The sequence below is a fragment of the Dryobates pubescens genome, chromosome Z (assembly GCF_014839835.1).
Source record: "Dryobates pubescens isolate bDryPub1 chromosome Z, bDryPub1.pri, whole genome shotgun sequence".
Classification (NCBI taxonomy): domain Eukaryota; kingdom Metazoa; phylum Chordata; class Aves; order Piciformes; family Picidae; genus Dryobates; species Dryobates pubescens.
The window spans coordinates 115,601,029-115,673,117 of NC_071657.1; positions in this window are offsets into that span (position 1 = coordinate 115,601,029).

The window sequence follows — 72,089 nt, forward strand, 5'->3', positions numbered from 1 at the left end:
CAATAACGCTGGCTTTTCTGTCAAAATCACCACCTTCATCACTGTTGACCGCAAGTGCAGCCGTATGTGGTAGCCTTGTGTTAAATGCTGATAATCTACTGGGTTGCCTTTTAATTTCCAGGGTGCATCCTCTGTTAGGCAAACAAGGCAACATCAAGATGTTTAATAGGAAAACATTTTGCAGAGGCCTTAACAAGCAGGGGGGTTACATACTAGTTAGAAATGTTCATGGCATAATCAAGCTGAGCACAAGTCGCTAGCCATGGTTGAGAAGGAACACACTGGGCTCTGCCAGGAGGTAGTGCCAGGGTACTGGAGTGTGCACAGTGAATTGTCAAACACATTCTGGGAAATGTAAAAGAAAAAGACTGGATTCTGCCCCATGTACCACTAGGCCAATTAATCAGGGACTGCTTGACAAGTCATGAAAAACAGATTCTATGACATGGATGGGAAAAAAAAAAATCATAATTTGTCATTGTGCCAAATTAATCAGAATTTATAGTCTGGATCCTGAAACACACTTGGCTATATGTTTAAAAAAAAAAAAAAAAAAGGATAAAACTTTGGACTCTGACAGTATGCTAATTCACTGGTCTAAACTGATAAAAATGGGTGAATCATATAAATCTAAGTTGTAGCATTCGAATATGTGACTTACAATTGAAATCTGAGACTCTGTAAATTATAAACATTGAGATGCTTTAAGGTACATGAGATTTTCTTTCATATTTATCAAACACCAAAAAAATGCATTGTAATGAACTGCTGTCATCAGACTGATGGCTTCTGAAAATTGCTGACGGTAGGAATTTTGATCAGCATATCTGCCTCCAGTCAAAAATACATATATTCATCTCTTTCTGGTTTTGTACAAAATCACACAACACAGTAGCTTCATCCTGCTTATTTGCAATTTTGTATCTCTCCTGAGAAAACCAAACCAAACAAAAACCCCAAACAAAGAAGCAAACAACAAAAAACAATGAAAAGCAAATAAACAAAACAATTTGAAATATCAAGCACTAAGAAGTTATAAAGTTCTAGGATTTCAGGTTGAATTTTCAGAATTAAGTCCATCTCAAAATTCAGTTTCCCTTTCTGAGAGTTGTTGTCTTCTATCAGTTAATAAAACAAGAATAATTCAAGTGATAGCAGCTTTTATAAATTCATACCATGCTTCCTATTCAAATTGCTCTAATTTTAAGATATCTCACACTATGGGATACATTGAAATGTTTGGGATGAAGTTGTTAAGTGTCTTCTAAATTAGATGCAAATTATATGTTCAGGCATATATGCCTTTAGACCTAGTTGTCTGGTTTCCTTCAGATTTGATCTCTTTTGTACATCTCATTGAGTCTTGAAGAAAAATTGATTTAGTGGCTTCAGTCTTCCAGCTGCCTAAATGTGCGAAGATACAGATTAAACTGAGATTAACATTTAGGAAATAAAAATTCTTTTGCACACATTCTAATATAAAATATATGGGGAGAATATCAATGCTTTTCATATTCCTTAAGCATTTCCCTGCACATTTTTCTTCAGCTGAGCACATACTCAACTTTCTGCATACAACTGCATCCACTTGAAGCCTTCCAAAGGAACAGAACTACTTAATAACACAATGCACCTAGACATGTTCATGGGTTGGTGTTTCAAGATTTGATTGTTAATAATTTATTAATCTTAATTACATTTTTAATTGAAACATACAAGTAAAATTGTGTTAGATTCATCCTTGAATAATTCACACTCAGTCATCTTAACTTAAAACAAACAAACAAACAAAGAAACAAACAACTCCAATTGTTTACCTTTTGTTTGAATCCAAGCATGGATAGTTCCAGCCCTTCACATTTATTTTGAGAAAGTTATGAGTGTCTGAAAAGAAAGGGGAGGGAATAGGCTGGAACTGACTTATGAATGCCATATTGTGTAGCTAAATCCTGTTTCCCTCTGTTATTACAGAATGTTGTTCCTTCCCTGCAGATTAACAAATAAAGAAAAATATATACTAGAAAGATTCGAGTCTTTCCGAACTATGCATTATACACACTGCTTATGATTGCTTTGATCTTTTCAAATTCAAAATTGTAAGTCTATTAAAGGTTTAGTATACTAGAATCAGGAGCTAATCTTACATTAAAGTGATTTAACTCACAATAGTGTAAAATGTTGATACAACCATATATGCAATTTATTTAGATGCCATGCTCTGAACAGTGGTCTCACTTTTCAATAACTACAGGGAGCATACCTGAGCCTAATCACTTCTTTTTGTATGGATGCCATCAGGGTTTTGACCTGATACATAGGCAAGCTCACATAAATGAACATCACTGAAATGTCCATGTCCATCTCTTCTGCTGTAGGTATCTTGGCCTGGTACCTGGGAAACACTCCAGAGAAACAGAATAAAAGAAACAAAAACCCCAACCAAAGCTGACATATGTTTAGAGTTGCTAGTGTAATGTTCTTGATAAAATTAACCTTGTTTCTGTGCAGTCAAGAAATATAATGTCATGTGAGTAATGTTAACTCTTGAGCACTGCTGCAGTTCACTGCAGAGGACAAATCAATTATTCTATGATCCATAATAAGAAAACACTTTAGACCAGGGAACTGCCAGGATGTGCCTGAGATATATTAATGTGAGTGCAGAAATCACAAAACTATATTTGCTGTGAGAGTAGTTCCTCTGCTTAAGCCCTGCTTTCAGTCATTCATGTTATCTAAACAGTGAAATACTTCCTTGGAGAGTGTGTGTGGTTTTTTTTCTTCTAATAAATGGGTAACAAAAGTGTTTTATGGCTTCTGAAGACTTAAGATTTTATCCAATAAGATGCTGAGCAGTCTAGTTCTGATCCTCTATTGACTTAAAACACATATGTAAGTGCTTTGCTGGGTCATTGCCAGATTAGTCAGCACCTTGCAGGACCAAGCCTTCAAGGCTTATGTTATCCAAAGAAGAGGTAAAAACTTTCTCCTATGCTCTTGCAAGTCTCAGGTTGTAAGCCTGACTGTTAACATGCAAGTAGTTACTTACCAGCTCGATTTCCCTCTTTTTCCTGTGCTGAATTGAATTTATTGCTGTGACAAAAAACAGAATAAGGTTTCAGGTTTCCTAAGTTCTACCTTCTCATGCAACAAGTATCTTTACAGGTGCAGAAGCCAAAGCCATTATATGGTAAGGAACTGGTTTTGCTCTGTGCTGTAGTAACAATGAGAGAAACCCAAGATGAAACACATCTTTAAGTTGATCGTTCTCTTCAACTTGATTTCACTGAATCAAGGAAAGAAGTCTTGAAGAACACTTGAAAATTTCAAGATGGAGTTATAAATATTTTGTCTTTGTCTACTCTATTCTTATGTATATATTTGATAAAGATGCCATTTTCCAAGACAGTTTTCTCTTAATTTGTGATATTAAATACATGGGTAACCTTTCAGAGTTTTTCTGTTTGGTTGATTCAGGTTGGTTTTGTTGTTGGGTTTTGTTTGGTGTTTTTTCTTTCTACTTTTAATTCTATTGCACATGCTTTGGTCTTTAGTAAATCTCTTTATGATGGCCTTCTGTGTGACAAACACATATATCATCATGTCATGAAGAAGGAAGACTTCATCATTATCAGTTGTGTTTAAAGACTCATAATCTTTAAACATGGTATAATGTCTGAATATTTCTGAAGTCAGTAATTACAATTTTTGATAAGTAATAAAATGATTATTAAGTAACTTGATAATGATAATTTGTATTTTGCCTGGCTAAATAAAACATTTATCTACTACTTGGCTTTGCTGGTGCACTTTCAGTATCAGAAATAAATAAATAATGACTTAATGCACCTCTGAAGGGATAGAAATGGCATGCAAGGAGTTGGTTTTAAGCTCTCAAAATTATAACGGCTGTTGCTTTGAGCCCCAAACTGAAATCCACAGTCAAAACAAGTATTTGTGATGAGACTCTGCTGGAACAATTTATTAATTTATTTCATGTCAAGTGCTGCAAGAACTTTGCTGTTGCTCAGATGAAAACTATGAAGTTCACTTTGCCAACAAACGTTATTCACTTTCTTCTAAAACTCAGAGTATCACATGCAGAGGAAAATCTTAAGAGAAATCACACAGAGACACAGCTTCAAACTGGAAAAGTATCTGTATAGATTTTAATCTGATTCTTTCTAAACATATCAAAAAAGGGCAAAGACCTTGTATTTAGATGGTCTGAAGGCCTGCTGTTTGTTAGAACATGACAGTACTTCATTCATGCAGAATTACTGGATAAGAAGGAGGGAACAATAATAGAAAGACTATTTTATTTTGTGATTTTTAAGAAATGGTAGAATTGCTTATGCAACAAAAAGTCTTCTTCCTCCAGCTGCTACATGTGCAAACTGTAGGTCCTTCCAAGGTCTCAATGAGGCAAAGGCCTGATATTATGCTGCAGTTCTGTCCATGACCTAATATAATTTTATGGAAAAATACTGGAAAATAAAGATATGGTTTTGAGAGCAGAAATAATTCATTGTAATATGTTCCTAATATTTAAAAAAAAAAAAAAAGGAAAGATTAATTTTCCATTTTCTACTTTTTTTTTTTTACAAGAGAGTTGGTTTTTTTTTTCAACATTCCTAATTATTTAATGAAGATCTTCAGCCAATCCTTTTAAAATGTCCTTATTACCAAAACCTTATTTTATGTTTAATGCAATACAAGTTGGAAAGTGGAAATCCAATTTGAAAATAAGACAGAAAATAATTCTAAGCTAAAAATCTCATTAAAATTTGACAGGGTTAAAAAAGAGGGAAAACGTTGATTTGGACATACAAAGATAAAACCTTGTGATTAATCTGTTCTTGCACCTGAGGCTGTTGTGTATTTGAGGGGGGCTTACGCTACATTTAAGATGTGAATACTGTTGTATTTGGGTGATGTGTAGGAGGCTTTGAAGATATGCCTGTGAGTACAGAAAGTTTTCACTTTGTTTTAAACCAGAAGGAATAAATCCCAAGATTCCCATTCTGCTCATCCAATGCATTCTGGTGAGACCACACCTGTTTTCAGCCCTTCAATACAAGAAAGACATCAAGATGCTATAGCATGTACAGAGAGAACAAACAAGCTGGTGGAGGATTTGGAAATCAGTCTTATGAGGAGTGGCTGAGGGAACTGGAGTTGGTCAGCCTGGAGAAAGGAGGCTGAGGGGAGACCTTCCTGCTCTCTACAACTACCTGAAAAGACATTGTAGCAAGGTGGGGTCAGGCTCTCTCAAGTAACAAATGATAGCACAAGACGAAATGTCCTTAACTTGTGCCATGGGGAGGTTTAGATTGGACATTAGGAAAAATTTCTGCACCAAAAGGGTAATCAAGCATGGAACAGGGTCCCCAGGGAAGTGGGTGAATCACCATCCCGGGAGGTATTGAAATGACTGATGGTGTAGATGTGGCACTTAGGAACACAGTTTAGGGGAGGACTTGGAAGTGCTGGGTTAACAGCTGGACTCAAAGATCTTAAGTCTTTTCCAACCTAAACAATTCTATGATTCTGTTCCCCTGTACTATCAAATTGTGGTCCCAAAATCACAGCTTTGTGCCTTATTTACCTATTGACAGAATCAACCATACCTCAGCTATTTTAAGACTGTCCCCTGAGATTAAACTCTTGTGCAAAACACCTACAAAAGAAGTGATTCTTATCTTACCTGAGACCTTTAAAACTTATTGAAACAACTAAGGATAAAATACAGAGCAAGTAAAATTCAGTGAGGAACCCATTTCTGTGAATAAGCCAAAAAGTAAAAACTAAAAATAGACCTTTCATCAGTTCTTGGCTTCTGATGTGAAATGTGGTTTAACCTCAACAGTAACTGGAAATGTTTGCATCTGTCTGTTTCAGAGCCATTCTGTCTACTCAGTGACCTTAGAGAATTAGAAGGAAGTTGCTGGGATGCTTTGAATTAGAGTACAAGGTGGAAAACTCTGATTCTTCACAGCCAAAAACCACTGTGGGATCCTATAGAGATGGTATTTAATTAAAGAGTTTAGTTTGGCCATCTTAATTCTGATAAATACTAGAATTCTGGAAAAAAAAAAAAAAAAAAAAAAGTAAGAGACATATATGGAGCATATCTTTGGCTCTTAAAAATCAGCCGCTCCTCAACAATCAGCATTTTGCAAGGATGTCTACTTTTTCTTCCTGATGTATCTCAGAAGTGGAGTGCAGAAAGTACTATCAGATCATCAGACTTCTTCACACTTCTACCATATCTGCCCCTGTGCCTGAGACAGGAGGTCTCATAGTGAGGAAAAGCTTATTTTTCCTCTAAAATGAAGCTTATTAACCTACTGTTCTGAATCTGAAAACCAAAGCACCCATACTGGATTTACCAGCTTCCATTGTCACTAACTCAAGGGATTCTGTGTTTGGTTTCAAGTCACTTATTAGAAGTATCCGATGAAATTTCCCTATTTAAAGCAAAGAAACAATAGCATTATGGCTCCTCTTCAGAGAGTAATTCAGAAATTCCTCGGTGCTTTTTTTGTCTCTTGGGTGACTTAGGTAAATTGTGCGTGACCGCTGAAATCTATTGGAAAACAGAATTCACAATATCCAGGAGAGAATGGAAAAATGATCTTAAAAAGACCATAATTTTACAGGCCTGGCTTAGGTCTGAGGGCCATCTAAGTTCAGTTTCCAAGCCTCTGACAGGATGTGGATATAGTATGCCAGAAAGAGAAATCATATTTCTTCTCTTAAGTCTAATTAATTCCTATAACAAAATCAAGTAAAGCCTCAAGTCATCATGATTACTTCTAGATTCTTATTGTAAGACTTCTCACCATACAGTAAGACTTCTTACTAGAAAAATATGTGTACAAACACAAGCTAAGGATGTGAGTGAGTGAACAGGATATATTTTTAATCATAATTTCTGGAAGTGCAAATCAGATGCAAAATGTTTTCTATTTCATCTAGTATGTCTGATGAGTCATATAAATTTAGCTTTTGGTGACAACTATAGCTGGCTCTGGAGGTGGGTTTCTGTAGTCAAGCCCAGCATATGTCTGCAGTTCTTTGCAAAAACATTGGTGCTCATGATGCTGTACTGCCAGCATCTCCCAATGAGATATATATAGTATCAACAGAAATGGTTTCCTTTAAATTTTAAGCTAAAGTCCAGACCTTCCTCTACATCCAAATATAAAACTTTCTGAAATGATGGCTAAAAATGATAGAGTATGACTTAAAGATTGCCTGTGAAAATAAAAAGGAAAACAGCAACCCAGCAAAAGCTGTTGTTAACATGTTTCAGATGCCCATATTGCAACTCTGCAGGAGAGTGGATCTGATTTAGGCTAATAGCAACAGATTTCTTTATAGAAGAGTATCAAAAACACTTCTCTCAGAAACCTGGTAGGTTGCACAGTCATGTGCCCTTGGTCCTATCATATATATATATCTTTTACAGAATCACAGAAACATTCAAGAAAAGATCCTCAGGATCACAGAGTCCAACCAATAACCCTAATCTACAAGGTTCACCCCTAAACCGTATCTCCAAGCATCACATCCAAATGACCCTCAAACGCTTCCAGAGTTGGCGACTCAACCACATCACTGGGCAGCACATCAAGTGTCAGACCACTCTGTCCTTGAATTTTTTTTTTTTCCTAATGTCCAGTCTAAACCTACCCAGTTGCAGCTTGAGGCCATTCCCTCTTGTTCTGTCACTAATTACTTGTGACAAGAGACCAGCACCAGCTTCTCTACAATGCCCTCTCAGGTAGTTGTAAACAGCTATGAGATTTCCCTCAGCCTCCTCTTTTTCAAACTGAACAGACCCAACTTGTTCACTTGCTCTTCATTCTCCAGGTCCTTCACCAGCTTCCTTGCCCTCCTCTGTACTTGTTCCAGCATTTCTTCTGTATTGAGGTGCCCAAAAGTGGACACAATGCTCGAGGTGTGGCCTCACCAGAGCTGGGTGCAAGAGGACAATCACCTCCCTACTCCTGCTGGACACAGCATTTCTGTTTCTTGGCCATCTGGGCACACTGCTTGGTCATATTCAGTTGCTTGTCAATTAGCACCCCCAGGTCCCTTTGTGTTAGGCAGCTTTCCAGTCACACTTCCTCAAGCCTGTAGCATTGCTTAGAGTTGTTATGACCCCAGTGCAGGACCTGGCATTTGGCCTTGTTGAAGCTCATCCCATTAACATTGGCCCATTGATCCAATCTATTCAAGTCCTTCTGTAGAGCATCCTTACCCTTGTGCAGGTCAGCACTCCTACCCAACTTGGTGTCATCTGTGAATTTACTGATGACACACTCTATGTCTTCATCAAGATCATTGATAAAGATGTTAAACAGAAGTGGTCCCAACACTGAGCCCTGAGGAATACCACTTGTGACAGGCCACCAGCTGTATTTAACTCTATTGACCACCACTCTTAGTGCCTGTTCACCCATCCAGTGCTTTATCCAGCAGAGTGTGTGCTTGTCCAAGCCATGAGCAGCCAGTTTGTCCACAAGAATTCTGTGGGGAACAGTGTCAAAGGCTTTTTGAAAGTCTAGGTAGACAATATCCATAACCTTTCTCTCATCCAATAGTCAGGTCATCCTGTCATAGAGGGAGATCAGGTTTGTCAGGCAGGACCTGCCTTTCATAAACCCATGCTGACTCGACCTGGCTGTCCTCTATATGGTGTGTAATGGCACTCAAGATGATCTGCTCCATGACATTGCCTGGTACCAAAGTCAGACTGATAGATCTATAGTTTCCTGGATCCTCCTTTTTTCGTTTCTTGTATGTGGGTATTACATTTGCTACCCTCCAGTCCATTGGGACCTCCCCAGTTAGTCAGGACTTCAGACAAATAATGGATAGTGGCTTGGCAAGCACATATGGCAACTCCTTCAGCACCCTTGGGTGTAGCCCATCTGGCCCCACAGACTTGTGTGTATCTAAGTGGCATAGCAGATCACTGACCACTTCCTCATTTATTGTGATGACCTCATTCCAATTCCCCTCCCTGACTCCTAGTACTTGAGGCAGAGTGTCCAGGGAACTGCTGGTTCTAGCGCTAAAGACTGAGGCAAAGTAGGCCTTGAGCACCTCAGCCTTCTCATCCTTAGTCACTGTTTCCTTTTGCATCCAACAAAAGATGGAGATTTTCCCCAGTCCTCCTTCTGTTGTTAATTTATCAAAACATTGTTTATTATCCCTAGTGGCTGTAGCTAGGTTGAGCTCTAGCTGTGCTTTGGCTCCTAATTTTCTCCCTGCATAGCTTCACTACATCTTTATAGTCCTCATGAGAGACCTGCCCCTTCTTGCAAAGGCCATAGACTCTCCTTTTGTTATTGAGGTCCAGCCAAAGGTTCTTATTCAGCCAGAACTGATGCCTTCCCTGATGACATCGAGACACTTGAACGTGTCCAGAGAAGGGCAACAAGGCTGGTGAGAGGCCTTGAGCACAAGCCCTATGAGGAGAGGCTGAGGGAGCTGGGATTGTTTAGCCTGGAGAAGAGAAAGATCAGGGGTGACCTCATTGCCCTCTACAACTACCTGAAAGGTGGTTGTAGACAGGAAGGGGTTGGTCTCTTCTCCCAGGCAACCAGCACCAGAACAAGGGGACACAGTCTCAAGCTGTGCCAGGGGAGGTTTAGACTTGAGGTGAGGAAGAAGTTCTTCACTGAGCGAGTCATTCGTCATTGGAATGGGCTGCCCAGGGAGGTGGTGGAGTCACCGTCCCTGGAGGTGTTCAAGGGGAGATTGGACATGGCACTTGGTGCCATGGTCTAGTTGTGGGGTCTGTTGGGACAGGTTGGACTTGATAATCCTTGGGGTCTCTTCCAACCTTGGTTATACTGTGATACTGCGACTCATTTTTTGGCACATAGGGACAGCCTGCTCCTGTGCCTTTAAGACTTCCCTCTTGAATTATGTCCAGCCTTCCTGGACTCCTATATCCTTCAGGATGGCCTCCCAAGGGACTTTAATTTGTTTTTTTTCCAAAGGTTTACCTACAGTTAGGTTTCATCGCAGAATAAATAAAACTGCAAAGAAGCCATCTTTGGTTATATATGAAACTCAGTAAATAATGAATAAATAATGAGTGTCATAAAACTCACACTAGAAGTTGCAGCTTTAGGATGAATGAAAGCAAAACCCACAGAAATATGCTTTTGAGGTCAAATATTTCTGATCAGATTTGTTTACCAGACTGAGTTGTGGTCTTATTCTAGGTGAGGTGCTGTCACGCTACTGCTCTCCCTGTAGGCTGACACCCATCCTATGAGAAGAACCTAGTTTGCCCAGAGGTGCCTCTTTGCTCACATTTCCTTTAAATGAATAAACTTTATTAAGTAAAACTTTCAACTTCTAACCTTTTAACTACAAAATAGAACCAGGTAAGAAAATCTATCTCTGCTGACCAACAAAGATAAAATACAACAATTCAAGAGCAAACCTTTTCCCCTCCTCACTGTGTCTTTGCATGTCAAATATTTTTCTTCCAGCAGCCTATCTGGAAATTTTTTATTAAACTTCGCCTTGGTCTGTTAATGCATGAAGAAATTAATCAATTACTCTATTCTGTACAATTCAGCTGGACAGGGTTCTGGGCCGTCTTGTCTAGACTGTCCTTTTGACAAGAAAGGTTGGACCAAGTGGTCCTTGACATCTCTTCCAACTTGATATTCTATTATTATATAATTTTAAATGAGTGTAAACCAATTTGGTTCAGAACATCATGTTTCAGATCAAAGTACCTTGCTCACAGTTTGTAAATCAGATACTATCTCCTTATTTCTGTTGTTATGGATGTTACATTTGAATCTTGTTTGGAAAAAAAAAAATCACTCAACATAATTAGTTGTACTGAAGACAAAACAAACCGTGCTGATGAAGAACAAAAATAATCCTTGGTTTCCATCTGGTTAGAATTCCTTACAGCTGACTTGGATTTGCAAGTACTTTAAAATAATTTTACTCACATTTTCGAGAAAAAAATAAAAGGTTTAGATTTTCTTTCTTTCTCTCCTACATGATCCATTTGTCAAGTAGTCAGATGCATTAGTATGATTATTATTATTATGGTGTTTAAAGTTTTGGTTTGATATATCTCAAATCACATACCTACCACATTTTCTCACACATAGAAATGAAAATAATTTTGCTGTTTATCCAAAAGACAATTATATTCTTTTGATAGCAATTACAAATATTATTCTTAACTCTTCCCTAGGACAAACACTGATGAGTTTCATCCACATATTGCTGAATTCCTTAAGACATTAATACAAATTAATTACATCCAATTAGGTTACTCCATTTATGATGAACTGAAGCACCATCAAGCACTCATTGGTTTTACAGGATACTTCTCAATGCGGTTTAGATTCTCACAAATGTTAGGAAATAAGGTGTGGATTGTAGAATAATGTAAGAAAATAAGTATTTCAGTGAAAACCTGAGTCACTAGAATTTTTCACTCTTTACCCAGCCCTAAGCTACACAGCAAGCAGAGCTCTACATACCCACTGCTTTCATGAATGAAGATATTTGTGAAGGTCTGAGTCACTTCCATGCTGTGTAATGTCTGGGGGCGGCTCATGGGCTACTACGTTGCACATATTTCTTGGTTCAAATCAGCACTGCTGAACCTGTCCCAGGCACTTTCAAAATCATTCAGAATCCCAAACCTTCAAAGCCTAACAATGAAAGAAACTTCAGCATTTCAAGAACACTCATGAAAGGGAAAGTTTCATGACATTTATTATTTTTCCAAGGAAAGGATGAAGATTTCTTCTCTCTACTCCCCCTGAGACTAACACATTTAAAAGATTATCTAGCTGCCTAAAAGCAGCTTAAGATACCCAGTTACAATCTCTATAGTCACAAGACAGGCACCTCTAGAGTATGATTCCACACAGTCCAAGAAAAATTGTCCAAAATACTTAGGTTGACAAGTCTTTGGAAATGCTTGTGCTTGTGTGACAAACTGCTTTGAAGGTGGAAAGCATTGAGTTATGACTCGAAATGTGTGGCCTCCCTCTTATAACAATGGATACTAGTTTTGCTTGATGTGCTAAACAGGAAAGAAACACATAAGCAAAAAACACAATGACTTTGTTAGGCTGTGAAATATGAAGTAGAAGTATCTTCTGTACTTTGATGGGTAAATATTTCTTCACCTCTGAGTAAAAGTGCAAGTGTTAGTACCTGAAAATAATGTACTGTTTTCACAATGAACTCATCTGAGATAGTAATGACCGATTTGTACCAGGTTTAGAACTCAGCAAACAAATTGAAACTTATATCTTTATCAAAAATGGATGTATAATCTTGGTTTTTAAAATGTAAGACATTTTCCTATTGAGAAGTCAAACTGTCCATTGAATTGTTTCATCTTATAACTTTTTAAAGACTACATTTAAATATGTCAAATTATGTAAAAAAAAAACCAAAAACCACCAAACCAACCAACCTCAACAAACAAAAAAACCCAGAGAAATCTAAAATCATGAATGCATAGAATGTTATAGTCTGGAAAGAACCTTTAATGGTCACCTGGTCTAATCCTCTTTTAGTAAATAAAGATATTTTCAACTAAACCCTGTTGCTCAGAGGCTCAAATCCCCGTCTGACTTGAGCTTGAAAACTTCCAATGATGGGGCATCCACAACATCTCAGGGAAACCTGTTCTGTCTTATCACTCCTATAGCAAAGACTCCTTCCTTTTGTCCAGTACCCTCTTCCATTTTAAAACCTTTTCTCCTTGATGTATCACTACAGAACTTGGTAGAACATCTCTCTCTGTCTTTCTTATAAGCCCCTTTTATATGTTGAAAGGCCACAATAATGTCTCCCTGGAGCTCTCTCTTCTCCAGGCTGAACAACTGATAGCAATCACAACTAACTTTAGTTTTGATAACCTGAAAATTTAAGGAAATTTAATGCAATATTTTTGAGAGTTTCTTTACCCTTTGGGAAATTTTGAATTTGTCACACACAGACACATAAACACATAACTTCCTCATAATTTTGGGATTTAGTATAAAGAAAAGTTAAGGTGATAATGTTTGCCTGTCTTTATTTCTGTATAAATGATTCATAGTAATGTGTATGCACAGCAAATTCAGGTTATGTGAGAATGAAAATGCATGTTCTCAAAGAGTGACAAAACCAATTGTGTTTGGCACTTGTAGACAGTAGTATAGTTAGAAACAGGTGGGTGGCTTGTGGTCACAGTAGAGGGAAAAATAAATTCTAAGAAATAAGGGGTGTTAGTAGCTGTCTGGGAAAAGGTGGATTTATATTTTTTATAAACCTGAGAACATGCTGTGTTAATGTGAATGTTTAAGACTTGAACATGGTCTTGCTGTAAAAGGTCAAGTTCTCAAATGTCTTCTTTTCAGACTACATTATTACATACCAAAACATGGTAATAAAAGAAAAAATATTATATAAATTCAGAAACAATAATTAAATTTTCTATGTAGGATTAAATTGCATTCTATTTATTATTGTAACACACAAATTTTGTGTTAATGGACGGTATTAGATTAATGTCTGTGATAAATAAACAGCAGATAGGACAAGAAATCTTGTCTTCACAGTCTGTTCTTGACAGGGATAACTTTCAAGCATCCCTAAAATGAGTATACCCTTCAAGATCATCTACCACTCTTTTGTTGTCCAGCAGGCTAGGCTCTGTTTTAAGAAAGAAAATCTTTGCAAAGAGATTGGTGGAACAGGTTGCCCAGAAAGGTGGCAGAAGCCTCATCCCTGGAAATATTCCAGGTAAGGTTGGACAAGGCTCTAAGCAAACTGATCTAGCTGAACATGTTCCTTCCCACTGTAGTGATGTTGGACTAGTTGACCTTTAAATGTCCCCTCCAAGCCAAAGCATTCTATGATTCCACAATAATTGCAGGACCCAGCTTGCACTGGACAGTCTACTGAGATGGAGGTACCTGGTGCAATGTATAATGCAGGAATGTAGAAGTCTCTGTCTATAGCTCATTGGTCACAGGTAATATCAGTAAGAAGTAGAAGACAGAATTTCTCTTACCTCCCTGAGTTCTTACCACAACAGTGGTGTTTCAGTGTTTCTACTTTGTGTGTAAGGGCACAGAAACAGAGAGACATGGGTGATGTAGCTGGTCAAAAAGATCTAGGCTCTTTCATTCTAATTTAAATCATATTTGGTGTTGAGGTAAGGTGAGAGACTCCTACAGACATTTAATCTCATCTGAAAATTATAAAACTAGGCATATTCTGGAAGTGCCTTTTCTTGTCCTTTACATTTTGATAGAGAACCTATGTCATTCACTTACTTACACTAGATGTGTAATTTTCAGATGTCAATGGAATATGAAATCTTTCCCAACTAGAATGAAAATCAGTCAGTAAAGTGATTTGGCCATGAAAAACACAGTTAGAAGTTTAAGGGTGTTGTATCAGTTGTTTCTCACAGAGACAAAGACAACAGTGCAATTTACAAGCACAGTTCAGCCTTTGTCTGGGGTAATATGGACAAGGCTGATCATGCTTTTAGAAGCAAATCGGCTAAAAATAAGAGAGGAAAGCTAAAAGGTGACATTAAGTCTAGGTGACAGTGGTCTCCAAATACATTTGTGAGCTGAGGGCAAAAGAGAGACAATCTAAACAACATTATTGTGAATGAGGATGATATAAGTTGTCCATTAGTACATTTAGACTGGAAATATGGATATGATCGTATGTTTTAGCAGGTTGACCTATATAAAGCAGGATTCACCATCCAATTCCATGTGCCTATGATACAGGCTGTGCAATCTCCTTAGCTATTCATGTCTCATTATACATGACACATCCTTCTTGATTCACATTAGGCACAGAATGCTAGTTTTTGCTGACTGCATCTTTCTCTTAAAAGACTTTAAAAGGGGTGACGGAAGTGAGAAGAAAACCCTTAACTGTGAAAGTAGGAAAAGAAAAAAAGAAGCTTAGTGCAGTGTGTGCATGTGTGTGCTTATTTGCAGATGTCCCTAACACTGAACACAGTGTAAAACGTTTAGTCAGAAATGGATTAAGACATCAGGCTGGAACTGAAATTCAATTTTTTATCTGACTTACAGTTCTTAATGGATTTGAGATTTCTTAGCTCAGAAACTAGCTCAGAAAATGAATTGAACATTAAGACAAAACTTATAGTTGACCACCTCAACTTATAACAATCTTGTCTAAGACCTGTGTCCTCAGACATATGATAGAAGTAATTTTCTTGTTGTTTAAACACAGAACAGGTAGATGCTAGGCAAGGTCTTAGAAAGAGTTCATTTGTTAGTCTCAATGGCTCCAGCCTGGGACAAGGTATTGAATTTCTAGGCCACAAAGACCAAGCACTTAGTCTTTGACCTAGTGACTAATCCAGTTACTCCTTGGAAGAACATCCCACCCAGAGGCATATCTTGAAAGGCTGAGTCCATGCTAATCAGTGCAATAGCATGACCTACATCCTACCGCAAAAATCCATGTATGTGAAATATCCCTGTGAGGCCTGGGGCACTCCAAAGGTTAAAATAAGAAACATATTTACTTAATAGTTAGCTAAAGCCCTAAGAAAATCTTTTATAATTATAAAAGCTCCCAAACTCTTTTCCACCCCCCTTTATTCCTCTTTCCTCTGAGACTGCAAAGAGAACACACATTAAAATACTGGTTTAGGGCATAGAAAAGCATCCAGCTAGATGTATTGGGGTTACATGATGAGATGCAATTTACTCTCTCAAAGGTCAGAAAAATGTGAAGAAAAATGAATTAAGAAACCAAGATAGAAACAAATCTCATCAGCAGAGAAGAGCAGAGACTCTTGCAGATGTTACTAAGACAAGTACAGAGCAGGACAGGGGGCCAAAGCCTGCTCAGTTCACCTTGCTGACAGTGCCAAGATGTATGCCTGGGTTAGGTGAGCAAGGGTTAGACAAACAGGTATTTCTTATAGGCAAATACCACCAAAAAATGCTTCTGTTTACAGACATAACCAGCTCTGGTTCTCTCACACATTGTCTTTGAATTGCATTATTTTGCTAAGCAGAAAATGCTTTTTACATGCTGTACATACAGTGGAAGCACATGGAGTACCTTTTGTTCAACAGAGAGAAGCGTACTTTAGAAGCAATACACTTAAATGTTTTTTTTTCTAATTATAATAAAAATTAATCATCATCATCATCATCATCCTCTAACACCTCTCCAAAATCCCGCTAAGAGAGTAGGAGAAATATCTGGAGAAGGTGCATCCCTGGGGTTTGCTCCAGATACCAGGACACTCTTCTCTTCTGTTTCAAGTATTCTCAGAAAAAATACTAGCATTCCCTCTGGCTGCACTCATGAAGAGGTTTTCAAAAGCTCCTGTGATGTGTGATCTAAGATGGTTTTCTTGCCTCCCAGCTGGAGCACACCCACAGCTTTATTCTTTTACTGTCCCTGAAAGATGGGAAGGGCTGTTTTGATGTCATAAAATTTCAAGGGGGAGCCAAAGGTGTGGAGAAACTACATCAAAAACCCATGCAGTCCTCCAGCCAAGAATAAACTTCCTTCTTCATTTCATAGAATCACAGAGTGGTTTGGGTTGGAAGGGACCTTAAATATCATCTGGTTACAAGCTCTGTTCCTGTTCCCATGGGTGGGAGCAACCTTCACTAGACCAGGTTCTTCAATGTCCCATCCAACCTGACTTTTTTTTTAGTCTCTGGTCTATTATATTCTGACAATATAACCTAGTCATGAAATACAGAACCTGTGTGGTCACAAACTGCTGCTATGTATTTTCTTTGTATCCATATGTCTAAATAAATTATAATTAATATATGCAAATATTCACTATATCAGAGCATAATTTTAGTGCCTAAGAATGGAACTGAATCCCTCTGTAGTTCTTCACTTCATTCTTCTTTTATTTTCATGTAATGGACATCTTTCTTCCTTTTGCCCATCTATGGAAAAGTTCATGAAGCTGATGTCGAACAGGGAAGAGTTAGAAACACTGACAACACTGACTCTGCAAATTTAGAGTTACAAGCAGAGGATATCAGGATAGAATTAAGATTGGATAGATGCAAAACACAAATAATCTGTAGGGAATCATATATATTCTAAACAAAGTTTAATATAGACTGGAATTATGAAAGGAAGGGAAACAATAAGCAGAGCACTAAGATATCTATTAAACAAACAAACCAACCAACCAACCAACCAAATACAACCGGCTTTTGGATATTTTTAGTGCCTCTTGATAAAGCAAGCAAGCAAACAAGAAAACAAAACTCAGCAAGAAAACATCAAAAGAGAGCAAAAACGTTACATTATTTACCTCTGTCCTCCTGGTCTTCAGCCCCTTGTATGCTTCATTTTTCCCTTACTCACAAAATACCTCACATATTTATGTTTTGCTATGAAAACCATCTTGTCCAAGAGACAATAGTTTTTTAATATTTTTTTAAGTGACTTTGCTGATTTATCTTATGATTTAAAACACTTCTTTTGCCAACAGAAGACAGTAGAGAAATAGAGAAAAGTCAGTGGAATGTTAAAAAACAAACAAACAAACAAACAAAACCACCAAACAACCAAACAACCAAAAAAACAACCCCAAACACAAGGAGAAAAATTGAAAGGAAAAAAAGTGGGCAGACAAATGGACATTACCTGACAAAACCCTCTAATACTGCAGAAGAATTGCTTACATGTTAAGCAGATGTTGAAACATTTATCTGGATCAGTATCTGAAAGAAGTCAGGGTATGATGAAAAACTCATTGGAGTCAGCAGGAAGTCTTCCATTGACTTCTATGGCTATCAATATGATCTAAATTTGACATTCTGCAGAACAAGAATATAGAGACATAAGTACCAATAAATATTTGCAGACTTAAGTCCATCCTACAGTTCATACGTAGAATTGTAAGTGTATTTCATCCACACTGAATGCTTTTGCAAGCTACAGTATGAAAGACATCAGAACATTTCTTTACTGAGAACATATTACCCTGTGGTGTTAATACATCTTCTATCATTTGACATTATTTCAGGTGACTTCTCTGCTATTCAATCATGTGAGATAGCCAAAAAGATAAATGCATTTGGGGAGAGCAAAGAACAATACAGCAGTATTTTAATCTGTGTCACGGGTTTCTTTCTTTTTCTTTTTTCTTTTTATTTTTAATTCTCCCCTTTAAAGTTTACTTGACACCTGCATTTATTTCATGTTGCAGCTCTTACAGGTTAACAATATTGTTTTATCAGAAAACATTTATCTTCTGGAAGAAAGTTATCCTAATACAGGAGATATCTTACCCAAGGACAAATAGAAAGGGAAACATTTCCAGAGGATAATGTTAATGTCCCTAATGCTATAAAAATAAATTAAATCTGATTAACACCACTAGAAAGAAGTTAGTCATAGGTTGTATATAAAATATAGTTGCCTTGATCTGGAGCATTATTTTTTGACAGTTTAAGGCAGTGCATTAAAAGATGTGATGACATTAACCCTATGAAAAATATTTTAGTGCTTTGGCGTTATAAATAGAGTTTGAAATCTGGGAATCTGGAGAGATTCAGTGAGAAGGACATAACACACTGCACATCTCCATGTCCTCAGCTTTCTGGGAGTGCATGGAAAATGACACTATCACTGTGGGGAAATTTGGGTTATGTGGCAATGGGAACTTTGTGCATGTTTTTGTTCCTAGATGTTGATTCATTGGAAGACTCCTCCAAATTCCAGTATACTTCTTTAAAAGAGTGTCTGATACATTTCAGGATGTGTTTTCAATATTGCCTTTCCTTATACAATTTCTGAGTGGAGTGCAAAGGAAACAATTTTGCATGTAACATCTAGCCTCCTCATCTCTGTGGAAGGTGGAATGGCCAGAGGTGAGTGCTCAAACCAGTCAGCAGGATGATCTTCTAACCAGAGACAAACATCTAAGATGTGAAGCCAGGCAGACACAGCAGGTTTGTCAGGAGAGGTGCCACCTTGGTAGCAGAGCCCAAAGGCTGTTATCATCCTGCTGATCAGAGAATGATGGGACAAAGGCAGCTGAAAGTCACAGAAGAGATGATGCTGATCTTACGTGAGTAGCCATTTTTCAAGTGCTTGAGATAAAGAGGTTTTCATGATGATCTTGGTGAGGGACAGTATGGCGAGCATATGCCTTTTCTGTCTGAGCACAGAATGACCTTCTTTGTGAATCTTAAAAACAGCAAGAGACTTTTTATTCAGCCTCCACATATTCTGGTAAATGCATGCACAGTTGCTCATGCCTTGCATGTGAATTTGGGGAAAGTTACTGTATAAGGCATATGCTCAAGGAAGGTTGGGGAATCCTTTGAAGATACTTAAGGAAAATGAGGAAGAAAGAGTGAGGACAAGGAGAAAGATCATTACTTGAAAAGCAAGCCTGTATGCCATGAGTGTCCCTGGAGATTTCAGATAGGGCACTCCAGAGAAGTAATGACTGCACCAGTTGAATCTGCTGGTGAATCTTTCACAATTTCATCCACCAGAGACAAAACAAAACAAAAAAAACAGTGAGAAAGAACATGTATCCAAAAGATGGAATAATAGCCATCACCAAGCAGGAATGCAAACTGCCAGTCTTCTTCATGGCCCTGAGATCACATGTTATTTCCTTTGTTCTCTTCATCTTCTGTTTTATAACAAATTCAGAGGTGAATGGAAACAAAGTCGCCTTTAAGGATTCTGGGCACCAGCAACTTCCAGGTGTATTTCAAAGAAATTTCATCAGGCACAAAACTGAAACCCTGTTGTCAGATCCAGATGCAGTTTTCAGATTCAGCCAAAGTTAAATGACTTTTGCTTGAAATAATCTGGGTACTAGTCCACTCCTGAGCTGAGAACATAAATGCAAGCTTGTCCTGATACTGCATCTTGCTGTTAGTTGATAGTCACTAGTATGAAACCTAGGTGGAATCAAACAGGAATAGATACTGTTGTATTCTGTTATATCACCGCAGCACACAATGTTTTAAAAGAAGCTGGGAAGGACCCCGGTGTTCTCTGTTCTCTGCATTGTGACAGCTTTGTGTTGTGTAAATGATGTAAACACACCAAAAAATATAAAATCCTCTCCTTCCTTGAAATAATTAATGGGACAGATTCAGGTCCAGTTTTCCATTTCCATAAATATTTCTGTTTCCTATGGCAGAGCTAAGAATTTGGAGTTAACAATGTCTAAAGATTTTGAGTGACTGCTACTATAATGCCAAAACACTAAAGCAAAGGGATCTAGTCAACAGGTAAGACATTTGTTTTGGATCTAGGTTGCAGATGTTAAGTAAAGGAAGCTTTCTTAAGTACCTAAATTTCTTGCATGGTCAATGGAAAGAAGCAAGGGGCTTTGAAATCCTTCAAAAGCAGGTCACATGGATTTTAGATATCTAAATGAGTTCTTAATCTGGAGAGTCTCAGAGGCTTCTAACTCTCCAAACTGCATATGGATATATTGCAGTAGGCACCAAAACTTATGACATAATGAGGCAGACTATGTCCCACATTACTGAAGTATATGCAGAACAGAAATTGAAAGTTACATTTTAAAACCAGAGTTAAGCTGCAGGGCATTCTGGTTTCCTGCAAAACTCTGAATTGAAAATTTCCATGGAAATATATTCTTGATGTTACAAAAGGATGGAATTTAAAACAAGTATTTTCCTTCTCTGGTGACCCAGTATACAGAAAATATTTACAGTGAAAGAAATTTAAAGTCCAAATCTCTGTTCTATGTATCCAGAAGAGAACACAGGTATTCTGATTGTCTTATCCATGAACTTCCAAGGAAAATTCTACATATCTGGAACCTTATTTTGTTCACACAAACGAAAATCTTATCCACAACTATTATTCTGTTGACGCAAGCTATTTGAGTCAATCGGAACACAAGGGAGCCAAAAAGGCCCAGATCGTCTTTCTGTTTCATCTATTTCCCACCCTCACTGTATATTTCTATATGTTAATTATATTGATAAAATGATAATATATTCCCTTCATTAATATAACTTGAATACAAAAGAAAATCTTTTCGTCAAAGATTTTAGGCTGTAGACAAGAATGCTATCAATTCCTATTAAAAATTGTAATAATTATATCAATATGAGGTACCTTAATTCACACAGCATCTCTTTGCTTTAAGCAATGTCAGCCTCACTGATGTTAATTGAGAAACAGTTATTCCTCTGTGAAAAAAAGAAACCCCATTTACTCTACAAGTAAGATCTATTGCTTCATCTTTATTTATTGTATTCATATGCACTTAGGCACATATCAGGGCTTCAGAACTAAGCTGAACTACACTTATAAGACAGGGGTTCATCTAAGTCCTTGGCTCTGGCTGGATTTTCACAGAGCTGTCAGCTAATGGCAGACATAGCCTTAATCTGAATAGCTGAGTTCTGCCATTGAAAGATGGCAGCTGGACTAGTTTGAAGCATAAACCACACAGGAGTCTTCCAGTACTGGAAAAATGTTTAGTCTCCCCAGTAAATTCACATCTGCATTCATCTGCAGTCAGAAGAGATATGGATGGAGCCCAGAAGAAACTTTCAAAAGACAAGATATATGCTCAGATGCTGGAACAGTTTGAGGAGAGAAGGCTGGCTTGTTTCACATCCACTCCCATTGTCACAAAATACATAAACAAAACTTTCCAGAAACAGGAGACACCCTGGGCCAGGTCATTTCCCACCAATTAATTAATTTACATAATTAACCATTAAAATTTACATATTTCCATTATTTAAATTTTCCAAGTTAGCAAAACCTGTAAGATTTTATTATTAAGCTTGCCCATACTTCAACATTTATATTTGCATCTCTTTTTCTGGTACATTATTCATTAGCTTATTTATCTATCTTTTTAATTTTTATGCCCATCCGCTTAATTATCTTCTTAGAGAGATTATCAATGATTTCCATTTTCTTTGATGTCAGTTTGAAAAGGGACAATGAGTTTACAGGCAACTATCATTTCAGCCATTTTGATGACATGCCTTACCCTTTGACCACTTTTGCAATCATCTGACCCTCCTTCCCGACCTCTGTATAATTACCTATTCAATTTCCTTATCACCATTCTCCTTTTCAGTTCCTAAAAGCAATATAGCTGTGGTCATTGTCAAAGTCATGGTGACCTTGTTAGGACTCTTTCTACAGCCCTAACAAGATAACCAATTAATGAATCATTTCTTTATCTCAAGGTCAAGTAATTTCTAAAATTCTTGTTATGTCTTCTTTTTTTACTTTGACTAAGTGTTAATTAACTTGACCAACTTTTCCTCTTTTATGTTCACCAATTATTTAAAACATAATAAAATATATCTGAATAGATTTCTTCCTACATTTCCTCCTAGTATTCAGAAAATCCAGTTCCAGACTCATTTTCTTGCTCTACTGTGGACTCCTTAAATAAACAAAAAGTCCCAGGAAACGGAGAAAGTTCTTCCACAAATCATCCCCAAGAATGAATATCAGGTCTTCTCTAGATAAAAAAAAGTTTCCACTTCAGCTTGTTTTCAAGATAAGTTTGGGGCATATTCTACCTGCTCTCCCTATTGATTTCCTAAGTCTTTCAAACACTCCAGGAGACATAGATGGACCACTCCTGAAAACCACCGGAGAAACTTATAACTGGCAAAAAAAATATAATTTCACTTACAGATTTACTCTTTTGCCATCCATAATGTCTTTCTCTGCTTCTAAAACTTGCAGAAACCAGAATATGTTCTGTACTTCCCAGAGGAAGTTTTCCTAGTTTAAAATTGTCAAAGACCAAGGCAAAATAGAGGCAGGAAAGAAATGATGGGCTTAAAAATGAATACTAAAAAAAAAAAAAAAAGGATCTGTCAAGTCCATGTAAGTGCAATAGAGAGGTTTAAGGAGACCTTCATGCCAAAAAAGTCCATATAAGTGCAATAGAGGGGTTTAAGGAGAGCTTCATGCCAAGACAATACAAGCTGTTGCTGGATAACATCAGTCCAGGTACTTACAGCCAAAGCCATGCTTAAGATGTTTTCAGCTTAAGTTAATAAGCTTTACAAACACACACACACAACTGGCTCAGTTAAAGCCAACTCAGATGTCTCTGGCCTGCATTCCCCTCTGAGGTCTGATTCCAGGGGTAACTTGTGAGGAGACAGCTCAGGTGTATGCAGCCACAGGATATACATGCCTCAGGAGAAGCTGAATCAAGCTGGGAGTACAGGATCCAGCATGTTGTTTGAGGCTATCAGGCAAGCTGGCTTTTGAGAAAAAGAAGTCATGGAAAGCAACAGATTCCAGAGGATGTCAGGTGAGACAGACATCCTCAAGTCCTTTCATCTGAGTCCCAGACAAGCCATTACAATGAAAAAAGTGAAAGAATTTGGTAGATATAGAAATTTTGAGGTCAAAAAGGACTATTCTGATTATCTACTCTGATCTGTGAATAGAAGTGCTGTGAGTTCTATTATTATTATTATTATTATTATTTAATCTGTGAGACTATTTGCCATCCAAGAATACTTGACTTGAGAGATGTAACGTCTCAGAATTTCTCTGCAGCATGTCCTCTTAGGTTTTCCACAAATCTCTGCAAAACTGCACATAAATGAAGTCAAGAGATGTTAAAATGTATGATCAATAGGCAAAGGCTGTAACTGAACAGCATTCATCTCTCCTTCAAAACTGCCACATTCATGGAGGGAATCAGTGCCAAAGCACATATAAGCAAAGCAATAGCCTGGAAATACTTTAAACATATTATTTCAATTCTCAGAAGTATCATTTTTAACTTAAAGTAAACATTGGCATCCAAACCTAACAGTGTGCGTAATCCAGTCTTGAAGTGTAACTTTATTTGTTATGGGGATTTGCTCAAGGAAAGGAGAAGGGAGGGTGAGGAGGAAAAATAAAATAAAAGCACCCTCCTTCAAAAAAAACCTCCTCTTCTACTACTACAAAGAGGAACCAGTTGTTTCTGCAACACTGCAGACATTTTACAAGGTCATGGAAGTGACTGTCTCAAACTGCTTTAGTAATTTGAGAGGAAGGAGGAGTTGAATTGTTTTGAACTTGGATGTTCATTTGGCAGGCTGGGATGGGGAGTGTTTGTCGCTGTTTTAGTAGGAGTCAGAGGCTAGGATGTGCCAGCCAGATTTCCACCCTCACAAGTACAGGCACTGGGAGCTGTGGGATTGCTCTTATGGGAGGAAGGAAGGGCCATAAGCCTCCCTCTTTGGGATTCTCTTATGTCATGCTGCAGTCTACCAGCTTTGTTTCTGAAATAGTGCTGGCTTCTGGCAATCTCCAAATAAAGACTTCAATTAACAGGTGTGGTGGGTTGAAGTTTCCCCCAGCATTAATTTTTAGCCAGACCAACTCAGTTAGAAGCAAATTAAGCTGTATTTACAAGCAAAAACTACACTCTGCAATGGAATGCAATAAATATGTACAAAATACACAGTATTTACAATATTATACAGATATTTACAATTAGCAAACAACACAACCCACCCACCTGCCCCCAGTCAAAAGACCCGGGAAGCCATTCCACTGTGCCCCCAAACCCCCCTGTCCCAAGAGAGAGAGGAGCAGAGACAGAAAAAGCAGTGGGTTAGACTTAACCAAGGCCAGCCAGAAGCACGTTATCTCTCTCCTGAGCAAAGCAAAACAGCTAAGATCAGAAGAGAAGAGAAAAGGAATGGGAAATGTGAAGAATTGTTATGGTACAGCTCCTCATATCCCAGACATTTATCCAATGAATTTGTTTAGAATAATCTTTTGTTTTCCTTTTTACACCTAATAGTGATTTGTTTATATTTTTCTACTTTTCTGCTCAAAATCTTCAGCTAAATTTTAAAGGCATAGCCTAAAACCACCACAACAGGGAAACAAAAGCCTCTGAGAACTCTAGCCAGAATGTGCTATTAAATGTAAGATGTTGTGGACACCTTTTCCAGCTTTGAGAGAAATGAGGAGAAACATAGTGATAATATTTTAACAAGAGACAGTTGGTAAAACAGCCCTCTCTTGCTGGGGATCACAGTTCTGTGCACTATGGAAGAAACAGCAATCTTTATGATTTTGTCCCATCTAAATACTAACCAATAACCTGACTTAACTAATCAAGTAGTTGAGATTTCTTGGCTTTGCATGCATCGAGTCTCCATCTCAAGAGTTATCTGATTTTCAGGGCTCAATATTCCTTGATCAAGCTGCCATTTGACTGTATTATCTTTATTAAAAAGCTAATACTGTTGAACTTAGTGTCATGCCTATTTTTACACTGTAATATGCCATTTATATTTACTACCTACAAAAACAGAAGTTGACATTGTCAAAGTTGAGATATCTAGTTGAAGTTTATTATCTAGATTTTCTCTCTGGACAGAGAACTAGAAACTATCTGTGATGATATTCATTCCATCCTGAGTTTCCTTTAATAAAATGGGTAATATAAAACACTTTGAAGAAGTATCCAGCACTTCTAGGTGAAAGAAAGAAGGGTCTTTGCAGACCAACTTAAAGTAGTATCTTGATTTTTAGTTGACCAATGATGAGGTGGCAAACTTGACCCATAAGGACCCATTTTATACACAAGGTCTTGTTGGAACAGATAGTATGTCATTTACCAGTGGGAAAGCAATCAGAACAGAGAGCATATATGACAGATTACATAGCCCACAATACATTTCTGCTTTCATATGCTGCTTCATATGGAAAACTGAGGGGACTTTGTCTCCACTTAATATTAGATAATTAAATATTCATTGGAACACAGAGACAACCTGGTTAAGTAGTTAATGCTTTTATATAGATCATATGGAAGAGCGTATTTTAAGTCTGTGTCCTAATGATGGTTTAATTATTTAGAGAAAGTGTAGGCACTTCAACAGGAAGTTCTGAGAGACACCTAAGTCCATACCTTCACTGTCACAGAACTCAGCCTATCCTCTGCGTTTGAGCTCTTATCTAGACTGTGGAAGCAGAAGGCTGAGTTCTGGACCTAACAGGAGAAGGACATGAAGTTAGATTCTTTCTCTAAGTAAGTCTCAGAAGCCGTTTTACATGTCAAGATGGATATCTATAATTTTTCAGAGCAATTGTCCTTGTGTTGGTTGTGTGCATGTGCACATGGAAGTCAAAGCCAGCAATGAAAGTTGTATTCAATATTTTTCACATCCTGGAAACCACAAGCTTTTAATCTGAGTTTCTCAACTACTTTTCTCCTGCAACAAAATTTTGTAGTCTGAATGCAGCCTCACAAATTACTGATTGACCAGACCCATCTACTCTGACTAAACAGAAAATTGCAGATGTTGTTATTTAAAGAAAGAAAAAAAGGAGGGGGGGAAGGGAGAGGGTAAATAATCCAAACCCTTCTCTTCCCCACTTTCTTTGAAGGGAAGGAAAAAAAAAAACAAAAAACAAGAGTATAAAACAAAAACTCAGTATAACTGAAAGCCAGCTCACCTCAGGAAAATAATTTGGCATCAGCCTTTATCGACAGCTGCACTTCAGCACCTGTGTGTATCATTTCAAGTGATGAATGATTGGGGAGGCTGTTTTGTATTAAAGAAACACGTTGTGGCAAAGCATGTCTTTATATTTACAGGATGAGTATGAGCTGAACCTGTCTTATGAAACGCAGAACATGGTGGTGAAGGTGGGATGAATTGGCTGTGCCTATATTATTAGACTTAGGGGTACCTCCAAATTCTGAGTATAAATGTTGGCCATGTCCCAACCCATTGTTAAGACCATCTCCACTCTATCCCAAAATCCTGATTTTCATTCAAAGGTAACAACATTTCATTAGACAGAAGCACTGATGCTCACTAGCTGCTTTGTGATCATGATGGCATTTCATTTTTTGCAAGAAGGAGATCAAGATTTAGCTGCAGCAACATACAAATGGAAAGCTTTTGTGCAAGGGGATTCAGAAAAATAACCTTCAAAACTGAACTTAATGCATAAGGAATTGAATTGTTCTAACTTGTTAGACTTAAATATTGAGGTGACTTTAGAGAAAAGCATTGGCCACAAAAATTTTACTAAGTTATCAAGCACTATGTCTATGTGAAGTATGGAAACATACATGTTAAATAGAAACTTCATTCAATAATAAACTTCTGCAGAAATTAAAACTGTTAATGGCATTTGGTGCAAATTTAGAAATAACTCCAGCTAGGATAAAGCTGGGGAGTGGAAAGAGAGCTAAAGGAAAATCTCGTCAGAGTAAATGATCTTACTATTGTGTTGCAAAATGCCACTTTCACAAAGAGATTAACTTGCATCAAGGAAGAATCTTAAGGGGAGGATAAACAATAAATGAGACAGGCATTTTCATAAGGCATTGGACAAAACATTTGTCCATTAAAACTAAAGAACTGTTTCACACACAAAAGACAAAAGGAATTGTTTTGGATTAATAGAAGCTGAAAATGTTGGTTTGTTTGTGGGTGGTGTTTTTTTTTTCCAGGAGATTTTTGTTGTTTGGTTTGTTAGGGGTTTTTTGTTTGCTTGGTTTGGTTTGGTTTTGGTTTGTTGGGTTTTTTTTTCTTCTCGTTAAATTGGAAGCTCTACTTATTTCTTCTGCTTAAAGATGCCTATTTCCAGAAGATAACTTCAAATCCCATTAAGATCAGCAAAAGACTGCCAGGTGACACTGAGTGTTAACTTGAACCTCATGAAGATTCTGTGAAAGAACAGTGCTCTCAAAATCAGGGAATGTTCTTGCTCTCTTTCTTCTTTTTTCTTAACATTTCATTTCAGTGAGATTGTATATGTTAGTTTAAAATGCCTTATAAAAAAGATAAACCAAAGCTTTCTCCTCTCTTCTCCGAACCTCTCCTCTTCTCCTCTCTTCTCTTCTCCTCTCAGTACTTTATGTATATATATATTTGGCATAACATACTGAATTCCCAAATAGATTCTGAAATTGTGGAAATTGCAACAATTTATTTGATAGATTAACACCAGTTTATAACACTTAAAAGTCTGCCCCACAACTTCTTCTAAGTCAGACGGTCACAGCAAGCACACATAACAGGCTGCAGGAGGACAAAGTAATGTTTGCTTCATCTAACAGCCAGTGATTCCAGGAGACAGAAATACATTTGCTATGCATTAGTTTTGTTACCCAAGCTGTTTGCCGTGATATCAGTGTTTAGATAATGCAACATTTAGAGTGGAAAAATGTAATCATTGGTTAACTGGTATTTACTTTTATTCTTATATATATATATATATATATCAGTAGAGTATCAGTACCGCCTCCAATAGCTACTGTACTTTTCTCAGTTGCTGACTACTATTAAAAATGATCATAAATTAGTTATCAAATAAGAATTAAGGAATTCTAAAAATCTGAAGTCCAGAGGGCATTGCAGTCTTTCACGTGCACTAAGCTGTCTCAAACTCATCTTGACCTCCACTTATCCTCCCTTTTACTCAGCTGACTTGTACAGCTCAGCTTGTCTGTATCAGAATTTTCTCACGTGTTCCTTGGGATTTGAAAGCTGAGAAATTCTAGCAAAGCACTTTTAACCTCAACCAAAACTTATTTAAGTCCCTTTCATCTTTCTGCAAAATACTGTTAATCATGAAGCAATTAAAGTTCTTGATGACAAGAAAAATCTCAGGTTCCTGAAGAGATGATGTCCTGGTCTATCAGCAAAGCTTTAGGGTTATACATCTTTCAGGGTACAGTGCAATTCTACTTGTGATAAACCAGCTGACATATCAGAATTAGTACAGTCATGCAGAAGAGTAAGCTAATTTGACCTTAAAAATATACTTTATGCATGTGAGGACATCTTTTTTTCTATCACTGGAATTATTTCCCCATCTTTGTGTCCCTCAAGCATGTATAAACCCATGTACACACAAATGTATTTTAACTAGAAATGGTGAAGACTGATGAAGTTATTTTAGATAAGGAAGAAATGGCCTTTTCTGATCTAGAAAGAAAAACCCTCTGGAATAAAAGATTATTTAAAGCTGATCACAAATTGATGTTTACACTTCATATTATATTGCGTACTTATTGAATGTATAATGGCAAGAAAAGAAAAATTAAAAGAAAAATATTCAGGAATGGTAAAATTAAACAGTTTATATTGTCAGAAAAAAATGTTTATTAAAATAATAATTTATGGTGAACTTCCTTCTAGTCTATGAATCATTTTTCAGTTGAAAGGACTGCTTAAGATGGTGTTACTGTTATCAAATGCAGTTGTCTCCATTGACCTCAAATTTATACTCTTGAATTACATAGTGCAGTTATAATTTTTTGTCATTATGCCTTAAGATGATGTTTGAAAATTAAACTAGAATATATTCTCACTACTTATAGCACTATTATTTTTACAAATGGTCTTTCATTTTGTCCATTTTTCAAGGTAATTCCATGTGTTACCCAAACAATTCCTTAGGAGAATGAGAGGCATTTGCCTAATTACTACAGGTGCAAAATTCCCAAATGAAACAATTGCTTTAAAATGAGTTTGATGCATGCCATTGGTGTCAAGGGGATTATCTATTTGCCTAGATCTAATTATGCTGGAGGGAATCTCAAATGCAATTAGCTGCTTCTCCATCTTTCACACAGCAAGAGAAAATTAGCTGCTTAATTAATAATGAAAGCTTCTTGATTTTACCAATGGAAATTAAAAATGTCTGTTGATATTTTAAATAATGACAATATTGGAAGATTGGTTAAAGTTTACTTGCTTGCAGAGTTGCACTTGCTTTTATTAAAAGCAGTTTGGTCCGGTCTACTCATCAGACATTCTTTTAGAGTCAAAGAAGACAGGCAGGAAAAGATGATGTCAATGGCTCCTGTGCTCTGTTCACAGGACACATACGGAATGATACTTAACTATGAATGATTAGGACATATTATTTTCACAGATTTGAACTTGAGTTATAGTTTGTTAGGGTAACTGTATAGTCAAATCTGAAGGACCAATATGTTTCCCATATGAGCTTCTTCTGGACACCAAAGAATGTTAGCTGAATTGTGGTTTTGCTTCATTACACGTCACCTGGAAAACTGAGATTCTCATAACCTAACTCATGTCAAATCTTCTCTGAAAAAGATAATGAAATCTGATAACATTCATCTACAACATGAGAGAGCAATACAGATTGAGAAGCAACCACTCAGATCTTATTTTGTGACTTTTTTGAAAGGGGCCATACAGGCATACAGGGTCTCAAATGCAGCATCTGCTGCATGCAAGACAGAAGGCCTGACAAAGTGATTCTGGTTACTAACTACATGGTCACTCACAGCACCTTCCTCCCTCTCTGAGAAGGCAGTCATGACAGTAGTTCTGCTAATATAGCTTTGTCTAAAAAAAAAAACTAACCTATTTTAACAGCAGTTTTACAGGATTTTCCTTCTCTGGACCCTTCTTTGAGACTGGACGGTTTGCAGCAACCCTTCTTTGTCCATCACCCTAGGAGATTTCTCTCTGTTTTTCTCTACATGCATTTTCTCCATGTTCTTCTCTTTGGAATGTACACATATTATGTTACTAAATGTCATAGTTTTCATTTTTAACCCTTTGAATGCTACTACATAAATTTACATTGTTTTCAAGCTATGATGCCAAGTCCTCAGGTCATCTTTTAAATTAAAATAAAACCTTGACATCTGTCTACTGAAACATCACCATTACTTTCAAATGTCACATAAAGAGGACTTTCTCTGGATTACTCTTGAAGATGTAAAAGGTTTCAGAGGCTAGTTACTGACAGTTCTCTTCTGAAGGGTTCAGTGGAGTAGTGGAGTCACAAAACTTCTGCTAAGATCATGTCCTGTTTTCTAGTTACAAGCTTAAGCAATAGAAAATCAAGGATCAGTACATACTTTCAAAAACTCCATATATCAAGGACACAGTGTACATATGAAAAAAAAAAAAATTCACCTTATTTCTCTAATATGTGTCTGTATGAAGAGAACCCCTTCTCTCCTGCTCTACTTCTATCAGATAGATCTGAGAAGACTTTCATTCATGTCTTTCAAAGGAGCAGAATTACAGAAAAATGTCTGTGTATTCTGTTATTGTGTATTTTGTTATTGTGTATTTTTTGCCTGCAAGGAGGATACAGAACTTTGAATACAGGCTGCACATTATTCCCAGTCTTTCTCTTCTGAGGTGTACAAGTTTGCAAATTAAGGAAGTCATGTAGACACAACGTGTAACATGGGAAGTGTACTTTGAAACTTACACTAAACTCCACAACCTTGGAATTTGATCAGCCTCTCAAAAGAGCTTTTAACTTGTCCAGGGTTTACCAAATTTATACAGATTTAGCCTATTTTCCTTAGACTAAAGTCATGTCTCTTTCACTGATGCCAGGAATTAGTATTTAAAAGAAGCACATACTACTATCTAATAAAATTACCAGGTTTTTTTTTAATGAAACCAATTCTATTTAAAAGCAATAGAACAATCAGAAGTAAAAAGCCATCTTGATACATATATCTGGTACATATCATGTGCATATTTATGTATTACAATTTCTTTCTGCTGTTTCTTCTGTTTCATCTTCATTCCAATTCCTTTTGTATCACTTTTCAATTTATCTCACTATGCATTCCCTTAGGAATCTTCCTCTGTGTCATCTTATTTATTCCTTTCTTAATAGACTAATTATGTTCAATTTCAAGATGTATATCCAGTCCTTTAATGGCTCAACGTATTTTGAAGATGACAAAACAATATTGTTTACTGTTACTATAATACCATTATTTTACTGATTATTTGAGGACATTTATTATGCTGCATAAAATATTAATCTGTTAATATTTTACTTTTAGAATTGCATTGTCTGTCAAAGTTGTTTGCCTTTCCAAGAGGCAAGGTAAGCTGCAAATAGGTATGACTCAAGCTGGTTAAACCAGGCAATGTTCTTTGGGATTCTGTAGTTTGTTAAAGAAAACTTTTAAAAAATTCTTCATACCCTGGAGGTAAAATTTGTCAAGATGCTCCCTTAATTGAAATTTTCTATGGCTGTTAAGAACCAGGAGAATAGTAGTTCTTCCCTCCAAATGAAATCTCACTGCCAGATTTGTATGACATTTCATGAGCCAAGCTTAATTTGTTATACATTGTTCCCAGAAGGTGAGATGAGATTACATGGAGCCATACATTAGTTAGAAGATTTATTTTACACTTACCCACTCAAAATTCCTTTCTAGTTATTCAAACAGAATAGAGCAATCTTGATTAGTTAATCTCTCTACATCAGCGTTTTTTCCATAGAGCACTTCACAGAAATGTTTTAAAATTTCACCACAATTAAAAAAGCAATTAAAAAGGATTATCAAAATCAAAGTTGATCTTTAATTACTGCCTATATCTAGATCTTTATTCCATGATATACCAGATAAAATACTCTTAAAAAATGCTTTGTTAATAGCTTTTTATTACAGAGAACATAAGAATTTTCAGTCTTTTGAGGCACATCCCTTTTTAGATCAACTTCATTTTCAGGTTGTCATCTAAAACTTTATTTCCATCAATCTTGCCTTGCTGGAGCTGAGTAAGACATTTCCTTATCTTCTGTCCAGGTTAAAAGCTCGCCACCTTGCTGTGACTTCAGTAGGGTGGTCAAAGTACAGCTGTAATTTCTCCAGTGAAAAATTGTTCGCTGCCTCCATCTTGGTGAGCAAATCTCTTCTGACATCTGTTCAGTCAGGTCTGTCCATGTGAATGCTAGCAATCAATTTTTGGTCATTTTGACTTTTAGAAATACATGTTGTTGAGTAAAAGCAATATCACAGGATCATAGAATGTTTTGGATTGGAATGGACCTTTAAAGGTCAGGTAGTCCAAACCCCTGCAGAGACAAGAGACCTTCTAGACTAGACCATGTTGTTCAAAACTATAGCAGAAGCTTCTCCAATGATGATTTCACACTGACTAGCTGTATGCAGTATTTGGATGAAGAGTAGAGATGAGGAAAATGAAAAAGCTGGTACTCTGGACTGTTCTCTTTTTGAACATATTCACATTTAAGATTATATCAACAGTAAAAATACTTCAGCTTTTTATTGCCTTTCCTCTATTAGGAATAATGGCACAGGATTCATAAAGGATGTGCCTTTTAATCTGTGTTGCTTAATCCACAGAAAGCTATATTTATCCCTATGGCATTAAAACAACATTAGAGGATACTGGTTAAAACATCCACTACCTACATTAAAGGTTTTTTGTCTTTATGCTTGACAATAGCATTGCATCATCACAGAAAAAGAAAAAAAAAATTATCTACCTGAAAAATAATGAAGATGTTTTACTTATTAAGTTCTCTTTCATTGAGCCTTTTGTAGAACAGAAAAGCAAACTGACATCAAAGAAGGATTTTCCGTCAGATTAGCCAGACCTCCTGTTAAGTAGAATTCAGATGAAAATAATCTAGATCTTACTATTTAACATGTTTCTGATGACTGCCTTCATTACAAAACTAGTAATATGGAAGAATGGGATAGAAAAGAGAAAAAGAAAAATTTGCTTCTTATTTATACTTCAGGAGAGGCTAAAGGTCCCAAATAACACACAAGGTATGATCCTGAGCATAGAGAAAATTATTTTGTCTTGGACAATGGTAAACTCAGCTACAAATCTCTCACTCTGTACATTCTCTTTACATAGTTCATGATTAACATTTACCCAAGCTTCTTTTGAAACTTCCCACTGCCGTTTTCCTGTACTTATCCTTACATGTAGTAAATTCTTCCTCCCCCAATATTTAGTCTACATCTTCTTTGCTAAAATTTAAGCCCATTACCTCTGATCATAGTGAACATGAAGAATGGGTATTCCCTTCCATATTATTGTTTGTTTGGTTTCTAATTGTGGATCACATTGTTTTCAGAACTTCCTTGTTTAGCTTTTGGGCTTTTTTTTTGAGTGAAATGTATAAAGACTAGTTCTTTTAGTATTTTTTCAGAAGTTAAATTTCTCTTATTCCTCCTTTCTAACCACACATGATAATCTTGTTCTTGTTGACTCCCAATAATTTCAAAAAGATATTTCCTCAGTTCTGGACCTTGCTTCAACAGTTCCACAAGTAGCCTAACTATTTGAACTTCATGAGCTCCAAGCAATTTGAAAAGATCTGTGTACTCCATAACCTGTTTTTTCCTTACTTATTCTCAGTTATTTTATACTCTTTGTTAGTGGTATTAACTACATTAGCTGCTTCATTACCATTCATCATTTTAATTCAGATGTGAAAAATACTCTGATGTTCTCAGCATCATTTATCTATTATTTTCATTCTTTAGTAAATTTCAAATAAGCTTTCTTTAGTTTGATTTCTCTAGTTAGAGAAGCCTTCTACTTACTTTTTATATCTTTGGCCACAATACCTCAGTCTGTCACTCACCTTTTCTAATTTTACCCTTACATAGTCAATTCTTTTATTCCTATATATTAGAGGTTTGTCCTTTAACGCTATTTCTTTGAAGAGCTACCAACCTTCATCCTAATCTCCCATTCTGCATCAGATCTTCCACTTATTTTACTTTCTTTGACCTACTTATTTCCTTGCCCATTCCTTGCTTTCTTCTGAAGCACTGTGAACTTTGCTATTCTATGTGCACTCTCATGCAGCTTCCTGCTATGTGTTTTGTCCTTTACAAGATTCTTATTCACCAGCAGTGACCCTCTAGCTGCTTTAGCAAAATTCCTTGATAAAAATTGTCACTGACCCATCCAATGACATACTTGATTGATGTGCCTCCTATTTGATTTCTTATTCTAGAAATTTTAATCTAGGCATAAAAAGAGTAGATAAAAGACAAGAAGATAAACAGATACAGCGATGTGGAGTCACTTATTGCGGGACAAAACAAGTGACAAAACAAGATCAGGTTTCTTGTTGATGAGCAGCTAACCTAATTCTTGACTTTTAATCTTACTGCTCCTGAAACTTTTCATAGTCATTATATATTGTAATTCAATTCATTACTTAAAACCAGAATGCTCATACTGGTTGGGACACCATTTTTGAATCAACAAACTTCATGCTACCTTGATAAAGCCCTCCTGTTGTACAAGTACTTTCAGTTACTCTGCAATATGTAAGGGACCTTTAGTCCAATTTACATATAATGGTAATATCCAAATTTATTCTGGACACCTAGGTAGGGCTGAGTTCAGCTTCACCCTTAGAGCATCTGTAGTTAGAGTTGGGATTCATTCATCATGATTTCAGCACCAAATAGACATCTGGGCTCAATTCACTTCCCATATGTTGGTGTACATGCTATTCAAGATGCCTCAAGTTATCCCACCAGGTTCACTGTTACTACTCCAGAAAGATACCAGCCCAGCATAGGTCCTGTATTTTGTCTGCCATCCCACATTGATATCTTGAACAGTCTAAAGCAGCTCAAATGACACTAGATAATTTCATAGACAGAACTGGATCAAATCTCCTTATGTCTAAGCATGTAATTAGGCTTTTGCTGTAGCAGCAATACTAACATACTCTTTTCCTCGAAGTATATTCATTCTGCATTTACAAAATGTAAAGTGGATAAATATTTTGAGCTTTTTTTTCTCTCTCTGTGGAGCTTTATTTAAACAGTTCAGTGGTTTCAAAATCTGTTCAAGGGGACAGACAGATGCACGCATACTCCACCAAAAGTAGAGTTCATTTCCTGAGCAAATCATAGAATGCTAGAGGGTGGAAGGGACCTCCAGAGATCATGAAGTCCAATTCCTTGGCAAAGCAGGACCACTTAGGGCAGGTCACACAGGAACATGTTCAGGCAATTTTCTAAGATCTCAGACTTAAAACTTAAAGGACAATAAAAATGTTGTGGGTTTGTTTGTTTATTTTTTTTCCTGATTTCCAATGTAGCGGTGTTTGTACACAAGGTCTTGTAAGAGTGATGTGTATAGGGATCACATTTGCACTTTTTAATCAAAACTCTATGAACGTATGGGTATGTCTAGATAAATATAACTCCAGCCTTGTGGCAGCCAGCACTTCCATCTTTCTGAAATCTTGCCAGTACCTCTCCATTTGATGACATTGTCAGAACAAACAGCTCCTCTGCATTCCCTGTTAGATCTGTGCCAGGTGTATTGCGGACAATTTTAGAAGGTACACTTTGTAATGTATTCTCTTGTCAAAGTCACTAAGTATTCAACCAACAAAATGTAAGAGAAACCTCACTTGCTCCTGACAAGTCAATGAGAAACAGCAAGTGAATGCTAAATAGAGGGATTTTATTCTGAATTTAAGGGTAAAACTTCACATAATCTGTGCTGCAATGAGACAGTAGGGAACAAATTGAAGCTTTCAGATGTGGAAAAATTAGATGTGGCTCCTGGTTTGGGAATTATGTCTGACATTTAGAGTGAGAAAATGTTTTGATGTGTGTTATAGAGTTTATTCTTTAGATGTAAAAGAAACTTCTGAACTTTGTGAAAAAAATATTTCATGTGCCTTTAGGATTATTTTTATGCCAAATTGTCTCAGTCATAAAATAACAGTCATAAAATACCAGAATTTGAATCATTGAGATCTCAAATACAGGTTACGGTTAAGGTTAGTTTTAATTATTTTAATTATTTTAGGCCAAATATTATTTTTTTTCTTCCATTCTAAAAGTTTATTCTTCAGCAGCAATTGAGAAAATTGTTTATTCTGTAGAAAGGATGCAACCATTTTCTCACAGGTCATCGTCTGACTGTTTTGACAAGACAGCTGGCCATTATGTCATCTGAGTGAACAATGGCTTCACTCCTGTCAGGAATAAAAGCTAAACAGCCACTTTCAAAACCCTGTCTAAAGATTCCAAGAGAATGTCTAGTATGAAAACAACACAAACAACCAAAAATATGGTTGAGTTTAGGATGCCTGATTCTTGAGCTGATGGCTCAAGAATGACTCTGCTTTTTCACAAAACCACAATGTTGGATTTCTCATTTCAAAATGCTTTCTTTTCTGAAAGTGGGCCTTCATTATATTTTATCCTAATACTATTTAAGATATTTTATTTTTATTTTCAATGTAGCATGTATATATTATGTTGAAGTATTTATATACCTAAATGCATATATGTTTACACAGTTAATTTTAGGTGAATGTACTAAATGCTTTAAGAAAATATATATATCATATACAGTTGTTTATTTTGTTGTGAATAATAGAAGAAAGTTTCTGAGTAGAAAAAAAAATGCTGGAACCCTAAACAATAAAGACATAACTTGAGTGAAATTCCTCCTTCATTCAATTAAGGATTTTTGTTGTTGGTTAGCCTCTAATCATCAATAAATACTACCATAAAAAAAACCAAAACAACAAACAAACAGCCCACCAAACAAACTAAAACAAGCAAACAAGCAGATTACATACCTCTTCTGTGGAAGAAAGTGAAGGTGATTTCAACAAACAAAAAACTGGGCATGTGGTCTAATCTATCATCTAAGGCTCTACTCACATGCCTCAGTGTGCCAGATGCCATCTGAATCTCACTTGGTACTCACTATCTACCTGGCCTCCAACTGTTTCTCTACAAGCACCTCTCTTGCATGTCTTGTATCCCATCTAACAGCCTCATGTGGATATTTCAGATATAGGGCGGGGGGGCTTCCAAATGGCACTAGACACTTACTTCAGGCAATCTAAATCCATGCTTTGATTCCAAAATACTCTGTCAATGTCATATAGATGCCTATACATACAAACATTAATGTGAGGTAAATCTCAAAGGTCAGCCAGGGAAAAGAACAGAGACAAGGTCACTATACAATGATGAGTGTAATTATTTTGAAACTTTTCTGAAGTTCTTCAGAATGGAAAAGACAAAGAAAGCAATTATTCTCGAATCCCCTCCCACCCATTTTGAGACACTAAAGAAAGCTCTGAATCATTACATTATACTACATCATAATACACAGAAGATCAAAAGCTCAACTTTTGCCCTGCAGCCCTTGGAGTTTGTGGGACCCTGAACCCAAGACATTTGGACTAGTGCAAATTGATATATTTAAATCAATAAATCCCTTGTTGGCCTCTAACTCCATCTGAACTCATTCAGATATCAGCCACACTGAACCCCTACCAAGAGAGTGTAAGCATAAGGCAAGTAACAAATCTCAGGGCCAGGTGAGGCTTTTCTGAAGTGACAGCTGAGTGAGGACTTTGTCAAGGCGTCAAGCTTCTCGTCAGCAGAAGTGCTAGGCCACCAAGCGGGGCTCTGACTCTCTCTCAAATGAGAATTTTATACTGCAGTAAGACCTGGAATCCTAATGTTCTCAAAATCTTTCCTTTTTAATATCTGGATTCTTTCCTAACTATTTTCAGATTAATTTCCAGCTAATACATAAGGATGAAATTTGGCACATGACCTATAACCCTAAGCATGTTGTAATTCTGTTACCAATCTCCTGATTTCATGGGGGGCTTAACAAGCACCATATGTGAAACACTGTGCTCCTCTGCATTAATACTGCCTAGCAATCCAGGGAATCTCTCTGCTACTATCCCACTTACTCACACCATTAGCAGCTGAACAATGGCAATGTTGAGGTCTGACAAAATGTTTTTTTCCCATGTCTATGTCCTCAAGGCTTCAAAGGACCCTAAGGCACCACATAGCCATGCACAAAACAGTCCAGGGCATGCTTAAAACTGAACTGTGTTGAGCAGGATAGTGTAAGGAGCAGGAGAGGACTTCAGCTCTACAGTTCAGTGTCCTGCTTACTGCCACCTTTCAACCAAGGCTCTGGTCCACAAGCTTTCTGTGTTAGTACTCAACTTCTTACATACCCCATCACATTTTCTCTTGTTTCCTTCATGCTTCCACCTCTGGGACACTGTATGGCCATGTAGTGAAGCTGACCACATGTAAAGCTAATGAAGTTTGAAGTGTAAAACTGAAATGTTGGGGGTTTATTTAAAATGAAGGTATCTTTAGGTCTACCTCATAGAGTGTCTGTGGTAACAGTTGCGCTGTTGTGGGGTTTGGCTTGTTTGCCTCTGGTTGTTGCCTCTCCTCAGATGATGCACAAAGTAGATTTCATTTTCTCTTAATCCTCATGATTGCTATGGCTGTGATGGTCAAATCAGACACAACTAACCCATGGCACAAGAGCAACAAAGTTGCCCTGAACTGGCTTACATTGGAGAGGACAAAAGACACTTCTGGGGCCAGTTTGGAGGTTAGGGCTTCTCAGCTCTGTTACTGATTCTGACTTAAAGGAGGAGTCATTAAGATCAGTAACAAAGAGGTCAACATGTGGTGTCATGTCAAAGGGGAGAACACATCTGGCATGTTAGCATTTGAGTCAAAAAATAAGATCAACATTTAGAGCTGAACTGTCTACTGATCCAGACACCTCCCTGAACACGTTAGAACCTAAGCCCAGGAGCCTTAGGAGCATTTCTACCAGCTTAGCAGGCTTTGTGGAACACACCTGATGGGCATGAAACGATTATAACTGCTGGAACAAAGTTTGGTCTCATGCAGTAGAAATGGCTATTAAATCACAGGTTATTCCTCCAATGGATGTTTAAAAAGTGTCCAAATAAGCTCTTCTCTCTCCTGAATCTGTTCCCTCCTTCAGGAAGGACTCCATTTTCCATGTTTGCACCATAGAAGAACTTATTTCCCCTCTCCTCCTTCCCAGTTTATCAGATGTCCTCCTTGTAACCTCCTGTGCGTGACATCAACCCATAAAACTCTGCCACCTTGACTATCCCACTAATGCTCTCTTAAAACCATATATGCAACAGCTTTCAGAAATTGCCATGGATCCAGAGTATTGTCTGAAAATGAGCTTCAAATCTAAAGGTCTGCAAGCTTGTGGGGGAGAAAAGCCATTATATTTGATAGCTCTCTGCAAATGTGGGCAATTACAGATAGAAAAATCCTCCTTAGCACCACTGAAACTCTCTGTGATCAGCTGCATTCACGGTTTCAACCTATAGACTGTAGGACTGAAAGGCTTCATTAATGATTTCTACATTGGACCAAATGATATCCTTGACAATAATGTAATCCCGAGAATCCTCACTCACTTCCAGTTGTCACCACTGGGGCCAGAGGCATGCACAGATCAGCCAGCACACTCCTCCAGACCTGCACTTCTGTTTCAATAATAAAAACCTAAACGCAGAACATTTTTTCTTCCTCTCCTCCCTCCCAAATGCTACTGATCATCCTATTACCATGGCAACCAACTCCTGCTGGCATGATCAAGAAAAAACCTGATTTGGGATTTTAATTAATTGCTTGGAAATGGAAATGTAACAGTGACTGGCAGTTCAACTAAGCACGTTTGCAAAGTGAATAAAAATAGGGTTTCTGAAATACTTGAAATTGTTTCACTGGATATAACCCACATTTTTTACAAGACACCTTAATTTATTCTGCTTCATAAAATAAATCTGCCAAATGTACTAAGCCATTTTGTCAACACAAATCATTTTGGCAAATACTTTAATCCTTCTTCTTAACAAAATGTATTGTATTTAAAATATAGAGAAAAAAAAAAAAAGGAAAGAAAAAAAGAAAAAAAATCTAGCCCATCAGTATAAACCCATAGGTTTCATCTGAACACATGCCTTTTTCACCAGTAGGTCATATTTATAAAAGGCTTTCATCTTGCTTTCACAAAAGAGGATGTGCTTCTTTCAAGGCATGTGATGGCTCATCAACATTTGTGGCAGCTACACCCCATATTCAGCAGAGGATGGAATAGAAATGGCTCTCCATTGATTTTTGTGACCTCAAATCTCCCCATTTCTAAAGAAAATGAAGTAGCCATTGTTTGCATATGCCACTACCCTCTCATGGGTGCTGCTAGCACTGCTTAGGTGGGTGTCATATGTCCTGTTTGCTCAGACAGGAAATAGCTTCATTTCTTTTGTCATTTTTAGGAACAAGAAGATCAGGAAGATGCCCATGTTGTCTCTGTGCAGTTCTGACTGCCCAGTTTTCAGCATCATGGTGGTTTTGTAGGTCTTCTGGTTTCACATTATTCTTTATATTTATATGTGTGTGAATGGATTCACATATGACTTTTTTGTTTAAGAAATTAGGAGAGGTTATGTCAGATTCAAAAGCCCCACATCACATATGAAGCTAGAAGTAAACATCCTTAGTTGTGTCAAGGCCTTCAGGTAGCTCTCCACCTTGAAATGTTGGCTTGGTAGGAAACTTACACAGCATAAAATTCATTGACAGAGTCAATTCTCAGTAACAGCATGATAATGCAGTGCCACATAGATACAAAAAAATATTCCATGTTATCACTAAAGGACCTCCCTGTTCACAAGAAAGGATCAGGTTACCTGACTGCAAACAGAAGCCTTCACCATCAACAGCTGTCTTACATTCTTCCTTTGAGATTATAGCTTTCCAACTCCTTGTCTTCCTAACAGGCTAATGAACTCTGACAATTAAAGGTAAGTGTGAGCAATTCTGTGTTAATGTGTTTATTTTCACATCTTTACTAATTTTTCTCCAAGCAGTTTTTGCTAGGCTTCCAGATTTAAAATACCCTGCAGGTCCCACTGTCAGCTTGGGATCATATCACTGACCCAGAAGATACCAAACTTCCTTACACACAGGCTTAATTACATCTGAGAGGTGACTGTTCCTGCCAGTTTTCACACATTTGCAATGTTGCTCTTTAGTGAAAGTTATTCACTCATCCCCTGAACTGTACTGCAACTCATAGTAGACAAGCAGAGATCTGTACTGAATGATGTGAATTGAGTTTAATGACCTATGTTTAAAAGATTATGCACCACAGGGTTGGAGGAGACCCTGGAGAGGTCATCTCACTTTCACTCTTGGACAGTATTTATTCAGCATACTCCACTGCTTTTCCTTAAAATGTGGGCAAGAATTTCCATTACAGGACATATTTTAGGAGCTAAGTATCACTAAGCCAGTAGAAATTGTGATGAAAAATGAAAACACAAGAAATCTGCTGGTTATCCATACCCTCAACTCTCTATCATCTATTGGTATTTCTAAGGCAACTATCTCTGTGTTATCTAACACTGTAATATAATACAATCACTAGCAAGTTATATCCAAGTGCAGTGGGTTTTACTTATTAATAACGTAGCACTTATCTTCAAAGTGCTTCACAAACTAATTAATTCTGACAGCAGCTTCTCCCTGTCAGGCAGGTGAGACAACTACTATTCTCATTATACTTATCATTATGATTATTACTTGAGGAAACAAGGTTAAGTTACTCATTCTATCTCCCAAAAGAAGCAGAGTGTTAGAAAGAATCTGAGGTCAATTATTAGGGAGCAGGGTTTCCTGACCTGTTTTGAGACCACCTCATTATGCCTCATGCCTGGGCAACATGACTGGTAACAACATAGTTATTAAACATTAACATGACAAAACATGAGAGGATTCTTTGTCTGAGGCTGAATTCTCTTCTCCTTCTCTTCTCTTCTCCTTCTCTTCTCTTCTCCTTCTCTTCTCTTCTCCTTCTCTTCTCTTCTCCTTCTCTTCTCCTTCTCTTCTCCTTCTCTTCTCCTTCTCTTCTCCTTCTCTTCTCCTTCTCTTCTCTTCTCTTCTCTTCTCTTCTCTTCTCTTCTCTTCTCTTCTCTTCTCTTCTCTTCTCTTCTCTTCTCTTCTCTTCTCTTCTCTCTTTTACCAAGACCCTAAACAACCAGCCTGCTCCATGCTGTTGCATGAGTCATCCAGATTTATCAGGCTTGTGAAATAACTTACTGACTTGGCTGCTTCAATTTCACGTGCTTCATTATGTTGGCATTATTCCTCTGACAAGCAATGCTGCATTCAAATCTCTGCATCTTCAAGGCAAGGAAGACAAACAGGAAGGAGATTTAACCACCATGGAAAATTAAAAAATGAACCATTCTGATTATTTGACAGTGCAAAGGCACTGCTGCCTCATCAGACCATGTACAACTCTATCTCTCAAGTTTATCTGGAGGTATTGACATCTGACTCCATGTGAATACACATGTAAGAACTAATTCCACTCCTCCCAGCTTCAATGGCTAGCTTGGATTTAAGATCATCCCCAGGGATATTGCATAACCATTGGTAATAGCTAATGACATTCATTATATGAGGTAGTTAGAGGAGGTAAATAAGATAAAGGAATAAGAGTTGCCCAAGCAAAGGAGGGCTTTTATTAATTAGCCCCATACTACAAACTAGCCTTATCAAGCTGTAAGATGGCCTGTAAGCCATGGCTCCCACTTGTTGTGTAATGATGATACAGTGGGCAGAAATTTACCAGCTGCCTCCTCATAGGAGAGTACCTTCTCTGGGTTATCTGCCAACAAAAAAACATTATGCACCAGGATTAAAATGCATTTTCATTATTTGCTGAAGGTCAGCTTGATGGTACAGCCATTAAGTATATACATACACACACATACAGACATACATAACTTTAGTCCTGTAGAATTAAAAACATGAGAAACTGGATATTGGCACACCTGTGTTCTATAAGGATGAGGAGAGAACTTCAAAAGGTTAGTATGAGTTTCAGGAAAGCACTCCAAGTCTTTGAGGTAAAATTCATCTGCCCTAACTTGGACATCTTAAAACTAAACAACTAAGTCTGAGCTTGTCACCCCAAGCTCACTTCATGGAGAGAAATGGGCACCTCTGGAGCATTATCCATCTTATCCCATCACAGGTGTTTAAGATAGATTGGATGACTCACTCCCTGGAGGTGCCCACTTGTCTCTGTTGATTCTGAAGTGAGTTTAGCTCAGATTTAGGCATTTAATTTTTTGATACAAAACATGAATCCCACACTCGTATCCTCTTCTCAGATTTTGTTTAAGTCATTTCGCAGTTGGTGTGAACAGGGAAATGTAGACCAGGGCCAGTTTGGGGGATTTTAGCAACTTTTCTCTCCAGGTATGACAGAGTGTCGGGGGGGGGGGCGGAAATGGTACAGAAATAGGAAGGAAAAAAATACATTCCTAAAAGATTCAGGCAGAGTTTGTGTCATTCTGTAATTTAATACATGAGGGACTTACTGGCAGGACACTCTCCATGTTATATTTCTTTACTGAACCACAATATGCAGACCTCTATTTTAACAGGTGAACAATATATTTGACTCCACATGGTCAGTGAAAGCTGAGTACGTACATAAACATTTTCAGGATCAAGCACACATAAATTAATTAGAATCATGCATTTAAATACTTTTGTGGATCTTGGCCTTTGTTCACAACCTTCCTCAGTTAACGCTTGATTCTGTAACCTTCACAGAACATGATACCAACTTACATTTTCTGTTTGGTATAGTTATGCTGAGGTGGGGGGGAGAGGGAAGAAGGGCAGGTTTACAGCTTTAGCTGGACAGTGCAACCATGATTTTATTGACACAAGACAGTTTATTTCAAGGGGGGAGGGAGGGATAAAAAGAAAAAAGAAAAAATATTAAAACCCAAAACAAAACCAAAACCCACAAACCAAACCAAATAAAAAACCCCACAAACAAACAGAGCAGGTCTGAGCTTTGAAATGAGATGAAGGTACTCTTTGCATTTCTATACATTTTTTTGCACAAAGACACAGAAATCAGCAGAGGGAATGATGACTTTCAGTCTATTTTTACTCAAGCTGCTAAGTAACTTCTGAATCTGCTTTACCTGTAATAAACTTTAACTGTATAGAATCAGCTTTGCGTAGAATTTTCATGTAAAGATTGTCTGTTCTGCATTTGCACAGCACTTAGAACAAAAATAATAAAAACAAGAGCATAATTAAAATTAAAAAAAAGTACCCAAATCAGTGAAAAGACTCCAAAATAATTCATCCATCTTCATTTCAGGGCAAACTTTTCTTCATATTTCAGAAGAATTAGGACTTGCAAAGAGTCTCCCATTACCACTTTATTATATCTCACTTTTAAAATGAGAACTTCAAGGTCAGTGGAAAGTAACAACATAAAAGCAACCAGTTCTTGTTAATGTAGCCTGGAATAGTGGGTGGGCCATCTCAGGTGAGAGAAGGCAAGCTGCAAAGCAAATACCTGAGGTGACTTCTTCTTGTTTGAGTCTATTACCCTTAGGGCTGTGTTCTTTTGGCTAGGGATATCTGTTGATCTTACCTCTTAACTGTAATTATGCCAGACAGCTTTTTGGCTTTCAGTACTGCTCTATAGGTAACATAAATCATACAAATTATTGCCACTATTCTAAACTATAATTACCCACAGACCCTGACATGCCAAAATGTCTATTAATTTGATAATATAATAAATACTTTACTGCATAAAACTATAATTATTACTTCAAAATTGATGCTTACAACAGCTTGATTTTTATTTTTTCCAGCAGGCAACTCAAGTGCATGTTGACCAATACCAGACATTATATTTAAATTCAATGATAGGCATTAGAATGTAAATTGGTAACATGTGGAGGGTGTTTCTTGAAAGGCAGTATCACTAGAGTTAGTTTGGTTTTGGGAAATTACAATTCCATAAAGGAATAAATTATTTAGTAGTTTAAGAGGAAAGACACATCTCAAAATCAGCCCAGGAAATGGGAACAATATCAATAAAAATCTGAAATTTAGCCCAGGAAATGGGAACACAACATCAACAAAAGATCTGAAATACTACCAATGGTGAAAACAGTTCACAGATCAGCATAGTAAAACTACCCTTACTTATGTTGCTTCAGATGTTATTAGGAAAAAAATAAGTTACAAACACTATAGGAGAAAACACTACTTTCTTAAGTGAAAGGACCAGCTAACCATATCTGTGGGAAAGACTGCAACTGCTTGGGTGTGGACAACCCCTGGCACAGCTCCCAGGTTTGTTTTATTCAGTAACTGCTGAATGCAAAATACATAAACAAGCCTGGGAACAGAGGTCTTAATCCAGACCTGTTCCGTCTCTGCTAGACAGAATAATTGATATAAGATTAAGTTAAGATCCTGTTTCCCATTTTTTATATATATTTCTTCTTCTTCCACATTGTCAATACAAACTTCTGGGAAGTATTAGATGTAGGAATCTTCTTAAACTCAAGGAAGAGATGAGCTCCCTTCTCCCTCCTTCTGAGTGACCAGGTTGCTATGCAGAAATCAGCTCTACTGGGCTATGTTTATACTTTACATACATACGAAGTATTTTCATGACAGTTGGTTTTTGTTATTGGTATTTTTAAATTGTAGCTAGCAATAGGAATCTTCATTAGTGTTTTTGCTTTGACTTGCAAAAGAAGGGTTAGGGGCTGGGGTGGGACATGCAGAGTCTTGGGGGAAGTATCAAAGGAAAGAGAATACCAAACTTATTTCAAGTTTTCATTCCGGGGTGGTATTGTTGTCATCAAACTTCACATATTTATACTTAGATGTTTGAGTGTGAACCATGTTGCCATAGGCATACTCTGTATCCAAAGGACAGTTACAGGTGTCTTTGGAAGAGAAGGCAGCTAAATCGTAAGATCTTCTTTCTGCAGGTGCTTCCACTAGGAAAAAGGGAGACTACAATGACTAACTCAATATCAGAGCAAATGAATCTCATCCAGAGTTTCTGGTGCTTTTTTTTTTTTTTTTTTCATTGCCAAAATAGAAATGAAAGGAAGGAGATAATTACTCAGAAAGAAGACCTAAACCTGAAAAACTAACTTGATTCTAAGATCAGCCTGTTAGCCTCTTAGGGAATGGCTACTGCACACTATCCAATGTGAGTCTAGAGGTGAACTTCTTTCTGATAATTTTCCAAAGTTAAGGCAGATGACTATGGATTTGTAGCTAATTTTTTCATTCCTTCTGCCTAGAGATATTCTTGATCTCAACAAATGGTTTGTTTGAATGCGTATGATGCCAGTAAATATGATAAGTAACTGAAAGTCTTAACCTATTTACCTATCTATCTTGGGTTTTTCCTAAGTAAATTATTAAGGCTGTCACTTTGATGTATCTTACTGTTTGATGGAAATAACCACCAACATAAAGAATTGGAATTTTGTTTCCTTGTTATGGTACTTTTGGGGAAGAAGGGAAAGAAATAATAATACTTTTTTTAAAAAAGTAGTTGTGATTACATAAATCATTCCTTTTAATAACGTGTAAGACAGTCAGCAATGACGATGTGATTCATTACTTGCCTATAAAGTTAATTATACATTATTAGCTGTTTCACAGTGTGATAGCTGGCAATTGGTGATATGATTCATAAAATGCTATTGTTAAGCAAATCTGCAAATCTATTTGATTTAGGTTAAAAGAAAGGGTGATAGGTCATAAGGAGTTAAAAAGAAAAACAGAAAAAAATCAAGCTAGAAGAAAGCAAAGACCGACATAATTTGTGGTTCTATTTTTATATGAACAACAAGGTTTACAGTGAAGAGCTGTTGGATACAGTTTCGGTGAGCAAGGATTTTGCAGAGAGATTAGATCAGTTACAAATTGCTAAATCTGATGACTTAGATAAAAATTTAACCAGAGGCTTTGAGAGAGGTAGAACATGTTTCTGTGGAGAAGTGATTGCCCTGTACTTCCGAGATAGAGCTAATCACAGAAGGCCGCACTGACTCTACCCACAGTAAAACTAAAAATGGGAAGAAGTCAGTCATTTGAGCGTGGAGATCACTTGCTCCTGTAACAGACTGGAAACTGCGCTTCACTTTGCAAATGCACCCTATAATTTGGGGAACCTCCAGAAACCAGTCCCTCAAGCGTACTGTAATATATTGCCTTCAAATGTAGCTGCGCCACATCTATGTTACCAGCTGAATACATTGAGTAAAACAATTATTTCCTATAGCATGATATTTGTAAGATTCCTAAACCTTTTCCCATTTTCACAAAAAAGCCACCAACCTTAACCAACCACCTAAAAAATGAAAGGCAACAGATTTTTGCCCAGCAATTACAAATACTCTCAAGTTGAAATGTTCATGCCAGACTAGTTCATATCTGCACTTTATCTGAGCTAGGAAAGAGAACTGAACCTTCATTGTCCTTGCTCCAGCAAGCAATGACTTGTTCAGAGTAGACCTCATCCTTTCTCATGTAAGTCAAAAAGTGAACTATAGATCTGAATTTCTGTATTCTGATAAGTGTATTGCCCATACAGGCAGATCTGACAATCAGAGTTAGTTTGAAGAAGTTAAGTACTGACTGGGCAGGCCCTTTTTGCTTTTAAAAAAACTGAAATAAGCAAAAGAAAAAATAAAGTAAAACAATCTGAGCAAATAGTTTTCACTTGTTAATTTTAATATGCCTTTAAATCTTAGGGGAAGAAGTAAAGATTGAAGCCACATCACCTTGTTCATAAAGGGCTTTTTGTCTTCTCCGAGAAAACGCTCTGAAGGCATAGCATAAATGCCAACAACCACACAGTTCTATCAACCATTTCCTCATGTACTCATCTATACAGTGATAAAAGTCATCCTAATTCATTCAGAGAAAGAAAGAGAAATACCATGCAGTTGCATTAAAATACATGACCAAGAAATCTTCATGAAAATCTTTAAAATCATGTCCTATTTCTCAAGGCAATGGTTTTGTGGGACAAAGATAGGCCTGGAGCTAGGAATTCCTGAGCACTGTCTTCAGCTCTGGCTTGACTGTCTATTGCCTACATATCACAGTGATTGGGTGATTTATTTATAAAACATAGATTAGATTAGCTCAAACAAGATTAAATTAGATAGAACAAGTCACTTAAACTTTCACTGTCTATTTCCTCATCTGCAAAACAGTGATATCCCTATTTACCTATTACATGGTGACTGTGAGGATTACTTAATCTCCCTAAAGAATGATCATGATTATCATTAATCTGGAACACATGAAACAAGGAAACAAGTCCCGATAAGGAAACAAGCTTGTGAATCAGCTGAGGTGGAGTAAAGGTACAAAAGCAATTCTTCTGCTGATACGATAGTAAAGCATTCTTGATAAAGGTATTGAGATGGCTTCATTCTGTGCTGGGCATGTAAAAATGTAATGTTTAATATAACATCATAGAATAATAGAGTCATAGAATGGAAGGAACCTTAAAGATCATGTAGTTTAAAGCTCCCTGCAATGAGCAGGGAGACCTCCCCCTAGACCAGGTTGCTTAAAGCCTCATCCTGCCTGCTCTTAAATACTTTGAGGGATGAGGCATCCACATCATCTCTGGGTAACCTGTTCTAGTATCTTACTACCCTCGTAGTAAAGAATTTCTTCCTAATGTCTAGTCTAAATCTACCCTGCTCCAGGTTAAAGCCAACGTCCCCTTGTCCTGTCACTACATGCCCTTGTAAAAAGCCCCTCTCCAGCTTTCTTGTAGGCCCCCTTCCAGTATTGAAGGCTGCTCTAGTCTTCCCAAAGTCTTCTCTTCTCCAGGCTGAACAGACCCAACTCTTTCAGCCTGTTCTTATAGGAGAGGTGGTCCAGCCCTCCGGTCACCTTTGTATCTCTCTTCTGGACCCTCTCCAACATCTGCATGTCTACAAATTCCTTTTGTAGACCAAACATCTAAACGGATATCATGCATTAAATAAATCAGTCACCTCATGATCCTGGGAGGAATTATCCTGGGGATTTTCTTCATCTGTAGAGGGAGCTTAGACAACTGGACAAGTTCTATTTTAGATAGTGAACATTTTGTGAGACAAAACTTAACTTGAAAGGCTACAGTCACATGTCCTGTTCTTCCCAGGAGCAGAGTAAAGAAACAACCAATGCCTGTCTGCTCCTAAAACTTCTTTTTTTTTCCTTTATAATCCTAAATTATCTCTTTATTTTTCTTAGAAAAAGGAAAACTATTTCAGATAAAGTAGAAATCACTCTGAAAAAGCTATCTGGAACTTGAAGCTCACCCAGACTACCTGTGAGGAAGATCTACAAAGGGTCTGCCCTCACTTCTGTCTTGTACTGAACTAAGCATGCTGTCAAAACTTAATAAATAACGTTAATAATAATACTTCTTTTCACACACCTTTTCACTTCTTGGTACTGGCTGGGACTGTAAAGAGCAGAGCATGTCCAAACGGAAAAAGAGAGCACTGAAAATTACATTTTGAAAACAAAACCAAAACAAACCAAACAAACCAAAGCTGTGCTGAAGATTTTAGTCCTTCAGTCCAACTTTGAAAATGTTAGGGGTAGATAGTTGAGATAAAGTATGAATCCAGATGAGCCTATATTTATCTTCAGTAAAACAAAGTCCAAAATTTGGCTAAAACAATATAAATTGCTAGGCTCCTAAATTTGAATTTAAACATGTAAGAAAATACCTTGATGAGCAGAAGCATGATCACATGCAGTTTTTCTTTACCTTAATGAGATATTCAACGTACTTAACACTTTTGAAAATCAGGCCATAATTTAGCAAAGCATTTCAACATGTGTTTAACATTAAACACATATTTAATCAGATTATAGCATATACTTAAGCACATTCCTGAACCAGGATCAATTTAAACATATGCTTATGATCTTTGCTAAATAAGGTTCACACTTAAGTTTCTAAATATGAGTTTGGGAACCTAAATTTAGTTTTTGCTTTTATAAAAATCTTCAATCTGTTCTAAATGAAACAAAACCTTAAGTTAAAGGAAAAACACTTGATGCCCTTATTTATTTTGCTGTTCACATTCATCACTGCTTGACAGCTAGGTGACTAAAACAGATAGCTACATATTTGAGTCAACTAAAAAGAAGTTACAATACACATTGTTGCAAAATGTAGATCTTTCAAATGCTATCTGAATGATTCCTTAGAAGTTCTTTTTTTAAATTATTTCATATAGTTTGACCCAATATTATTCAAGAGATATAAAAGAAATTTCACTGTATTTTTTTTTTTTAGTTTTATCCATAATATGGCACAAAGAACAAAAGGATTTTTCTTCAAGTTTTAATTTTTCTTTACTTCATTTTGCTTGTTCTTGTAACAGAACAAGCCACATTCTGTCCCTTTCTGTTAACACCTCTGCATACATTTGGATTACCATCAACCTCTCATCAATCTACCAGTTGTGCAATTACATCTGTTAAGACAAAACCAGTGTTGAGTGCCACCATTTTGGTTAGGGTAATAGTGACTCATTAGGTCAGCAACAATCCAGAGCATGTCTCTGCACACATTTGCATAGACGTAAGTCAGCCAAAGCAGCACAGAGACATATAAGATTGTACCTGAAGGGTGAAATTGCAGTTTGTTAGCAGTTAGACACATGTTGGATGGCAACCGTCCTTCCTCCATCCTCTTGGTCATTACTGCAAGATAGAGGACTGCAGTCCAACTCTGGGATAGTCCTTGCCCACTTATCTTCTCTTTCTCCACTTCACATTGTAGCTGAATTCTTTACAGTATTTAATATGTGAGTGTTTTCACCCTGTTTTAAACAGGGTGGTAATGGGAGGTTATCTCTTCATGAAAATTAAGGGGTTAAGAGAGGAGGTGCTGAGGGATAAGTGCACTTAGCAGGTACTGTGTAATCATTTGCAAGCTGTAAATTCATTTTCAAGCTTATACTACTATTACTTGTATGCACATTCATAGCCTTGGTTAAAATAGGGCAAATCCCTGTATGGACACACTAATTTCAGTTTTAGGGTGGCTTATCTCAGTTTATCGTAAACTTGTTCTGAATCAGCTTATGTTGAACTGAAATAAGCTTAATTTAAAATTGAAATAAAAGGATTAGGATAAATGAAATTGGTGTAAAATCACACCTTTATTTAAGCCAATACAGCTCTGCAGGCAGATAAAACCCTAGGCCATGTGTGTTTATGTAAAAGCAAATGCTAGAGAAAATAGAAAAAGACAATGAACGAGGCAAATACTTCCAACCTGTATTGAGAGGATATTAGTTGTTAACAAAGAGTTAAAAATAATGCAATTTGAAAAGAACTATTTTGAAATTGCCTAATCTCCATGGTTCAGAGCCTCTCCCATTCAGCCACATTAGACAGCAAGACCCTGCAGGCACTTAATAATACTTTTATATAGTAGCACTTTACATCTTCACTGTGCTGTAAATGTATTAGCTAATTAATCTTCACAACAACCATCTGAGGCTGAGAAATAAGGACTAATATCCCTTTCTTAAAGGTAGAGAAGATAAAATACCAGGCATGTCAAAGGCCCCTCAACCTGAGTATTATGTGCCCTGCTTTGCAAGTGAGAAGGCCTCTGACACCAAATATGATGGGATAAAGTTGGACATCCAGAGCTGCAGTCTCCCTTCTTCCTATATGACAATTTTGGTGTTGAAAATTTGGCTTCAGATGTACTTTGCAGACTTCAATCCAGGAAGGCACTTAAGTTTATGCTTCACATAAAATGTGGGTAGCATGTGAAAGCCACTAGTCTTCTGTGAAAAATATTCACACAGTTTAATGCTTCGATGGATCAAGTCCAGAGGGACAGATTTCTAAAGAGACTTAAGGGCTTATGTCTCACTGGGAAGGTGAAGATTCAAAATTTCAGACTCCTGGGCCTTAATTTCCAGAGCATGACTAGAAATTCAGAAGATCCTACATCACATTTTAGTTACCAGAATTTGGACCAAGGGCTACTATGGCAGAAGGAGGGACTCACACAATTCACAAGCCAAGCACTCTAAGGTGCTGGAGATATTCTTAACCACCTTGAGGGATTCCTACCATGAACCATTAATTCCCTGGTGCAAATTGGTGATTCAGCCTGCCCTACACAGTCTCTGAAATATGCATTCATAAAATAGTGAATTTTCATAAGCTAGTGAGTGAAATTTCTTTGTTTTTCTATCCTAATATTTCCATATATCCTCCCTGTAAGGGCTTATTTCCCTGTATGCTTGTGTTTCATTTAAGGGAAATGGACATTCTCACCGTCAGACACCACCAGTCTCAAAATCTAACAGATGGTGTTCACTTGCTTCATAACCACAACTTCATATGGGTATGAGTTGCATATCTTTTTGTGTTATAGAAGACTAAAATAAACATTCCGTATAAACTGGCATGGTAGTTTCTAATGTTGCTTCTGGTGAGAATAAAAGATTATATGGGTAAGCTTTTCCCAGTATTGTTTGGAGCAGGGCTGACATGAAGTCTTGCTCATCTTGGAAATAGGCACAGCCTCAGTTTAACCCTAGTATATCATTCAAATTACTTCTCTGTGAACTTTGTCCTTGTCTCGGGTTAAAAAATAATTTTAAAACATATTTCAAATACTAATTCTTCTTTTTAGTATCAGTTGAATATAACAGTAGCATCTTGTCTAGCAAAGTGAAGGTTGCTAAGGAGAGCTATGATCACGTTTTAGCATGTCAAATTGAGAATTTGGCTGGCACTAACAAGTGTTGCAATGTTTATTAATTCATTAGTTGGGAAATTGTCTCACCCAATTTCTTCAGGCAGCACCTCACTCATTGCTACACATTTGGAGAATAAGTTGAAGATGCCTCATGTTATTTCAAAGTCTTAGTCACTGTTGTTTGAGTGTGGGCACTCCTTATCCTGGACTTCAGAAATTGAGACTAAATGAGAGGTGGAGGTACAGAAACTATTCTCATCAAAACCAGAGTGAAATGAAAAAGGAGAACCTTCGAGCAACATACAAAAATAAAACTGTCTTCTTAATTTACAGTGTTTAAGAGTACCAATATTGGATACTGAAAACACTGGATATATGCTATCCTGGGAGAGCTCAAGTAGTTATTGACATGTAAAATAGTACAATACACATGGCATCTGAGGTATATCATGTCGTATAATCTGATATGGCTCAATGTTTTATCATTCTTTTCAATGTAGACCTTATGTACAGTGAAGAGACATGCCAAGAGGAAGCATATAGACAGACTAGCAATGAGGCAAATTAGGCCTCCTAAAAGATGCAGAATTTGTTTGTTTGTTTTTATTTTGTTTCTTGTTCATCTGGCATGTCTTCTTCTCTTACCAGGGTCCAACAGATCTTGGAATTTTTTAGCCAAGAATCTACCTCATCCTGAATCACTGCAAGCATTTTTGGTGGTTCACAGCTTTGACTTGCAAATGGCAATGTCTTAATTTAGGACAGATAAGGTGGTTCCTATCATTATTTTCTCCTCTCTATCATTCTCTGAAGATAACCTCCTTTCATACTTCATTGCAGTTTACTTCAGAGTCTGTTAACAAAGAACAGCAGTGCCTTCAGGTTCTTTTTATAAGCCAAGCCAAAAATGGTGGCTCTGGAAACAGCTGAGATCTCTCTGAAACATTGCTGACAAGCAGGAGAAAGTGCTATATGGACAGATATGAACAGGATCCACTGCAGCAGTTACAAGACATCCCCACCTGTAAGTCTTAGTCCTTCATTGTCCTTGCTCTGGGTTTTAGACAATAAAGGTATTGTGACTACAGTTATGATGCTCTGTAACAATAGCCTAGGCAAACTTAATAGCCTGAGTTATACGGAATATCAAGATCTTGTTTTCAGTTGTCCTTGGCCTCTTACATCTTATGAATCTATTTTTTTCCCTATGTGATTTTACAATATTAGTAAGATTTTTAAAGTCTATTAGTAAAATAAGTTGAGTACCTGCAGAAATTATATTCTAACAGGAAAAAAAAAAAAAAAAAGGCAGGTAAAAATATCAATGATTTTCTATAGCTAAACAGCACAGTATGTAAATTGCAGAACTAGCCTTAGCCTAGACTAGTCTATGTTAAAGATAAATCTTACAAAACTACACACATTGCTAATTTAGCATGAAGGCAAAAACATTGCTGCAAGATTACTGTAATGGAGTATAGTTAATTCCATTCAATTCTTTTTCATGGTTTTTAAGGATAGGTCAGAAAAATTATTAAATCCACAGGAGATTTATTGCTTCCTTGGAAAATCAATGTGCCATGAATCAACATTAACATGAACTTTGGACATTCTGTACGTTTGTTTTTTTTTCCCTGGGAATATATTTGTGAGTCTGACTCTACTTGCTGAGATTTTGAGCACAACTCATGAAAAGTTCTCTAGCATCATGCCAGCTAATTGTGATTAATACAGACCTGAGATCTGAGAACATTCTTAAGCAAGGTGGAGAATCGAGAGCTAAGCCTTGAATGCAACTGAGCTTGGTCTAAACTGACTTGAAGTCATAGTCAAGATTGTGCAAGTGACTTAGACTTCAGCAATGTGTTAAACATAGCCAACATTTGTAATGGAGACTGCCCCACCTGCCCAGCCTTTGCTAGTATTGCAGATAATTATATGCCATCAATATTACCACCCTCCTTTTCTCATATCTCCCTTTTCATCTTTTCTTTCTGTCTGTTGCCATCACTGACTGAAATTTGGCTTAGATGGTATCAGAACGTAAGCTGGATTTGTGTTGAATTCTTCAGCATTTTGTAGAAGGTTGGCAGACATTTTTCACCTATTTGGACCAAAAGTCAGGAGATTTGGGCAATATTTCCTCTTGTGTACTCCCTGCCTGATTGATTAATGCTACAAGTATTAAGTCTGATTTTTGTTCTCTTTGTTTTCTTGGCTGTTGTTTTTTGCTCCCAAAAAATCTACAGTTTTCTGTCAGAGGTCTTTTCAACACAAGGCCCTGTTAGATGTTATTCAGCTCCAGCTTCAGACACCTAAATTTAAAAGTATAATTATGTGAACATAGACTTGACTCAGTTGCCTATACAGGCATTTTGTGCCATTTGGGACCCTATGGCATGTTTGCAAGCCTTGCTTATTTGAACATAGAAGGGACCCTAAATTCCTTTTAGGTCCTTCCTGACATTCTAGGCTATCACAAATGCCAATAAAAACCTATGATTAGGCAACTGGATCACATGCATATATTTGGTCAGCTGAATGCTTCTCATATGGATGAAAATAGGTGTTCAAACACCAATTGTTATAAACAGATAAAGACATCTAACTTAGTTATGTGTATTTGGAGTCAAGATATTTTTCATCTGCACTTCTTTCTTTTGCTTAAATAAAAATATCTTGAGATGTGTAAGGGTATTCCACCTGATACCCTCACTCCAGCCTGTTCTGTCACTGGGGTTACTGCCCTTCACAGATTCATTCACATACCTGCTGTTCATCTGCCATACACCTTGAACACCCTATGGCATCTCAAATATCAGTAGATACCTGTGATTAGGAAACAGAACTTTCTCCTGTCTTCAAGTCTCAGCTGTTACAATGCAGCTGTCCTGCCCCTCTGCCTTCCTCATCTTTTCCAAGTGAGATATCAATGTAGCCCACAGACGTTTTTATCATGCTTCAGGTGAGTGCTTTACAACTTTGCTCCAGCATTAAGAGGCTGGATCTTTGATTCTTGTTATCAGAGGTAATGCCCTGCAAAGCATGATGAGGTTCCTGCAATAATCTCACTGTTGTATCTTGTTATACAGAAATGAATCATGTTTAGGAATAGATCTACTTACAGGTGGAGTGAATGAGGAGGAAGGGAGAACAGCGAGATATTTAGCTTTTCTAACTAATGTCTCTTACTTGCCCATCACAACACTGATCCCACTCATGTTCCTAATCCAATGCAGCACCAAAGCTTTCAAACTCCTCAGACAGACGCAGGGAGCTAGGAAAAAACTCCTTATTCAACAAACATGAAAGAGATGCCAGGGGAGGTGGATGGTCAGTCTCTCTCCAGCTGATGTCTTGGCCATCTTTTCCTCACTTGAAACTCTTCCTTTTCTATATATTTTCTGATTGTGAACCATGACAAATTAGTTCAAAAGTTAACAAACTGATTATGAAACTGCTATTGACTCCAACTGTAACTGAATAGGAATAATTTCATCTGCAACTTAAACTGGAATGGAATTGAAAAATGCTTTAATAAACACTCTGGGGCAGGGTTTACATCTTATCACTGCAATGTAAAGTCATACAACAATTGGCCTTCCAGGTGTGTCTATGTTGCTAGCAATGACAAAAATAATAAGTAAAATGGTGTTGATGTTGCTGATGACAGCATAATAATAACAATAGACAATATGATTAGATTAATGTTGAGAAGACCAACTGCCTGAAAGTAGAGAGCATGACATTCACGTATCATTTTTCTTTTTCAATGTAATTCAACATTATTAAAATGAGTATTGGCTTTTTAGTTATCCATCAGCACATGGTGGGTGGAAATAACTTGGGGTGTGACTGATGGAGCTAGTTGCTCTTTGTTTGTTTGTTGATTTTCCCTGTTCTGTTGGTTTGGGTTGTTTTGTGGTTTTTTTTCCCCCCTGCTGAATTTCTTGATGTGTATGCTTTTCCATGCAGATGGCACCTTTGGCAACAGCCTGCCTGGCAGGATTTCAGGGCACCATTAATCTATCAAAGCAATGCTAATGAAGTTGGACTCTTAACAGTTTACTCACCATCTGCTTCTAACCGTCATCCTTCTCTGTGCTGTCCCTAATGCTTCACTCACAGAGGATGGGAAATCTGAATAACACTGATCAATGTTCCTTAGCCTGGTGCAGCTATTGACTTCCTATAACACTTTTACTCAAAAACAGTGCTAACCAGTCAAAAACACAGCCACTGAAAAACGTTGCAGAAGCCAAAGGCCATGTTTTAGGCCTCCAACATTGGCTATTTTGCCTAGCCCAGTAAATAACTGGGTTTCCATCAGTTTCTAACTTTCCTTGAGACTAATTTACTTAACAAAGGTTATAAAATTTAGAATAATAATTCCTTTTTTCATTAAGTGTTCCCAAGTTTATAGGAAGTCTGAAAACATTTCTGGATTTATTTGCCTAAAACAACTATCTCTTTTTTCCCAGTGATATTAGTTACCCTAAATAAAGCTCAAACTACAACACATTGACTGTCCACAAACCCCACCTTAAATTCTAACCCCAGTCCAGCAGATTTACCACAACTACCATTCTTTCCTTAAAATCCCTTACACTTCTGCAGCAGTCTGGTCTTGCCAAGGTGTTACACTCCTCATTCCACCATGGATGGGGGTTTGCAAACTAGGTGGTTTCCCTGACTATCTGGCCTGCAGGACCTAAGCCAGAAACATTTACAGAGCACAGAGAAATGCATCCAAGAAAATGAGATTTATAACCTTCTTGCTGACTCTGTTTTGTTCTAAAGTCTTACAGCTTTACCTGGAACAGGACAGTCCCAGGTGCAAGTTTCTCTTGTTCCTGAGGGGATTTGAAACCACATCTCTATTTCTCTACCTCCCAGGAGAATACCCTAACCACTGAGAGATAGTCCAAGAGATTGTGGGTCTCACAATCTTTTCCAGTAAATTGGTTCTACTTTAATTAAATATTCATTGTGCTTATGGAAGAGATAATAACTCTAGCCATAGACGTAATGGTAAAACTTGGGTTCTAATCCCATATTTAGCAGATAGGCACAGCATGATGCACTGGGTTTGTGAAACTAGTTTTAGGAGACGCATATCTTACTCTGTGTGCTTGCTTTAAGAGAATATAGGGGCCCTTTGAAGCTGCTTACACGAGTCAACAGTCAAAGTTAGACACAGCAGCAATGAGCACTGTAGTGTTCTAGTCTTTCTGCATCTCTAGTTGCTAACACATCACTATCTGAATTATTTCCTTTTAATTAGAAAAAGGAAATAATAACAACTCCCCAATGTCACAACCGTAGGTTCACGGTGATTTGTTAATAACAATTGCTGCATGTGGGCTACGCAACTTATGACAGTGAGTAAAACCATTAATTACAACCACTGCAACATTTATAAGACTAGTCAATGACAGTGACAGATCCAGCATTGCAATTTACATGATTATCAATAAAATTGGTGAGAAAAATGGCAGAATTCTGGCCCTAACATTGCTGCCATCAAAACAGCAAACCAAAGCTTGATGGTAGGTCATGGAAATATTTGAGGCACAGAAAATGTGCCTGTAAAGAAGCATGGATTAGAAAAGAAAGAGGATAAACAAACATAAAGGATGTGATAGAGATCATGAAATCGGTTGTTCCAAATGACCCTGTTTCATAAAACAAGAATAATGAAACATCCTATGGAGCTGTATGGCAAGACATTCAGAAAGGATAAAGGGAAGACATTTTTTCACAATGGATAATTGACCTGTGGAACTGATTGCCACATGATAGCTGCAAGTCCAAGAGCTTAGCAGGTTTTAAAAAGGATTAAACATGTATAGGGATAATTAGTTCATCCATTATTAAACAAGATAAGTTTTATTAGTCACTAGTTACATTAAACAAGATAAAGAAAAGACCTTGCAGGAAACTTTTATTCTTACCCAGAAAGAAATTCCTGAATTTCAACTTTCAGTGGCATTTGCAAAAAAACAAGCAAGCAAACAAACAAAATTCTGTAATTCTATTCCTGTTCCATGTAAAAATTAGATCTTTAGTTACAAAAATGTCTGCCTCTGCCTTTTTTTTTTTTAATATAACTAGCAAATAATGTGATTTCATCTTGTCTTAAAGACAGATTAGCAATGGCATGTCCTGCAATCGTATCTGCACTGAAGTATCTCCTATAAGACGAAATGGTATCAAGGTTTTACTGAGGAAAAACAAACACACAAGCAAACAAATAAACAAACAAACAAAAACACAACAAAACTCTTCAAAGTGTTTACCACTGAGATTAATTTCCATTTCCAGAAAATTCTATATACTTCTATGGAAATCAGATGTTTGCATTCTAGAGTGACAGTGGTCATCTGAGGACTCCATCTATGTGCAATTAACCATCTTTCTTTCTTACTCATTGTGAAAAGTATTCCTTTTTCTTGGCCGGGGTTCCATCCTGCTCTTGGAATGTACCAGAAGCATTTACAGGAAAGCATTCCTCCTTTGCTTTCTAGACAATCAGTTGACGCAGTTACTATATCAAGATGGCAGTCTGAAGAATCACAGGATCGCAGAGAACTTTAAGTTAACAGTGGCTTTTGGAGGCCATCAGGGCACAGCAGGGCTAACCATGAAATTAGATCAGGGTTTGTAGGTCTTTTTAAAATCTGAATCACTCTATGGAATCATCAGTGTCTCTTTTCCTGTAGGAAACTCTGTGGTGACTACAGAGGGAACCCTCAAGAAGCCTACATGAATACCTCAATGTAAATGGGTAAATCCCAACCACCATATTAAACTTCTCATATTTGCTCATTCTATCCTCAGATCATATCTTTCCACATTGCTCATTCATCCAGATATATCATTAGGCCCTCAACTGATAATTTCCAGTAGTTAGAGCAAAAGAAGTGCCATGTCCTGAAATGGCTACCATCTGTGATACCCTTGCTCTGTCCTCTGCTACCTCTGTTAATACATGTCAGTTCATTCCTGAAATAAATCCTTTCCTTGTCTTTCTCTCTTGTCACTCAATCAGTTGCACTTTTCCCTCCCTTTATCTGACACTCCATTGCTCACAGCTGTGACATATCACTGAAATATGCAAAACAGGTTTGGAAACAACTGGTACCAAAGATGTTCCTTACAAGAAATGTGGTCATTTTCCTACCAAAGGAACATTTTTTTCACAATTATTCACCTAGGCAATATCTTGCTGAAAGCTCTATTCTAAAATGCACAGATTGTTTGCCTGCTTAAAGCTAACACAGGTATCTCAACACTATACTTGCAACTACAGTGTAGACATACCTCATATACAGCTCTTGATGGCAATCCTGTCAACCATTATTGTGAAAAAAAATAGAATAAAAACAAACAAATCAAACCCCAGAATCCCATTCCAAGAATGTGTGAGATTGACATCAAATTATTTCCTTCATTTGGCTTTTGATTATTGCACCCTTAGGGGTTTTCAGGTACAGACACATCGTCAAGCTTAATTTCATTTTTTCCTGTATTAATAATTTATTTATTATGGTAGTCAAGTATGCAATAGATTATTGGAGCCCTGCATGTTTTTGAATGTATTTATCTTCACATCATTCCTATGAGGAAATCATGTACACTCATTCCCATTTCACAGACTGGGAACTGAAACACAGAGAAGAAAAACAACTTGCTGAAGAATCATGTCCATGGAAGATCAAGAACTTGAAAAACCAAACCCACCTTCACTTCAGAGATTCATTCTTTCTTTTTCACTGAAAACTATAGTCCCATGCTTCCAGGAGCTGAGACTTGAAGGCAAAACTCAAACTGCAACAAAAAATCCTCTGAAAAAGAATTTACATTGAGACATTCTTCCTCTTTAATTTTCTTTTTGGTCCAGCTCAGTATTCCCTTTTAAGAACTGAAAGCCACATATCTATCCTCAAGACATCAACAACAAAACTTACATCTTCCTCTAAAATATGCCTCTGTACCTCAGTGTCACTCTCCCAAATCCTTAGAGGAGCAGTGCATTTTCCCAGAGTTGTGCCTCTTACTCATTTTCACTGCTTTATCCCAAAGAGACACATCAACCACATTCTTCATGCTCACTTTCCTGCTCCAGTTTTGGGGTATCTTTTTTTTTTATAGAATCATAGAATGGTCTAGGCCAGAAGGGACTTCCAAAGGTCATCTAGTCCAACCTGCCTGCAGTCAGCAGGGACATCCCCAACTGGATCAGGCTGCCCAGGGCCTCATTGAGTCCAACCTTGAATATCTCCAGGGAAAGGGCCTCAACCACCTCCCTGGGCAACCTGTTCCAATGTTCTACCATCCTCATAGTGAAGAACTTCTTCCTGATATACAATCTAAATCTGCCCTTCTCTAGTTTGAAGCCATTGTCCCTTGTCCTGTCACTTCAGACCCTTGTAAACAGTCTGTCTCCATCCTTCCTGTAGGCCCCCTTCAGGTACTGGAAGGCTGCTATCAGGTCCCCCCAGAGCCTCCTTCTCTCCAGGTTGGACAATCCCAGCGCCCTCAACCTGTCCTTGTAGCAGGGGTGCTCCAACCCCCTGATCATTTTTGTGGCCCTCCTCTTTTTGTTGTTCTTGTTGTGTTGTTTGTTGGTTGTTTTTTTAACTCTCAGTGCTGTTAGTTATTGCCCCAAGCTCTGGAAAGATCTGTCATACATTACAGGATATTTGAGCAAATTGGCCAGAATGTAGAGCAGCAGCTCTAGGTTACATAATGATGAGTTCCTGAAACACCTGTTATAGCTCTCCAAAACCTTTCACTCACAGCAGCTTGCTACAACACCCAGAGATCTTTTAAGACACAGAATTGCCTAGGAAATTCTTGGTGCCGATACTGTAACTTTTAAAAGTAAGAACCAGCTCTTTGCAATGCTAGTCTTTATCTCTGAATGCTCCAACAGTGATATGCAATACTAAAGAAAAAAAAAATAAATCCTGAATTCTGTTGTTTAGTTTTAATTTTTTTTTTACTATAGATGGGTTGTGGATAGGTGTGTTAACCTGGAGATATCTTCAGGCAGTCGGTAATACCAGTTTAGTGTGGCTCTGTCTGCATTTTATCTCAGTTGAGATCCTAAATTAAACACGTATTTAAAAATAATGGCATCTGAACTGGGCGTCTCATTCAATTTTAGCCGGCTGTAGTATTTTGTTATGTTTGCATGTTACTCTGTAAATGTTTGTGTTCCTTATCCTGATTGCAGATGCAATTTTACAGCCTGTTTATTGATTTTAAAACTTTAGAATACCATTGACATCAGCCATAAGGAACCTCATTTGTCTGGCAAGAGATTGCAGAAAGAATTCTAGACCTGATTAATTTGGCCTTGTGCTGCTTTCCTACTTGAACTTGTAATAGGAAGTCTACATATTCATTGTACTGTTTGTATTTCTAAAATGCCGATGCATCACGTTGGTGTATTTAAACACATGCAAGATTTTTTTTTCTTTCTTACTCATTTTAGTTATCTTGTATAAACAGTTTGAAATAAATAAGTGTACACATGAAAACAGATAAGAATTCACAAGGTTCTGTTAAAGGAAAACACACAACTAAATATGTTCTGTATTTCTCACTATAAATAACAAACCCAAATAATACTGTGTGTTTGATATTCAATTATAACTACAGACATTAAGCCAATCTAAATTTCGCCTAAGTAAAGAGTTCATGATCTGATCTAAGAATGTCCATAATATTTAACACTAACAGCACTAAAAAAAAAAAACAAAAACCAAAGGAGAAAAAGGCTTCTTCAAGGACATCTCTCAGGCTGGAGACAGAGCCAAGAATAACAACTGATTTAGGCTTCACAGCAATCCAGTGAACTAAGAATCATCCCGCTTTACAAAGACGAGAGCTAAAGCCCCATAGCTAAAAGACTCCTTAGACAACACCTATAAAATCATTGTTACCATTGAATAAATGAAGAATTCATGCATGGTTTACAGGGGCCACAAAAGCAGCAAACATCATGTCACAGCCAAGAAAATTGGTCCAATCTTGAATTGTCATTGAAGGGTATTTGGTATGATGCGTGACAAATAAACATGCCTCTGGAAAACTTTTATGTTACATTAATCCTATTATTCTCCAAACCACAGCTTGGACTGCATCAGTACTACAAGCAGTTACAGTTGGAAATCCATAGGGGCAGAGGGCATATGTAATATGCAAGATCTCTTGGTTATCTAGTGCTAGAAAAGTTTTCCTGTGGATAAATTCATCTTGGGAACACCATTACTGATAAAATACAGTGGATTAGATATTTCCCCAAATTTCCTTAGAAAAAACTCTATGATATTTAAAAGATTTCATATTGATTCTGCACAATATGGCTAACTGCACTTGGCCAGAGGAAGAAAAATAGATCATAGAGTCATAGAATGCACTGGGTTGGCAGGGACCCTAGAAAGTCATCTTGTCCACCCCCACTGTAGTGAGCAGGGACATCTCCAACTAGATCAGGATAATGTAAATAGCATTAACTCTATTAAAAGATTGGCAATATTTCCAATTAGTATTACCCTGGAAATATTTAAAATCATTGTATGAAAACATAACAACACTGATATTTCAGTTATCATTAAGAGAAATTAAAACTTTCTGAAGGAAAAGGGGAAAACAAGGGAGAATCAAATTCTTTCAGATCTGCTGTAGGAATTACTGCAATGACTTTCTCCATATATCTGAGAAAAATGATAACTTCTGTGATGTCATTCCAGAACTTAGTCTAAAAGGGACTGACATTTCAAAGGAAAAGTAAAATTTATTACTTTGTAAATGGAGTGCTTCCTTTGACTATAGCCAAGACGTATGCAGTTGACACCAAACTGGGTAGGAGTGTTGATCTGCTCAAAGGCAGGAAGGCTCTTCAGAGTGATATGTACAGGCTGGGTCAATGGGCCAAGGTCAATTGTATGAGGCTTAGCAAAGCCAAGTGCCAGGTCCTGCTCTTAGGTCACAATAACCCCATGCAACACTACAGGCTTCAAGCACAGTGACGGGAAAGAATGATCAAGCATTGGAACAGGTTGTCCATAGAAGCGGATAAATCACCATCCCTCAAGGTGTTTAGAAGACACACAGATGTGGAGATGGACATGGTTTAGCACCAGACATACCAGTTAGATAATGTTTGGATTACATGTTCTTAAAGGTCTTTTCCAACCTAAATAACTCTGTGATTCTGTGATGAGGCAGGATTCCATCTTAACCAGGTCTTAGGGAAATTAAAATCAATGTATAGATCAGCAATCACAGAATCTCATAATCACAAAATGTTAGAGGTTGGAAGGGACCTCCAGAGATCACCAAGTCCAACCCTCCTGCCAAAAGCAGGATAACCTAGGGTAGTCCACACAGGAATGCATCCAGGCAGGTTTTGAAAGTCTCCAGAGGAAACTCCACAACCTCTCTGGGCAGCCTGTTCCAGTTCTATGTCACCCTCACTATAAAGAGGTTTCTCCTCATGTTGTGGTGAAACCTTCTATGTTCAAGTTTGTATCCATTATTCCTTGTCTTATTACTGCACTGAAAAGAGGTTGGCCCTATCCACTTGACACCCAATCCAATATGCCTCTTCATCAAAGATGAGAAAACAGGTTTGACCGTTTAAAGATGTGTTTTGAAAACCATCTGATTAATCAGTAACTAATGGAGCCTTCCATGAAGTCCAGTTGCACAGTAGTAAGTGTGAAGTGACCAGCTCTGTGCAAAGAGAGATGTAAGAATGACAATGTATTTACCTTCCAACACCTAGATGTGCACTTGATCTAGCAACAAATCCATCACCATATACTGATATTCAAACAGTTTTATGCTTAAGTGACAGCTTTAATGAAGGACATAATGTGACATTTCAAGGGTAGCTGGAAGCCAGTATTCTCATTTTATCAACAATTTCTATTTACAGGAGGATTCGTGAATCAACTTCACCTTGGGCAAAGACCATTTTGAGTTATTTCAGAAAATCATTAGGCTATAAATGAGGGGTCATTGAGGTACTCCTGGGGGAAAAAAAAAAAAAAAAAGTGGGAGAAATTACTTCAGAGGGAAAAGAGAAAGTACCACAGAGAGTGATAGGAAAGAATAAAATGATAAATAAAGTGTAGATTAATCAAACCTAAAACGAAACAAAAAACTATCTTGGATGAAGCACTGGTCAGAGTAAAGCAGTAAGCAGAGGAATATTTTGAGGTATCTTTAGGAGCCTAGAGAACAACAGACACCATCAGAAATATGTAACATTTGGGTTCAGGGCACCCAAGGTCAAAAACCATAGTCAAAACAGATCAAGGTCAAAAGGGATCCAATGGTTGCAGTGCATTAATCTTTGGAGTTACTAAAAACCTGAATTGTCAAGGCCCTCAGTAATCTGCTCTAGCTGACTCTGTTCTTAGAGTGAAGTAGGATGCAGTGATTTCCGGAGGCCTTTTCTAACCTCAGCCATCGTTTGATTCTGCAACTTATCTAAGTTGAGATGTGATACTTCTATTTTGTTTGGCATCAAGATCAGTCTTTCCACACTGAAAACCTCCATTCTCTTAGAACCAAAATGTCCATCTGTCTTTAAATGTAAGACCAGGAGGTGTGTCCTTTAAAAGTCCTGCAAAATTTATATAGATTTACAGTTTGCTTGTAAAAAAGCTCTGGAATTTGGTCAAGGTATTCTACAAGCAAGATTGACTTCATTCTGTTCTGTGGATTTAAAATGATAAAGTGACACCAGTAGATAAGTATCAGGCTTGGCATGTTTTCAGATAGTCTGTAAACCAAACATCCTCCCGGTATAATTTCATTGAAATCAATTATTTATATAATACACAATCCTGTGGGGCAGAGTCTCAAAATCTTCACATGACTTAATCTTTCTGATATCAGAAATTAAAATAAAAGGGTCCATTTTACCAAAGCTTCATACAGAGAGCTCCCCCATTGCAATCACAGAAGATGTTTCTTTGAAGATGGGCTAAGACACTTCCCCCCAGAAATGCTCATGGTCTGTAATGACAGCTCAGTTCTCAAATGAAACACAAAATAACGTTGCTGTCATGATGTATTTACTGTGGTGGTATTCAAACATCAGATCATTTCAAAAAGGAGATACTGCTACATTCCACATGATGGCAGGAGATCTGTTTTTCTTATTGCAAAACCAGAGCTTACAGTTTAAGATTGTCCTATTAAATATAGCAAGATAAGCAATCTTCCATATTCTCCAAGCTGTTTTATAATAATACATTCTCAAGACATACTCTAAAGGCACAATTCTTCTTTTCTAGATATTTAAACAAAACAAACAAACAAACAAAAAAACCCATGCTGAAGTAGTTTTGCAAAGTTTACCTAGATGATAAAATAAGTGCCTTGTAAACTAATGCAGACAGGTAAACTGGAATTTCAGGGCAGATTTACAATGTTTACTTTGGTTTTGTGGAACGTATTTAGGTTTAGTATAGGGGGTTTTTTAGAACATAGATTTTGTTTTTTATGCCTTCTATTTCTTAGTAGAAAGGGACTTTCAGGCAGAATTTAATTTTACTCTTTTTTATTTTTTATTTTTTTTAGATACAGGACTTATCTGTTTATATTTCCAACTGAAGAAATACTAGAAACATTAGGGCTGTCTTCTGAAGGTTGAGGGGTTTCATCATGTTTTTTCTTGTACTTTTGGAGCACTTTAAAAGATCAAACATGGGATTTCTTAAAAATATTTAACAAGGATATTTTGCGTCCAAGTGTTTAACAGGTGGTAGAATGCAAAGAAATATTTCTCTTTTTTAAATATTAATTTAGAATATTTAACTGTCTGGAGTTTAATAATGTTGTTACATTTTAAAAATTATTCTCTACTAGCCAGCTGTTATTTGAATAAAGGGACAAAAAGGCAAGAAAAAAAATTAAAACCTAATTTGTATATTTGACAACATGTTTCATTGTTTACTCATACACTGAAACAAACAGAGCAGGAGAAAAACTCACATGATTTCTTGTTTTTCTCTTGTATGTAGCTCACCTTTAAGCAATATACATGAATCATTAAATACTTATGCAAGAGTACGTTCTGCTAAAACAGTGCACCGAGTTCATCTTATGTAGTTCTCTACCGGGGAGTGCCCAATTCTTCTGGAAAATTTGTCTTTATTAACTCAATTTCAGGTCCAGAAAACAATCCTAATATGATATCTTGATACCACTTCAGGCTTCCATTACACGCACTGCACTTTTCCCAAGATTGTTAACGACACAACAGAATTAAATGATGGGCAGCTGTTGGCAGAAATTACTTAGACATTAAAGACACTAAAAAATACATGCTAAATACAGGAATTCTATCCCTTTTAAGCATGAAATTGATTTTTATGGACTTTTTTTCCTCCATAAGCTTCCAAAGTCAACCCCCTATGTGACTGAGCTGAAGTGGAGGGTGCAGCCTGCAGGGCAGAGATGCTGGTGGTTCCCCAGCTCCTTCTGATTCAATGCAAGAGAAGAGAAAGTCTGCAGATAGTGTCCAGGTGAAACACTCAGAACTAGCAAAAGCAGCAGTTTGGACAGGGGTCACCAGTGGACAGACCCCAGCTTGAAAATCATGCTTAGCTCCATGTTGGTCAGGAGCTGCATGGTGGTCATTCCTTCCTATAGTATCCTCACTTTTTTCAGCTCTGGAAATGAATACGGTCCTGGGGATTATTTGGTGCTTGGGAAAACGTGGAGCCAACATGCTTAAAATTTAACTTTAATGGCTCTAAATCTATCCTTTAAAAACCAACAAAAGAGGAGATATTCCCCTTTGGTTTTATAATGCAGCCAGCAGAGAGTGAAGCATGCTGTTAAACTGTAAGTCCATCAAAGGCTGGCAGCACCTTGTTTAATAAACCTTTCTCTTTGTGTGTTTGACTCGTACTTGATCATTTTAACTGCATTTTAGTAGCATTAGCTCTGGGGAGACAGCTCAGCTTTTGGCTCAGAGATGGGGAATGGAACTGTAGAGTAATTTTCAATTATATTATCTCTCTTATTGATGATGAATGATACTCAAGAAAGAAAACAAAAATCTGAGCACGATTACCTAGTTTTAACTTGCAACCTAAACAGATGTGATCTGTGAACTTTGAGACTTGATAGCAGTGGAATGTCATATTAGTATTTTCCAATTATTTCTGAAAAAAGGTTTCCCTGAATTGGTGCTGATGACAATTTTAAAACAAACAAACAAACAAACAAACAAACAAATAAAATCCTGAGCAACCAACTGGTCAGTGTTTAAAATGCAGTATCTGCTAGCCAAAAGAATATTCACTTTGTAACTCTTCCCTGTTTGGTACTCTCTAGCTTCTTTTTGTTCTGTCTTTAAGTTGGACAAAGCCCAGAATGGTTAGTTTCATTTTAGTTTCTAGCCTGTTTTATGTCCCAGCACTCATGAGCTACTACAAAATTTCTGTGATTAACTTGTAAACACCTGAAGGGATTATTTAATTATGAGCTTCATTTCTCATTTCATCTCCTTTTTTATATATCTTAACTAGATGTTTTCGAAAAATCAAACAAAAAAATCCCCAGTAGATGCAACTCTGCCCCTTTAATAAAAGTGAGGGTGAATTTTGGAGAAACTGAAAGAGCTGTTTTGTTGCTTGTTTTGTTGTTTCTTTTTTTTTTTTTTTTTTTTTTTCAGTACAAATGTGAACTTGAAAATCCACAAATCAAAATGCTTATCTTGTGTCGGTGCCAGCACATAACGCATGACTCCTTGGTAGATGAATGTCTATCCTTAAAATGCATTAGTAGTCTATTTAGCTTTGTGTGCTGTGTTGACCTACTTTAACTTATTCTTAATAATGCACAGCACTGGAGCAATATTGACTCATATACTCATTTCTCATTTACAATGAAGCATTAATAATGCATTGAATTTTTTCCTTCCAAAGTGAAGATATGGTTAAATCAAATGGATCCTAATGTGAACATCAACAAATGAAACAGATTGGCCCTTGTACAAGCAAAATGGCTTTTTATAAGGAAAGTATTTCATTCTGCTTCCCCTGACAAATGTATCCTTAAATATGCCACTGCTATTTTTATGGTGGGCAAGGTGGGGTTTCTGGTTTTGTTAGGTTTAGTATAACATTTCACAGTGGTTTTTATTCCTTGCATTAAAAAAAAAACAACCACCAAAACAAAAAAACAAAACAAAAAAACCCACCCAAAACCCCCTGTTGAGTGTGTTTTACAAAGCATCAATAAAATTCTCCAAGAAAGAACTTTAAAAAATCCTTTTAAAAGAAGTAATGTTAGAAGGGAGCTATATTAGAAACAGAAGCAGAGTCTGACAATAAAAGCAAAAATCAGCAATAATTAATAAATTATTTCAAGGAGTTTGACACCTCCTCAGTCTTAATGTAACTAAATTCCTGGTGAGGGAAGCTAAAAAGAGACCAATTAATATAGTGAAAATTTTATACTTGTGGGCAATTACAGGACAAATGTTTAACACTGGCCTGTGAACTTGAAGATTAAAAATAAAAATCCCAGCCCACTGCAATGTTGCTTTTCATTATTATTATTTCCTAGGATGAACCAACAGGTTTTAGTTGGTGACTGGACACAATGTAGTACAGAAATGCAAGAAATCAGATAGTTTTTCTTTTCCCTCTCTATAGGGATAACTTGCTTCCAAAGAACAACAGCAATATATACTATCAGCCCCTGGACTTACAAATTCAAATATTTAAGGGATAACATTTCACTTATGATTTTGAAATTTCAAAGAAGCTATGCTTCTTTTCAAGAAATACACTGCAAATGTCATTACCTGCTCTACTTGCACTGTGAAACTCAGATCTAAGAGGCTATACTAGCATCCTTAGGTACAATAATTTTAGTATTTTTATAATTGTGAGGCATGATTAACTCAGGTGAAATAGCAGTTTTACACTATATTTTCAAATAAGGTGCATAGGACAAGAACCAATCTACGTTTATATTGGCTTATTTAAAACTACTGACTGCTTTATGACCGGGTATGATAGCTCTGCCATACTGAAATAATTAATAAGCTCTGTTAAGTGTTAATAATTTGGCTTTTTTTTTTTTTTTTTAATAAATTAAGCCTTCCCAAATTTTCCGCTGCAAGCTTTGAATAATACTTCATTTTGCTGTGGAGTTTCAAGAAAATAAGTTAATTTGTTTTCCAGAGATCTAATCAGTTCAATATTAGCCTTCAGAAATGTTTGTACATGTAATATCTTCACTTTTAAATTTCCACCTGTTTTAAAAGCTAACAACAGTACAGAGCATATTTTTATTTTATTTTTTTCAAATACTTCTTCCTGGAATATGGGAATATTTTGTTAATATGGAAAAGTTTCTAGGATTTACTGAATATGAACTTCTCAAACAAAGGGAAAAGGATTTGACCATTTTTTTTCCAGCACAGCATAAGGAAATGGTTTAAATGTTTTGAAAATATTTAATTTTTTTTTTCTTTGGGGGGTGGGGTGGAAGGTGTTTGGTATTTTCCTGCACCGATGCTTAAAACTATAGAAAATAAGTTTGGATGATTTTTAGGACACTGCAAAGGATCTTTGTCCATTATTTGTTTGTGTTTTTTTTTCTTTTCAAGACTGAACTTTTGATTAAAATTCCCTGTCACAGAAATAATGATGCAGAAATAATTGATGCACTTGTACTTGGACATCCTTGCTAAATTCTGTGGTGATCTGTGTAACTGGAAGGCACCCAGATCACAGGAAGAAAAGGTGTGCTGGAAAGTATGTCTATGTGTGCGTGACTTGCATGGTACCTTCAACACATTTATAATTAAATTTTTCCTGCCTTTTTTTTTTTATCTCCAAGCACAAAAGCATTTCAGTTTTCCCCTGTGTAGTTGTACTGAGGGCAAAGTCAATGAAAGAACCAGGCTCTTTGAGATAAATCCTTTCCTTCATGAAACATGGAATTGCTCCCTTGTAGATCCAAGGAGAAAAACTTGGGAATCAAAAGCTCTTAGGCATTAACTTTAATGTTAATTAAGCATGATCTATCACTGGACAGTGTCAACCCCCAAATTCACCATTCACTCATGAATTTTTCCCCGGATATTACAGTTTAAAGTCAATTGTTGGAATAAAATGTGGCATACTAATGGCATCTGAAAGTTTGTGTGGTCTTAGTTTCTTATTACTGTGCAGAAAATATCAGGTTTAAACAGAGATTGAAAAGTTCATAAATGAAAGCAAAAGGCTACTAAAAATATATGTTTCCACTCTGTTCATTGTCCTCCCCTGCACTAACATGTCCACTAAGTAGACAACACTCATCCACTGGAAACCTTCTTGAGACAGGAGAAACTACTGAAGATCAGGAGAGGTGGATTTTATGAGGCCTCTGGTCACCTTCTAGCATCACATGAAATCTATTCTATGGCTGGTTTTATATTAATAATGGGGTACAACCATGTATCTTGTAGGATGCTTTCACCTGTTTATGTTCACAGCAGAAAGCTCCTTTCCCTAATATCATGTTAAAAATATAAGAAAATTCTTTTTTTGTGGTTTATTTCACAACAGAAGTCTTCAGGTTCTGTCTCTCTTCTAAAAAGTTCTTGAAAACCTTTTGCTTAGTGAATCTGTTCTAGTTTTAGAAAAATAAATCTGTGAATTTCATGGCAGGGACTCAAACAAGCATCTTCCAAGTTTATTGCTGTAAGTAGCATGCTATTGGCCTTCTCCTTGCCCTACC